We start from the raw sequence: 72089 nt of genomic DNA, 5'->3' as shown, positions 1-72089 counted from the left end.
ACGTTGTACTGACAACAATTGGTCATTTATTGGGATAGTTCACCCAAAAGTGAAAATTCTCTCATTGACTTTGGCTTTCTTCAGATGAGTCATGCAAAAAAAGAAAAATAATAAATCTCTGCGAAACTTTGATTTTTTTTATTTTTTTTCCTCCAAACTTTGATTATATTTCGATTTAATTGGTAAAAGCAAGTGCGCTGAACACAATGTTAGAGAAATTTTATGTTATAATGAGTAAAATATTCTTCCACGAACTAGGAATTTAATGAGAAGCACTGAGCTGAACTAGCTTGACTGGTTAAGGGTGTTTTTGTTTTTCACTATGGGTGATGAACATATTTAATGAGTGTATTATGTCCATGAGCGAAGGAGTTCACTCCAAAAAGCACACACATCCTTTGTAATGTCATCTATGACCCCAGTGGATTAATAGATGGCTTTTCTTCTGAAGCGAAACTAGAATTTCACGTCACTTTAAGTTTGTTGTCTGTAGTTTCCCACGAGATTGATGAGATGCTATCAATCTGGTGCACTTTGAGAGTATTTTGGGAGCTCCAACCTCTTTAGTGTCCGAATTGAGTTGAGTAAAAGAAAAATAAATTGCATTTAGTGGACTCAAACCTCTTTTTAATGAGTGTTTGTGCAGCAAAATGTATCAATTATGAAACAAATTCAATTTCAGCTGTAAAGCAGATCTACAGAAGACAATTAATGTTATCATTCAGCTCAATTTATTCCAATGTTGATTCAGTTATTTCATTAACAATATCAATGTTTCAAAACTCAGTTATGAAACAAACTCAATTTAACAATAAAGTTAGAGAAGAAAATAGTGTCTATTCATTTTAGTTCAGTTCAATAAGTGTCGGTGTTGCGAAGTTCATCAATTATGAGATAAATTCGATTCAGCATTAAGCAACTCTACAGAAGACGCGTCTCATTATCCAGCTCAACTCAGTCAGTTTAAGTTTAAGTTTAGTTTAGTGACCGCAGTCAAAATAATATTACTTAAGTCAAGTCACTTTTATTTATACAGCGCTTTTAACAATACAGATTTTTTTCAAAGCGGCTTTACAGTAATAGACCGTAAAATAATGCAACAAAGTTTGTTTCTGCTGTACAGCAGATCTAGAAGAAATAAAAAGCCTAAATGTTAATTGTCTAAATATTAAAATGACTAAATATTAAGTTGTCTTTTAAACCTCAGGCTTTTATTTTGGTGGGAAAACTGCAGGGAGGCCTTTGTTTCTATGGCAACACGTTTAAATTTAGAAAAATGCTGTAAACTGGGTGAATATGAAAAATAGTTTCTGGCGCAACAAACTGTATACTTCTTAAATTAAATCACATGCAATTTTATTATCGCACTAAGCCATATCACATTTTAAATTTGAGTCTGGTTGACTGGTAATTGCCAAAGCAAATGCACCAACACAATTCTAGAGATGTTTTATGTTGTTCTAGCCCTATTCAGACGGTTATTGTTTCTCATGGGGGTCGTAAGGTATTTTCAACATTTAAAGGGGTTATTCTGTGATTTTATTGGCGTCTGAATCCACATCTCTGAGTTTACAAGAGGAGATCACTTCAAAATTCACTGTTTAAATCCTTTTTGATCACTGCCGAGCACCGTACGTATGATAACTGATGAGCTTCACGTTATTTGCATGCATTTTAAAGATGTACACTTTTTTTATTTTTTTCAACTCTATTTGTTTTAATTGTCCAAAAAACACACAAGAACAATACAGATACAGAACAACGTTTTCCCACCCCAACATATACAAAAACTTAACAAAAATAGACTTGAATTAATAAATAACAACTAAGGTAAATAAATAAAGATAGATAGCATATGTGCAATTATTTGGATGTACACTTTTATTATTGAAATGCTGAAAAGTATTTACACAAACAATATTTCATCACCGCTCCACCTCACCAAACAAAAAGGAGAAAGAGAAAAAAGCACGTAAACATTTGAAATGGGCCATTATTGTGACCGCAATATATATGATACATATATGATATTAAAATACGTAGGCTATTATGCACAACATTAAAAATACAAACCAAGCAGCTTTGTGTTTACCACATGTAAATAAGAGGCTGCATTAACTTGTTTCCGCTAATTTCCATATTTTTAAAATTACGTCCTTTTAAGATAAAATGCAAGAATTTAAGAACCATTTTGAATATACGTACGCGCGTCTTCCTATTTTTAAAAATGAGAATTAAATAATAAATGGAACATTATTTTCCGATTAATTACCAGTTTTAGTTCTTGTTTCTCTTTCCTTCAGTGGTTTTGCTTGTTAACAGCAGGTGTTCATCAATAATGCTCAATCATCAAGTTTATTTGTACAGACGTCCACATGAGAAACACTTACCGTCCGAATATTATGAGTGTAAAAATGTTCCGGGAAATGAATGGGAAGCACTGAGCTGAACTGTATGTTTGTTTTCAGTATGAATAAGAAGAGAGTGTGTAACATTGAAGCGTTCTCTTCTCTGTGTCCACAGGCTGTGAGCTCTTTTGAGTGGTGCCATGACCAGTCAGGGTGATGACCATGAAGACAGACTAAACCCCAAAACATCATCTTCTTCTTCTCCTCGGCCCTCAGCATCCCGTAAGCTGCAGGTCCAGCGCTCGCTCTCCCGGGACACCATCACCATACACTTCTCTGCCAAAGGACATGAGGAAGAGGAGGAAGAAGAGGACCTTTACAGGCTCGCGGTTTCCCCGTCAGGCCTTGAAAGCGAAGATCTGGGCGTAGTCACGGCTCAGGAGGCCAGCGAGGAGCTTCTCTCTGAAGGATTGGGAGAGGACGTGGTCACAGGACTGGCTTCGCAAACGCACAGTTCAGCGTTGGCGATCACACACCCCTCTGTTAGCTTAGGCTCCTCGTCCACTTCTAGTCTTATTAGCTTCTCATGGCCTTCTGAACAAAGGTCGAGTGCACCGGTACCTTCCACACATTCGGTTTCATCCACTTCATCCCCAGCTAAAGCTTCTGCTTTACCTTCGAAGCCGTTCCTAAGCCTAGTCAAGTCTCTTTCCACTGATGTGGAGGCGCCCACTGTCCCCCCCCAATCGATAAGACACCGACATTTAATGAAAACCCTAGTTAAGTCTTTATCCACGGACACTGCTCGACCCGAACATGAGTCTCCCTCGACTCATCGCTCGCAGGATTCACGCCTCAATCTGCACCTCTTCAAGCCGTTCACCCAAACTCGTGTTCCCGCGGTCACCGGCGACTCCAAGACCGCTCCCTCTTCCCCGTTAACCTCTCCCGATAGCCGCTCCTTCTTTAAAGTTCAAGAGGTTGAGGCACGAATCGAAGACACGAAGCGGCGTCTATCCGAGGTCATGTACGAGCCTCTCCAGCTTCTCAGCAAGATAATCGGCGAGGAAACCGGTAGCACGACCGCGGGAGTCTCTTATCGATCCAGAAACCTTTCGTCCAGCGCATCAGAACTCTCAAACTTGTCCGCGCTCAACGGCCACTCGGAAAGCAACAACAACTACTGCATTAAAGAGGAGGAAGACGTGGACGGGGAAAGTCCTCTCGAGGGGGCGAGTGTCGACTTGCCTCTTCACAGGTCGCCATCTCTCGGATTAAACCGATGTGTCATGTCGGCTCTGGCTCGTCAGGAAGATGAAGAGTTCTGTGAGCTCTACCCTGAAGACTTCGAGCTTTGTAATGAGTTAGATGGGGAGGAACCTCACTCATCTCAAGCCCGACGAGGGAGTAGCGAGGAGCCGACTGAAGGAGGCGAGGAGGACGAGGAGGAAGACGAGCCTCCAGGAGTCCCGCACAACAGACTGATTCTGCTGATAGCCATGGTTTACGGTTACTTTGTGCTGCCGCTGCCGGCCTATGTGTGTTGGGTATTGACGGGAGTGGTGGCGGGGTTCATGCTGGCGATCCTGATGGTGTGGTTGTCGGCCAGGCGAAGGCCTTCGTGGGGTCGTAACAGCAACTGGAACAGACGAGAGAACTGGAACCGGGTTCCTCTGGATATCACCGAACCTGCCATACACAAGGTGAGGCCCATTAAAGATCCTTCTGAAGAGCTGGAAGTGTACACTGCCGGTCAAATGTTTCGATCGGTACGATTTTTTATGTTTTTTTTAGAAGAAGTCTCTTATGCTCACCAAATATTAATAAAATGTAAAATAACTGTTTTTTAAAATGTAATTTATTCTTGTTTTGGATGAATTTTCAACATCATTACTCCAGTCTCCAGAAATCATTCTGATATGATGATCTGATGCTCAAGAAACATTCATTATCAATGTTGAAAATGGTTGGATTATTATTATTTTTCAGGATGCTTTGAATAGAAAGCTTAAAAGAACAGCATTTATCTGAAATATAATATTTTGCAATGTTATACATGTCTTTACTGTTAACTTTTGAACGGTAGTGTTTAATGTGGCAAAAGCTTTCTATTTCAGATAAAATGCTGTTCTTTTGAACTTTATATTCAACAAATAATCCTGAGAAAAGTGTTTTACACAACTGATAATAATAATGAATGATTCTTGAGCATCAAATCATCATATTAGAATGATTTCTGAAGGATCATGTGACACTGAAGACTGGAGTAATGATGCTGGAAATTCAGCTTTGATCACAGGAATAAATTACATTTTATTCAAATAGAAAAGTTATTTTACATTTTAATAAAATTGCACAATTACTGTTTTTTTTTTTTCTTGTATTTTTTAATCAAATAAATGCAGCCTTGGTGAGCAGAAGAGACTTTTCAAAAACATTAAAAATCATACCGATCGAAAACTTTTGACCTGGCAGGTTGCCAATATTTTTGTTAATTCACTATGCATTTCACGTGTTCTTATTGAGTTATTTGTTCATACCAATTATTTAAGTGCCTCTACAAATGCTAATATAACCAACAAAAAAAAGCAGAATAATAGCAATAAAAACAATATTTAATCTATTATCTATAGATAATAGAATATATTCAAGTTGCTTGCTTTTTTTAGCTTACACAAGTTACTTTGTGTGGCCTGTTGTGAACCAGCCGCGTATTTCCAGAGTCTTGAGGAACAAACGCTGACGTAACACTGGTTTATCTCAAAAAGCATTGCACATCCCGGTGTTTGTGCAGGCCAGTGCTCTTATCTGTCCTTTTCAGAGATAAACTGAAACTTGATTCACTTGCTCTCTCGCACACTGGGTCATGATTTTATATATTTAGATGTAAAGACCAATACAGTGCAGTGTTATCTGTAGGGATGCACGATATATCGGTATCGGCCGATATCGGTTCATTTTTACTGTTATCATTATCGGCCCGATAAGAACATTTGTCCGATATATTAAAGCCGATAAATAATGTGTTATTTCCTTCAGCTGAGACGCTTCAGATGCGCACTGTTCAACATGATGGCTTTGAATTGCTTGAAATATGATTGGAATCACTTCAAAAAAGGAAAATACAGTAAAGTGCAACAGTCTGTCATATCGGCTACATAAAATTATGATGAGAACATCATTAATTGTGTGTTTGGGACATGGATTTTAATGGTGAGACTTTTGTTTTTGTAATCAGGCTGTCAAAAATTATATAAATTTAGATTTATCGGCCAATATATCGGTTATTGGCTTTCAAAGATAAAGAATTATCGGTTATCGGTATCGGCCAAAATGTTCATATCGGTGCATCCCTAGTTATCAGATTACTCAAGACAGCATACATTCTACATTCATACATAATTTATTTATGATTGTTGCTTTTTTGCTAATATAAAAACAATAGCATACTTGTGGCATGGTTTCCCTTTTATGTTCAGAATGTGGACAGAAGTTATTCCCTGAACAAATGAAATATCAAAATATTTGGTGGATTTGAGAGAGCCTAATGGTCCTTTCACACCACGAATGATAACCATAACCATAAAGTTTTAACTCGAAGACTCGAGGATAGCGACAACTATAAGGATAATGGCACCGAGGAAGGATGTCATGGGATCACTTTCAGGCAGAGGGAGAAAGAGTACTGACTTTTTTATTTTTTTATTGAAGTTAAAGTATTACTGCTCGTAGAAGTGCTAAAAAATCATAAGTTTGCTGAATAACTATCTAAGCATCTACATAACAACTGACTTCAGTTCATTAGAATAGTGTCATTAAAAAATAACTACAAAAAATGCTTTTCTTACTTAGTATTTTTGTCTTGTTTCCAGTCCAAATATCAAACATTTCTTAAATCAAGATGCATTTACTCTAGTAAAATTACATAAGATATTAAGTCTTGTTTTCTGGGTAAATTAATCAAAATTAAGTGAGTTGATGCTTAAAAAAAGCTAAATGATCTGCCAATGTGGTGAGAAAAATAATCTCGTTTCTGTTTAAATTAAGATTATTTTTCTCACCCCATTGGCAGATCATTTAGCTTTTTTTAAGCATCAACTCACTTAATTTTGATTAATTCCCCCCGAAATCAGGACTTAATATCTTATGTCATTTTACTCATCTAGTAAATGCTTCTTGATTTAAGAATTTTTAGACATTTGGACTGGAAACAAGACAAAAATACTAAGTACGAAAAGCATTTTTTGCAGTGAATTGTTTACAATAAGAGTTTATTGAAACAACAGTATTTATATCTTGAAAAGGCATTAACTCAGTGCTTATATTGACATTTAAAGGACACCTTTGCAGATTTCAACCAGCGTTGTATTGTTGCGATGTCTGTATTATAAGCTAAATGCCTCATCCAGTGGACTTTAGACAGCCATGAAAAGTTTTGTATGCTGCGTCATCCAGTGGACTTTAGACAAGTTTTGCATAAATAGACTGGGATTCCGGGATGGGAGTCGAGCCACCTTTATTTAAGCAGCTTTACAGAGATAACAGGAGAATAATGCAACAAAGTTTGTGTCTAGAAAGAAATGGTGTCTCAGTCCAGCTTAAGTAAGTTCAGTGATGGTTCATTTCTGTTGTAAAAAAGTTATTAATTTAGTTCATTTATATATATAGCTGTCAGTTCTCATATAATGGTGTCAATGCAGACAGATCAATAATATTGTTGAATATTATTGATGTATCATAGGGGAAAGAGTACACATTGTACGACATTGTAATCATACAAAAGTTGCCCTTAAACCTCCTCCAAAAGCCCTATTATAGCGTTCTTCTCAGTTAAGCTAATGATTTACATGGAAACTCATTTAAAATGTAGTCTACTTGTTTGCTTCCAATGATAATAGTGTAGGATAGGCACTAATCTGGCTGTAGTTTATTAATGCACCTTTTCACGATGATAAAGCGCTCTCAACATGCTGTACTACACCTGCTAGATGAGCATCACATGTCTTTTTTTATTCAATTATGTGATTAAATAGCAGCCCTTGGGGTTTGGCAGTTGCATCAGGTCATGTTGGATGTTGCTGATGTTTCAGTGCAGGACAATCCCTGAAAAAGTGTGTTTATGAGCGATTAAGAGTATTAACTAGGGTGTCTGATCCGCATATTTCATTTACAGTTGACGATTTTCGCTCAATTAACTTATCCTGCACATTTACCTTCTGCTTGCCGAAGTTACCAGGGTTCGTACAAGGTGATTAAAGTGCTTGAATTTGACGTTTTGAAATTGAAAACCCTTAAACTTTATGAAAAGGAATTATTGAAAGACAATATATGCGAAATTAGTGTTTAATTTTACCGATAAAACAATATTTTCACACAAAATAGTCTGATATAGAGTCGTTTCGCATGGCTCTGAGTGTAATATTGCTCATAAATATCCAAGTATATGATACAGCTTTTATTCTTCAGTATATATATATGACGAATACAGTCAGTCACAAGCGATCCACACTCCAGTCCAGAAGGAGGCGCACGGTAATGCAATGCTGATTGCTAACAGTAAAACGCACGATGATCGATATGTTTACATCTCTCAACCAGTGTTTCAACTGTGGAAAGATATCAATAAAACCGTTATGAATATCTCACGTTGCATTACATGTACCTCAGGCGTTTAGTGTCGTTCGCCAGAGAAATTAACTGTGAAAGCATTTCACATATGCACTATATTAGCCTCTTCATCATATTTACTTAACCTGATAGTCTTATTGTCAGATCCGTTGGTTGGGTTTATTATACGCCAGACGATTAACGTTCGCTCTAGACAGAATGTCAAGTACTGACGTTAGAGTGTATTTATGATAAAAATGATCAAAGTCCATCCGATTTTAAAGCAAGTTATATTGACAGAACACAGGATAAACAGCGTTATCTCCTGCTGGGATAATAGTGAGTAGTAACAGAGTTACTGTAGTTATAGTTGTGTAAGTATTGTTAGTATGTCGTTCTCAGTGTGAATGGGCCTTAAACTTCAATCACAAAGTTCGGTTGTTGTTTTTCCAGTTGAAGCGCTAATGATTTGAGTCTTAAACTGGCGGATTGAGCTGAAGAGAGTGATGTGTGCTGGGTAATATTAACACTACTGTCTGCCTATCCTTCAGTTAACAAAGCCAGCACAGCTCTAGCTCATATTTATTTATTTAACAGAGCCGAGATTAATTTAGTTCAAGTGATGCTTTTCTGTGGTATTTTTCTCCATTTTTGCTTCCTAGGTTGCAAAGAAAACTGAGTTTTCACCATATTATGGTCGGGTGGGTTTCATACGATCAAATAATCCTTTATTTAGATTTTTCACAATTTCATTTAAAGTGTTTAATCCAAATATGTCCAAAACTGAACACAACCACTCTGAGAAGAATGAATCGCAAATATGAATCGCAAATAAATTCTGATCTCTGAACAATTAGTTTCTTGTTCACATCAGATTTGATTTTCTTAAATAATTGTACTTACTCTTTTTCACACGTGCCAAAACACAATCGATAGATTTAAGCAAATTTGCATGTGTTTTGGCACATGTGTGCAAAAGAGTGAGTACAATTATTTACAATTTGCACAATGACTAAACACACATGGCTTGTTGATCAAAACTGATGAGTCGATTCTCAGTGAAACTGTCAAACTCTTCACAACTTCTAAACATTCTTTCATCGCATGCAAAATGATGCATTTAGTGATCAAAATCTGTCAGACATGCATTTATATTCATAAATATCTGACATGGAATGCTTGTAATGTCAACAAAAAAAGTAGAAAAAACACTGGGGGAAAGTTACTTTGAAAAGTAACTCATTACAATATTGTGTTACTCCTTTAAAAGTAACTAATTGCACTACTTGGTTACTTTTGCGTTGCTTTTTTCACCTGGGCTTGTTTTTTTTACAACAAAAAAGTTATATTTTTGGGCAAATGTAAAATAATAAGCAGAAGAATAAGATGCAGGAGGAAAAAAAAGTTTAACACTTATTGTCATTTTTGCTTATGGTTTAACTAAATCATCGAAGGTCAGAAGCAAGTACATTGGTCAATAAAGTGAGATTAAATGCATATGTTTTATTGAACATATTTAGTTATTGGAGGTTTGCATAGTATTCTGATTCTGCATTTCACTGATTTTATTCTTTTTTTTTTTTTGTGCAAGTGAGATGAGTAAATGCAGGCTCACATTTAGTCTAGAACGACAATAACCATCATGTTCACACACACACACATACACACACACACAACGCCTCTGCACTTCGATCTGTCTCAACATGGGGACGAGAGCTGTCAGTCAATAAATGGGAAAACTAAGTAACTTGCGTTACTTATTTGAAAAAGTAATCTGATTACATACCTCAAGTTACTTGTAATGAGTTACTCACAGCAAGGGTCATAGTTGTGATGTTCCAGCAAACCGTTGTGACTCTTGAGCTTACAGTTTAGAGAATGTTAACACTGTTTAGAAAAACGTGCCAAAGCGATTGAGAAAACTTGTAATACTGCTTATTATTGCTTGAGTTGCCCGTTTGTTTAGTTGTGTGTGTGTTTGTCCTCAGGGTTGGATGAACGAGATCTACAGCTACGACCCGGAGACGTATCACGCCACGCTCACACACTCGGTGTATGTGCGTCTGGAGGGCTCAGTCCTGCGCCTGTCCAAACCCAACCGCAACGTCCCGCGCCGGGCCACCTTCAGCGAGCTCAAGCCCGACGTCTCCTACGTCAGCCAGAAGATCTACGATCTCACCAACAGTAAGGTGGGTCCGTCTGCGCACCGCCTGTGTGATGGGAACCTCTTAGACCTGAGTGTGTTAAGCCCAGAGCTTATAATGTTCAGGCCAAAGTTTAAGGTTAACTTGCATTGATGGAATGTGTTTTCCCTTGCATCTAAGCGGCTCTGATGCAGCATTTCTGTGGAAGCTTGTTTCCGCCTCAGAAAGAGAAAGAAAAAGGTAATTGCGACTTTTTATCTCACAATTCTGACTTTTTTTTCTCACAATTTGCGAGTTTACATCTCGCAATTCTGAATTGTGATTCGCAATTGTGTGTTATAAAGTCAGAATTGCATGATATAAAGTCACAATTGTGTGTTAGTCGCAATTGTGTGTTATAAAGTCATAATTGTGTGATATAAAGTCACAATTGTGTGTTAGTCGCAATTGTGTGTTATAAAGTCATAATTGTGTGATATAAAGTCACAATTGTGTGTTATAAAGTCATAATTGTGTGATATATAGTCGCAATTGCATGTTATAAAGTCAGAATTGTGTGATATAAAGTCAGAATTATGTGTTAGTCACAATTGTGTGATATATAGTCACAATCGCATGTTATAAAGTCAGAATTGCATGATATATATAGTCGCAATTGTGTGATATATAGTCGCAATTGCATGTTATAAAGTCAGAATTGTGTGTTATAAAGTCGCAATTGTGTGTTATAGTCCCAATTGTGTGTTATAGTCCCAATTGTGTGATATATAGTCACAATCGCATGTTATAAAGTCAGAATTGCATGATATATAGTCGCAATTGTGTTATAAAGTCAGAATTGTGTGTTATAGTCACAATTGTGTGATATATAGTCGCAATCGCATGTTGTAAAGTCAGAATTGCATGATATATAGTCGCAATTGTGTTAAAGTCAGAATTGTGTAATATAAAGTCAGAATTGTGTGATATATAGTCGCAATTGCATGTTATAAAGTCAGAATTTTGTGATATAAAGTCAGAATTATGTGTTAGTCACAATTGTGTGATATATATAGTCGCAATCGCATGTTATAAAGTCAGAATTGCATGATATATATAGTCACAATTGTGTGATATAGTCGCAAATGTGTTAGTCGCAATTGCATGTTATAAAGTCAGAATTGCATGATATAGTCACAATTGTGTGTTATAAAGTCAGAATTGTGTGCTATAGTCACAATTGTGTGATATATAGTCGCAATCGCATGTTATAAAGTCAGAATTGCATGATATATATAGTCGCAATTGTGTGATATAGTCGCAAATGTGTGTTAAAGTCGCAATTGTATGTTATTTAAGTCAGAATTGCATGATATAGTCACAATTGTGTGTTATAAAGTCGCAATTGTGTGTTAAAGTCGCAATTGCGTGTTATAAAGTTGCAATTGCATGTTATAAAGTCAGAACTGTGTGTTAAAGTCGCAATTGTATGTTAAAGTCAGAATTTCGTGATGTAAAGTCGCAATTGCGTTATAAAGTCAGAATTGTGTGTTATAAAGTCGCAATTGTGTGTTAAAGTCGCAATTATCTTTTAAAATGTTTTATTCTGTGGCGGAAACAATCTTCCATAGCATTGCACTAAAAACATTGTTCTTTTGCCAAAACAAAACTCCTCAACCCCTTTAAATACATACGATTAACGTTATATTTCCATACTGTGTAACAAATGAAGGTTAAGTTGAGTTGTGGTGTTGCAGATCTACCTGGTGCCCCAGAGCCTGGCCAGGAAAAGGGTGTGGAACAAGAAGTACCCCATCTGCGTTGAGCTGGCCAAGCAGGATGACTTCATGGCCAAAGCTCAGGGGGAGAAGAGCGAGGTGTCGGAGGAGAAGACCCCTGTCCTCGGAGAGAAGCCCGAGAGCGTTACTGAGGAGCCTAGGAGAGCGCACACACAGCCTGTGCTGTACCTGTTCGGGAGGACCGGAAGAGACAAGGAGGAATGGTTCAGGAGGATGCTGTTTGCTTCCAAACTGAAATACGAAGCCAAGAAGCCCTCAGGCCTGCCTACAAGTAAGATGAAGTTCATGTTTATAATGCAGCTCGACTCAGATCAGGAGTTCTTTCATTAAAGGGGCCGTGTGTAGATTCAGAAGCTTGTTATTAGCGACACCGGTGGCCGTTAAGGGAACTGCAGCTGAGACTCACACTCGTAAACACGCAACGCACGAGAGACGGACCGTGATTCAGCGCCCTGATATACTCACGGCGGAGTACTCTCGTTCTTTGCTTAGAAGTAAAAGTTAAGTGTCATGTGCTTTAAGACAAACCATGTGTAAATTCATATGTCGACTCCATTGCTGAGTGTTTTCTCCTTAAAACTGCAGTGAACCAAAGACAGTCTCAAAAACACGCTTTGAAATCGCTGGTGTTTCTGACGTCACAAACTACCTTGTAACCAATCAGATCAACGTGTGATGGTCAACCAGTGGATCTCTGAGCTGAGTGAGTGGAGGCGGGGCTCAGTTGCATATTCATAGAACCACGCATACTAAATGAGGCGAGGGTGTCGAGTTACATTCAAGATATTTTAAGGCATTAAGAATTTTAAATTCGTTTAAATATGAAACTATGGACTATATAGATCTGGCAATGTGAGACTATAGTTTGAATGAATCCCTTTTCTTTTCATGACACATTGACAGAATGGCTCTTTCGGTATTATCCTGAATTTAGGGCTGCACGACGTATCGTTTTAGCATCGATATTGCATTGTGCGCATCCACAGTACATGTTCTTTCTCTGCTTTTGAGCTTGAACGGACACGTGCGCGCAAAATTAAGTCAAAATGCCCGTCTCGGCAAGTATCCTCGTAAACACAGTCGGTTATGTGTTGTAAACAAGAAAACGCAATGTTAATCAAAGAAATAATAGATAAATAAAGCTACAAAAGTGAGTTTCTCTGTCTTGTGCTGTTTCTCGTAAGTCCTCATGATATATTAAATGCAGTGTATTGCGCAGAACCTGCTCATATATGGCTCACTTGAACACACACGTCACTACGCAACGGATAACGGCGCGCTTGTTCATTTGCATTGAAGCAATAGTTAAGATTAAACAGAAGTTAACAGAAAAGACTTTATTTACCAACATCCTACATTTGTTTGGTGTTCTCTGTACTGTATTGATCTGTCCATCTAAAACACATTTATGGTGAAAAGGATGAAAGAGGAAGAGAGGAGAAGCTGGATGACAGGATTTAGTTTGAATAAGAAATTAATGTAGGCTATGAAATCCAAATTGTGTGTGTATGTATAATATATAATACCCCCGCCTCTTTTTTTTTTTTCTTTTTTTTTGGCTAGTTGAAGTTCTGAATGGCTGGTACATTAAAAATGTAGTAGCCAAATTGGCCGGTGAGTGAAAGTTCATTTCAAACCCTGTTTGTGTGTGTAAAGAGTGTGTAGCATTATGTTGATGATCTCTCTCCCTCTCCCTCTCTCTCTCTCTCTCTCTCCCTCTCTCTCTCTCTCTCTCTCTCCCTCTCTCTCTCTCTCTCTCTCCCTCTCCCTCCCCCCTCTCTCCCTCTCTCTCTCTCTCTCTCTCTCTCCCTCCCCCCTCTCTCTCTCTCTCTCTCTCTCTCTCTCTCTCTCTCTGCAGGCGGTCTGTCTCAGAGTCGCAGCAGCAGTCGTGGCAGTCTGGATGAAGTGCTCCAGTCTCTTCCCAGGCAAAAAGACCTCGGTGCCAGTGTCAAACAGAAGGTTCTGGAGTACAACGTCTACATGGCCAAATACGTGAGCCAGTCCGCCGGCAGCCCGGCCACAAGCCCTGTGCAGAGCGCTGGGAACAGTCCGGGAACCGTTAAAAAGGTCCACTAATCAGACAGCATCTTACATTCAAAAACCAGACATCACATACACCAACTCAGCCTAATGGTGTTGAGTCTGTTTAGGGGCTGTTTACACGACACCGTTTTCAACTTTACAAACGTACAACTTTTTATGCGTTTTGGCCTTTCGTTTACACGATAACTGCGTTTTGGCGCCTGAAAACGCGCACTTTTGAAAACGGTCTCTGTGTAAACAATAAAAACGTGAATCTGTGAAGACGATGACGTCATGCTCATGCTCATTACGTGTTCAGTCTATAGTGTTTCATCGCCATCTACTGGCCTGGCAGCAGAATACAGCGTTTTTAGCCGTTTTTGTGGATCCATGTGAACGGGGATCGTTTTGACAATGTCGTACCCTTAGTTTTAATGGTGTCCCATTGGACATTTCTATATCCTGTAATCAAACAAATTGAATTCCATATTTCCAAACCGTATTCTATGTCACATGCTTGTTGTTTGTTACATTTAGTGGAAACTGGAAACAGCGCATTGTGCTTAGCCATGCTAACACCTAGCCTCTTGTGGCGTATTTTGGTGAACCACTTGTGGATCTTTTAGAAATATCACACACACTTAGAGTGCAGCGCTTCCTCACTGCCAGAAAACAGTGAAGCTAGTAGTGCTATCTGTAGTCTGATGCGACTTTAGTGTCTTCCAATGAAGCATGTCCTGTTGTGTTTGTCTTGTAGTTTCCAGAGAGTCGTGAGCAGGAGGCGGAGTCCGAGGCCTGGGTCAATGCTCTTCTGGGTCGCATCTTCTGGGACTTTCTTGGAGAGAAGTACTGGGCAGACGTGGTGTCCAAGAAGATCCAGAAGAAGCTGAGTAAGATCAGGGTGAGTCCTGACGGGTGTGCATCTCAGCCCAGACCGTCTGAATGTGTGTTTCACACAGTAACTCTGTGTAATGTGTATTACAGCTCCCGTACTTCATGAATGAGCTGACCCTCACTGAGCTGGACATGGGAATATCCATTCCCAAGATCCTCAGCTCCTCCAAACCATCTGTAGATCACAGAGGTAAGGCCTGGTCTGGACTCCTGAGTTTATATTAGATTAGATTATGACATTTACACCTGCCAAATAGAATATTGATGAATAAAGATGAATATTGCTGGTGTTACAAGGCTTGAATCCGCATATTGAGCATAATTTTACTCATCCTGCAGATTTTGTGCTCACACACCCAAAGTGCGGCACATAAAGCCAAGTATATTGGCGATATAAAACAGAATAATGGATCTGTGCGTCAGGTCTTAAAGTGACAGCAGCCTAATAAACCAGCCGCCAAATTATGAGATGATATTAAAAACGGCAGTTTTTGCCCTATGGTGTCGATGTCAAATCTGTGAACACTGTAGACACTTTTATAATATACTGATCCAACGCCTTTTAAGAGCACGTAGCAGTAATCAGCATGCACTGCTCTTTTTGTCCATGATTTATAACTTTTTCTTCAACCACCAGAACACTCTCACTCACATTTATGCATTTGGGGAGATGCTTTTATCCAAAGCGACTTGAATTTCATGCAAGGTTTACATTTCCTCAGTTCATGCATTCCCTGGAGCCTCAGTGACCTCGGTGTTGCTCTGCTCTTTGAGCTACAGGAGGGCTATAGTGCTAAAACAGCTGAGGAAAGCGTTTTAAACAACCTTTATTTATTAGGGTGATGTTTGGGTAATATTAGTATATGTTTATATTTTTAAATCTTATCTTATGCCTTTAATACTCCATAGTTTGTCATCCTGGGTTTCTCTTGTATTCTATTGATTGCTTAATACTTATTTTGGCTTGTTTGGTGTTGTTTATGTATATTATTTCTTTTTATTCTTTGTAAAGCACTTTGATCAACTTTTGGTCGTGCTCTAGAAATGATTAAGTATTGAACCAGAGCAACTCACCTGGGCCCATATAAGCCATTGGTTACATTTTCATACATTTTATTTGAAGTTTGGTTCTTTCAGCAGTGTCTTGTGATCTTTTTCACCTCTTAATAAAAAATAATGTCTATACTTACTCAAATCTTTTACCAAAACCATTAGATGTGCCTCACTGACACAGTCAAGCTATATCTCTGTCAAGTCACCTTCATTTATACAGCGCTTTTACCAATATAGCTCGTTTCAAAGCAGCTTTACAGTGATAATAGGAAATTACAGTAACAGATTTTGATTCACATCCATTGTAAAGATCATTAGTTATTAACTTAGGGGTTAATAACTTCACGACAACACGACACCGTTCTCACAGAAAACTGAAAACGTTTAATGTGTTCTGGCCGTTCATCTGCATTTTGAAAAACGTGATAATCTCCGCGTAAACTTCAAAATCGTGAACCTGTGAGAACGCTGGCGGTGTGCACATGTGTATTACGAGTTTAGTCTATAGATGTGAGCGTTTGAATATATATGTGCGCAGGCGTGTCGACTTTCTCTACATTACTTGTCTGGTCTTAAAAACTCATAATACAGAATTGTTTTGTGTGTGTCTGCCTATAACACTGTGCGGATGCAGCGGCACCCCTACAGTTACTGCTGCGGTGGATGTGTGTGTGATTTGGTGAAAGACCAGACCCCTGCCAGCTTGTTAAACTTCTCGTTCGTCATCTTAGGAAGCGGCCCGCTGGGTTTAGGGGATCAGTGTGTGTCTGAGCCAATCAAGAGAGGAGCGAACTCCAGCGCTGACCTTTCACTCGCTCAGGAGGAGGTCCAGGGGTTCACTAGCGACTCCTGCATCGGTTTAATCAGTGTGTGCTCACGCTGGGTGTAGAGTTCAGCCAGACTCATTTGGGGATGATGTTTGAATCGGGGAAATGTCAGGGAAAGTAATGCTGTGCGTGTTTTTCAGGGGACAACATGCGAATTTATACAGGCAACTGGTGGCTCGTTGTGTCAGAATAGTTCAGAATCAAAGTAATCGTGCTTTGTGGGCGAGTGAAACTTAAACTTTGTTGGCATTAAAAGCGTGAGATCCCACAGTGTCTCCAAAAAACACATGCAAAAAGTTATGAGAAACTGCGTTTAACTACCTCATGTCTCGAAGCACATAACATTACAGTAATAATGAACGTAGACCACTTGTAGAGCTCTAGTTGCACCACATGACTGCTGCAGATTCATTTCAGCGTTGATGGTGTTGATATAGAAACACATAAATCCGAGTCTGAGGACGTGTGCAGCTCTGGGTTGAACGTCACGGGTTGCCATCTCGTAATTACGGTTACGACATGGCGTGAACGCAGCATAAGCTTGACGTTTTGGTTCAGGAGAAGCTGTACAATGCTGCTGTTTGTTTGTGGCGTTCATTAGCCGTGTCTCCATTACCCTTCAAATTGCGCAAATCGAAATAGTGAATTGAAAATACGGCAAATGGAAACACTGTGGTTTTTTCAGGCAATTCAAAACAGGGATATTTCGCAGAACTGCAATGGAAACAGTTTTTTCTCATTTACAGACACCAGAAACTCCTCATATGAGCCTCTCACAAGTTTAAGGGTCTTTCCTTGTCATTAATGCTTGAATAACACTCCTACGACTTCTCCATTAACAATAATGACTAGTGCAGTGACTGAGATATACATAAAACATCCAACATCCGTCGTCATGATAATCGCGAGAGGAAAGAATGGCGCTTTAGTCATATAACATCGGTTAATGGAAACGCCGTAATTTCGCAATCGTTTTTTTTATCGACGTTCAATGGCTATCAAGATTTGAACCCTGTACAACAAAAAGTGTTTATAAAGCGAGCTGCCTACCCTACCTTTAATGATCAAATGATAATGAAAAAGTAAAATAATAATATACATGATACAATACAGTAATGTTTAGAGCATATTGATTGCAAACGTATAATCACAATCCAGAAGACCGGGCAGAATAAGGGATTGTTCTCCGGGGAGAGTCTTGCGTTTTGTTTCATAAGTTAGTGGAATATTGCGGATGCGGATGTGTAAAGTGACATTCATTTTAAAGTGTCTCTTTTCGCAGGCCTTTGGTTTGACCTGGAGATCTCGTACAACGGTTCCTTTCTTATGACTCTCGAAACCAAGATGAACCTGACCCGACTGGGAAAGGAGGGAGAAAGCTTAGGAGAACAGGGGAAAGAAGGGTAAGAGTTTCAGAAGACCGAAGTTTCCTCGTCACTTGTTCCAAAATATCTAGGCTTCTTCTTTTATTTATTTTTTTCTGTGTTCTTTTGATGGGTTATTTTTTCTGTTGGATGTATTTATGATTTCCTCTTTTTGCTGTTTCCGCTGGACTCATTTCTTTGTGGATGTGATCTCTTAATGGTGAGTTGAATCAGGGCTTTTCCGAAGTCTCTCATTATGTTGTACGTTTCTCCCTGCTTTCCTCCACATCCGCTGTGTTCTGCATGTGCTCACAGAAGCTCTTTTCCAAGCCCTTCATGTCTGAAACACTCAAATGATGCCTAAAAGTGTGACAGCTCCCGAGGGTTCGGAACAGACCTTTCATTTTTATGGAGAATTATTATTTTTTTGTTTTGTTACTGTGTATTTTAGGTGTGTTGCAAGAGCTTTGCTCATCCCCTTGCTCTCAGAAAGCCAGTTCTCATGGACATATGGCGCTTAAGCTCTTGTCTGTTTGTGTGATGCACTAGACCCAGACCACGCGCTTACTTCTTGGCCGACAGCGATGAAGAGTCATCGAGCGCGGGATCCTCTGATGAGGAAGACACTGCTGAAGTGCCTGAGATCACAGGAGTGGAAGGGTGAGATTGAGAAACTTTGTTTTCTTTCTGTGTTTAATTCAGGATGTTTAACAGTTCAGTCTGTGGGTCTACGTTTCGGGCAACCAAATAATCAGATTGAAGGCTCAATCGGACTCAAAAGCCTTCATGTAAACACCTTAATCGATCCGATTGAGCTCGATCCCAATGAGATTTCGATCGGATTGAAAGGGTTGGTTTATTCCTTTTCGAATCTGATCGAGAGGACATGTAAACACTACATTTAGATTCATCAATCGGAATGAATTCAGTCCGATTGAAACAAAAGATGTGCGTGTAAACGTAGACAAAGATGGGCGAGTGTTTAAGAGTTTTATCTAAAGCAATTGTTTTTAATCCCTATATAGGTTTTTAAATTGCTCTTTTATAGTATTTCAACTTTTCAACCATGAAAACACCCAAGGACACTGGCATGGCATTAAAACACCAACCAGCCCGTCAAAGATGGCCACACACACACCTGTAGAAATAACTCTTTTCTTCACAGTTATGTTGGCGGACACCGGTCCAGCAAAATCATGCGCTTTGTGGACAAGATCGCCAAGTCCAAGTATTTCCAGAAAGCCACGGAGACGGAGTTCATCAAGAAGAAGATGGAGGAGGTGTCCAACACCCCGCTGGTGCTGACGGTGGAGGTTCAGGAGTGCCAGGGAACACTCGCTGTCAACATCCCGCCGCCGCCCACAGACCGGATCTGGTACTCTGCATTCATTCATATCCTATACACACACACGTGTCTGTGTATGCACAGATTTAGGGTTCGTACAGATACTGTAAAATGAAACTCCAGGACTTTAAAGTACTTTTCAAGCACTACTATTTTGGTTTTCAAGGACTACAATCAGAAATCTCGCTTATCAAACAATATCTGTATTATCTTTCAAAGTCTAAAAAAGGTAAATGGATAAATAAAAATAAACTAATAAAACAGAATGGTACACATAAAGTGCAGCAGACTGGTAACTTTAACCATTGAAAGGACACTATGACAAAGATATTCCTCATTCAAACTGAGTTTTTTTCTCATGAATATATGATTGACCCGAAGAATGAAAGCTGTATCACATACTTATTATATACATATTTATGAGCAATATCACACTCATAGCCATGCGAAATGGCTCTATATCAGACGGGTTGCAGCAGAAATTGTGTGAAAAGATTGTTTTATCAATAAAATTTTTAATAATTTAAGTGCTTTTCAAGTACCTTTTCTTAAATATGGCTGTTTTCAAGTGTTTTCCAGGACTTGAGTTTCAAAAAGTCAAATTCAAGCGCTTTAAGCACTCTGTACGGACCCTGCAGAATTATAGTCAGATAGCAGCTGTGTCCGAAAGCTTAACGAGTCTGCCTTCGAGGACACATTTCAAGGCACATCTGAATCCAGTGTTAGTTTCAGTTCCTGTCTACTGAGAAACCTTCATCTGATCGATTTTTGAAGACAGCACAGGGTTTGAAATTAACTTTTTCACTAACCGGCCACTACTAAACTAGGTTACCGGCCATTCAGAACTTCTACTAGCCAAAAAAAAAAAGTCAGTTTGTGTGTAAATGTACATTTTTGACCAATGTTTTCCACTTCTGATCTCATTTCTAGTGAGTAATGTAATATTAGCTTAGTTCTCCCTGAAGCTGTGTTGTGCTGTAGATCATTAAACCGTTACGCTGCTGCGCCAGAAGTTACGCTACCTCAGTGTCGTAAGATACCTTCATGCATTTCCTATTTCCTGATAAGGCAGCGAGGCATAAATCTGTGTTTTCTAATGCAGCCAGCCTCTTTGTGCATCATAAATGCTGCTATCATGCCCTCTGCTGGTCATAATTCAGCACACGTGGCAAGATATTTCATGCCTCTGTTCAAAGATTAGATTTAAAATGACTTTTAAAGATTTCATTGCATGGATGAAGCTCACGAAACCCGTCAAAAAAGTAAAAATGTTGCCAAAGATCAACAGTAAGAATTAAGGAATTATATTTTACTCAAATATAATGGGCTATCAAGTACAATCTGTATTGTAAAAAAGCGCTATATAAATAAAGGAGACTATTAAGACTTATTTCTGAGAGTTAAAGGGCAAGTTCATCAAAAAGGAAAAATCATTTAGTCATCATTTACTCCCCTTCATGTCGTTCCAAACCTGTAAGACTTTCATTCTTTTTCCGAACACAATTTAATGAAATCTGAGGTTTCCGTCCCTCCATTGACAGACTAAGCAACTACCACTTCGACGCTTCAAATAGTTCATAAAGAGATCGTAAAACTAATCCATATCAATCAAGCGGTTTAGTCCAAATTTTCTAAAGAGACTCGATCACTTTTTATGATTAACAGATTGAATTTAGGCTTTTATTCACACATTTACACTCATCAACACACATCAGTTATGATGATCTGCAGCTCAAGCATGAGAACTGATGCGGTTCAGTTTTGTGAGCATGTTGAGCTTCTACAAGAACTAATGATGTTTGCAGGTTCGGTTGAGCTTCGGTTTATGGTTGAGTCCACAGTTTCTGAAGAGACTCTATTCATATGGATTAGTTTTACGATCTCTTTATGGACTTTTTGAAGTGATAGTTGCTTAGTCTATCAATGGAGGGACTGAAATCTCTGAGTTCATTAAAATATCTTCATTTGTGTTCCCAAGTCTTACGGGTTTGGAACGACAAAAGGGTAATTGACCATTATTTAAATTTTTGGGGTGAACCAACCTTTAAACCAGTGAATGCAGGTAATGGTAATATGTGGGCATGTGCTGATGTGTGTGTTTGTGTTTATTTCAGGTACGGTTTCAGAAAGCCTCCTCGTCTGGAGCTGAAAGCTCGGCCCAAACTGGGCGAGAGAGAGGTCACTTTTGCTCATGTGACAGACTGGATAGAAAAAAAACTAGATCAGGAGTTTCAGGTAAATTGGTTGGTCTTCTCAAAGGTGTTACAGGACTATAAGGATTGCCATTGGTTCTCAGCTCTGTGATCAACTAAAGTTTATGATACTTGCACGTTTTGTCCATCAAGATAATTATCACATTGTTTTGAAGCCTAAATGCAGTCGCCAGAATTAAAAAAATAAACAAGGTTTTTATGTTTGCATTGTCCTTACGTCCTTCTCTTTCCCCTCGTTCCCTCCGCAGAAGATCTTCGTAATGCCAAACATGGATGACGTCTGGCTGCCTATCATGCACTCTGCCATGGACACGCGATCCGATGCCAATGCCTTGAAGGACGAGGACACCGCGGACCCCGAGGAATCCCTTGATGACATGTGAAGATGTGTGTCTGCGTAAAGCAGAAGATAAACACTCGAGTCCCACGAGGGCAAGACTATACCTGACTTGACGATTACAGGTGCCATATTGCCCATTGAACACAGCTGTGAAAAATACACATCCAACAACTAAAAGAAAGGACAAAATTGCTTGCTTTGCTTGCTTGCGTTTGATTTGATTGGGACGGTCCCGAATGCACACGCTGTTGGCCCTCGAGAACAGGATTAAAGAGGTTTTGGTGATGTGAAGACGCATAGAAAGCCTAGGTAAAGTGTACTCTACCTCTGTTTGATGCACGCTGACTGACCAAAAGCCCCGGGGTCGCATGGCACAGCCTAAACTCCTATCCTGTAATAGCCTAAGGTCACAACAGGACTTTTACTACGACCGCAAACCACCTTCGAGGGTTCGATATTTGCGTTACAAACACCAGTAAATGGTCATTTTAACCAAACCTAAAAGCCATTTTTGATTTTCTCATGAGTGTCATGCGCTTCTAAGCAGCAAATACTTGTTTAGACTCAACAGACCCACTAGTGCACCATTTCTCTCTTCCATTCACCGCTGCCTGAGCCCTCTGTGTGGCGTCCGATTATGCAATTAGATCAACTTCACTGTGCTCAAGAGGGACACCAGCCAATAACCCCTCATTCCTTAGCGATCCAGACTCAAACTATCCCAGTGGAGTCATAGCTTTACATCCGCAGGCATCAGGTCTCCAACGAGGGGAACTAACGTGCTAATGTGCATAGTTAGGATGGCTACCGGCTCATAAATGCTCCCCCGTATCATTGTATAGTTTTAGTTCGTCATCTAATCAAGTGAATTTCGGTGCAAATTCCCATCACAGAACCCTAGGTCAATGTTGGACGGCTAATTCGCCATGGCTATCCCTTGGGAATTTCCTATTGGCTTTTAAAATAGTGTTTGTTTTGGGAGTGTATGAGTAAAATGAGATCATTACCTAAAGAGACTCACGTTTTCTACATAAACTACACGTCGAATGTGAATTTGAAGCTGCTGTTTTGTTGCTAGGTAAAGAGTACAACCCATAAACAAACATCCTTGTGGCGTTTCCTGAGAAACACTATTCATAAACCCCACGGGAACGTCCCAATAACTCTCCTGAAGACTGAATGGCTTTATTTAGCAGATGCTAACTCGACTGCTTGCGTGACACGCTCTCACCGTACACCCGTTACTATAAAGTGGAGAAGACGCGAGTATGGTCATTATTCACTCGAACTGAAGATGATTTTGGTGGATTCTTGGGCTAAAAATAAGTGCTATTCTATTTCCAACACGATGAACTCGTATGTTGTGTACATGTGAAGGAGATCGTTGAATGTACAAAGCGTTTTCGTCCAACTTGTTTGGCATATTTTATCAAGTGTTAATATCCGTGTTGTTCATCGTCAGGTTTTTTTCTTTTCACTGCGCTTGCAGGTCATGTGGTGTATTAATAAATCAGGTAGGTCGTTTCTGTTGGATCATCAAATATCGTGAATGAATTCTGACATTCATCCATTATCAGATCCTTCACATGTATTGAGAGGTCTGAGGAAAAGTGTTTTATATCCGACGAACATGACAAGGTCTGTATCTTAGCTGGCGCTGAGGTGTCAGTGAACGTAAATTGTGGTTATTTCCACATCTGTTTTGGACTCGAGTCCAAATAATCAATCCTACGTGTACTTTGATTTCAATGTGTTTACTTCGAATGACAGTTTTGTGCTAGAGTATTGCCATTCACAATTGATCTTTTGTGCGCGCTCTGCCAATCGCTTATTCCTTTGCACAATGTTTTATGTTGATATTGTGTTCGGCCATATTGACGACATGATTGTGTGTGGAAATTGATAAAAGGCTTTTGCAAAAATTATTCCAGTGTTTCCAGTATTATTAATTTTTTGTTTAAATGGAGGGTGATATTGGGACATGAGATCAAATGGTAATGAGTGAAAATAAAAACTTGAGACCACATGATCAAAATGGGACGCCCTCATTGGTGTGACATCATGAAGTGAGGAAAATGACAAGCTTTTGCTAGTTTTAATAGTGTCATAACTACTATTTTACACAGAGTTTTGATTGAAACATGAATATGATGCACTACTGCAACAAAATCAGTAAACTAAATTGTTCATTTCATGTTTTTAGGTTGTTTTTATTTTGTCCCCCAGTTTGGGAGGATGGGACGGCATGATTTTAGATGATTTGGACCATGTTTAATAGTTTAGCTTAAGAAAATGATTAACCTTGCAATAGAGAACCAATATGTAGCTCTGGATGCTCTAAAACCCCAACATTTTCATTTGTGCGAAAAAATTAACCAGCTGGATTATGCTAATAATAAAACAACCCAATTCTGAAAATGGAATATATAGGGGAAGGGTTTAGTTTATCCATCCAACACTTACAAAAAAAAAAAAATGGGTCAGTTTATATGATTTATTTTATTAATTTTGGACCTGAACTATTTTTTATACACTTTAAAGTAACTTTGAGTTCAAGCCTTTTTACCTGAGTTACATGAGTTGTGCTGTATGGATTTACAAATATTCAGAAATAAAGTTAAACATGGGCTCTTAAGTGGACAAAGAAAACTTCATATAAAGTATGAACTAACTTGTGTAATACACATGCTTGCACTACTAGCCTAAGTCAATAAGATGTGCTGTTAGCCATATTAAGTGTTACCAAAAAAAGGCAGAGTTTACATTAAAATGTATGTCATACATCCTTTCATTATATTGTGAACTTGTTTAAATGGATAGATATCTTCTGTATAACAGAAACATGTGTTAGGATAATGTTTCTAATGTATAGCCAGAAACCTTACACAAGCTGAAAATATATGAATGTGTATGTGTAATTTAGGATTGTGTTGCTTGCTTTTAAAAGAGCGACTTGGGGGGAAAACCAAGAGACTCCAGTTATAACAAGCATTCACTGTCGCACCGTTGCTTGACCCGATGAGCCATGAAGGGGCTCCACGAGTTCAGATACAGTGCTCTCTGTACAACTACAAAATAGACATCTCGAAACAAGAAACAACACACAGGCAAAGACGGACATTTTGTTTTATTATGCACAGAAACTCAAACACATACAGAATTTTGCATGCAGCCACAAAACATTATACCCTATAAAGTTATACATATCCCAAAAACAAGTTATTTAACTCAGATTTATCTAGAATTAAACAGTTTGTCATTACAGAGATGTGGGACATACAAACCTCAGCTTCATCCATCTCCCCTTCTCGCCCTGTTTCAGAAGGAAAAGACACCATTATCATCAACTCCAGCTGTCAGACCAGAGACTCGAGCTGATATCCAGCAGTCTGGTCAGTGTTTGAGTTCACATCAGTGTTGATCAGTAGTCTAACGCAAAATCATCATCCCAGGACATACACAACTGAAGGATTCATTCAATGAACTCAGGCCTGGCCTTACCCAACATCACTGGCTCCACTGCGACTGCACACACTCCTGAGGGGGGACAAACACAAGTCAGTCATGTGTTATTATAGTATAATCATATAGACAAACACGACTAAATCTGGATTAAATCAACACTCTCCTGTTAATGAGTGTATATCAGCCATGCTGGCAACACGTGCTCAGGCCAGTCGCACAAACACTGACTTTCATCAAAATACACCAATAAAGAAAAACATTTGATGATTAGTTTGTAAGACTAGTCTTTTGTAGTTTACTCACCTGGATTTGTCGACACACGAGCTCATTTGTTCATCAGAATCAATGATAAACTAGCGTCGAGTTTATATTTCTCTGGAGTTTTCGAAAGAAAAATAAAGATAAAACACTTCCTAGAATCTAAACAGCAGCTCAGCATTTCAGATTCAGTCTCTCCGGCCTACAAAACATATAAAACACACTGAATTTAGCGCCTGAAAGCGACTGTCTTCTCTCGCTCTCTGCGTGTAAAAGACGAACATCTGGGAGATGCTCTTAATATGTGGAGACGCCGAACTCAATCATTGGCCAACGCGTAACGGTCAACGGATCACGTGTTCCTTCATAACCAATCACATTCCAGTAAAGACTCATCTGGATACCACAACTATGAAACTTTTACATTCATCACACTGTGTAGATATTGTGTATAATATTTTGCATTCGTATTATGAATTATAAATACTGTAAAATTAAAAAAATAAAAACACCACTGTTTGAGGACACAATACAAATGTATGAGACGAGCAGTAAAATGATTCATAACTGTCTGAAAATACAAAGCAGCATTTTTTTTCCGGTCTAAACTCCAATAATAGATATATCCAAAATGTTTATTGGCAACGTGTTGACGATTAAATTAATGTTGAATCATTAAATGGTAAGTAGTGTTGGGAGCAATGCTTCATGAAGCTTCGAAACCTTTTGTGTTGAATCAGTGGTTCGGAGCGCGAATCAAACTGCCAAAGTCACGTGATTTTAGTAAACGTCGTTATTTCAATGGTTCGCCGCTGGAGGGCGATGATGATCCCTGTGAACGCATTAATACTGTGGGTTTTGTTTTACCTGATCTCTGATCAGTTTTATACATCTGTAGACGTTTTAATTAGACATTCGTATAATTAAAAGTAGTAGTCTAATAGTAGTTAGTTAATAGTCTCTTATTGGCCTGTTTAGCTGAGCCAACAAACAAAACAACCCCTTAAAATTGATAAAAGAACACATATTATGCATATTCTTGATATGTAATGGTGTTAGATGATTAGGTAATTGCATTTGATAGATTATACTTTCAATAAAACATTTGCAATGGGTTTGTAAAAGGTGTTTTTACGCTTGGGTTTTTGCTGCGGTTACACTGTTGCACCAGCAGGGGTCGCCAGAGTGTGGCGTTTCGATCGCTTCGAAACGGTGAGTCGGTTCAATTGATTCGAAGCTTTGAAAAGCTTCGTTTCTCCCATCAATAATGGCAGAGTTTCATCACAAAAGCAGTTTAATTAGCATTCGACTTCCATCGACATCCATTTAAACAACACCCCCTAGTATACCGCAGGTTGTTGTTGTTCAGTCAAATAAGTAAAGTGTAATTAAGTTATTTACTGATGAGAATTAGGACAAGTAAGAATAACAAATTAATAGCTGTTTTTGGGGACCACGATATTCTTGGAAAGTAAAAGTCAGATTTATTGTCATTTCTAACACAGTGGAGGGCAGTAGAGAAAAACGAAACGTGGTTCAAAACACTACAGTAAATCGAGACAACAATAAAAAAGACAGAAAAAGGATGTATATACACAACAGTGGAGCAATGATGGAATAATGTCTGCTGTTATTATGTGCGATTTATGAATAAAGCATCCAAACAATTGCATTATTTAAAACATTTTAAAGTGTTTATTTATTTACTTATTTATTTAACAGCATGGCAAAAAGACCAGTCGAGGCCAAATAACGTTAGATAATGAATAAGAAAAAGATTCGTTTTTAAAATAAAATAAAAATTCTTCAAAAAGAGATTCTTTGCACAAAAAATAAGAACTATTAGTCTTCATATTTTACTACCCCCGTTGTTTAATTTACTCTTATGTAATATATATATATATATAAATGTACATTATACGCTAATAACAACAACAAAAAATACAAATATGAGTCCTCGTTTCCGGTCCAAGGTGAAGTTACGTCGTGTCGCAGCCCCGCCCCCAGGCGCGTGGTGCGCATGCGCAGGAGCAGTAAGAGGAAGCGAGCTGATAAACGCATTGAACCCGTCTGTTCACTAGTAACGTTACAATGACACAGTGAACGATCGTAAACCGAGCCGATATCAGCCGTGTACTCCGCGTGTCTCTGTATGTGTGTATGATGGCGTGGGGAGTGTGTAGCAGGGCTCTGGTGTGGATTATATCTGCGCTCATATGCTGGAGTCTGATGGTGAGTGTGTAAACATCCCTGTTTCACTGATCTCTGATCAGTTCAGCACTACTGTATTCATTACTACTGGAGTCATGAGTCTAAACACTGCTGGTCTGACCTCTGACCCTGTCTAGTCTTTTTGCTTGTTAGTTTGGGTGTCATTGAACATTGTCATAATGCTGATCTTTGTGTGCCTGCTGTTTAATCTGACTTTATGAAGATATTTCTGATATGCAAAAGTATATGCATGCTGTGATCTGAGCAGAAACATCAGAACAATAGCTCTATATGATAGAGTAGACCCGATCACTAGTGTCTAAGAGAGAGTTATATTCAGGTTTCATGAGTCTGTGCTTCATATCTTTTCTGGACTAGCCTTTACTATAGTATCCTTGTTTATCAATGGATAAGAGTGCCTTTGCCTGAGTCTGTGTAAGCTTTTCCACAACACACTTTTAAACTTCCTGAAAATCAACCGATAATCGGTTTCACCGATATTTAATTGGGTATCAGTTTTGTAATATCGGATTCACCGATAAACGCCGCCATCTTGTATTAATCTTAATCAATTAAATCATTGCGTCAACGGTGTTCAAAAGGTAAAATAACTTGCCTTTCTTAATTAATAAACTTTATTTAACATAACAGCCGGTAATGCACTAATGAGATATCGGTTATCAGGCACATAAACATGCAAATAATTATATCATATCGGTCATATAAAATCAATATCGGTCGATCTCTACTAAACATCACAGTAGATTTACAGCATTTTGGTGAAGACTGGCAGTGAAGAACAATAAAAAAGGCTATACAAAAAATGACATGTTATGATGTGCAAGTTATGAATAAAGTATATCAAACAATTACATTATTTAAAACATTTTAAAGTATTTATTTATTTACTTGTTTATCTTGAACAAAACGGGCAGTTCTTCAGTCTTCACCTCGATCTGATAACTGAGATCCTCAGACATCAGTGATAAAGATAAAGATCAAGACTTTCTCCATTGTGCCTATGATGATCAACATAATCCAGCAATATTTCATATAAATGCATGGCATTTTACATACCGTACAACTATCAGTCTGCTCATATATCCCGTTATTAACGTTTAGCCTATTTATTAAAATGCTTTATTTGATTTTTTTAACAGGAATGAAAACAAGAGTTGTGAAAATGACTTATGATTTATATTTCAAATATTTTACAAAAAAGAAAATATTTCCCTCATATTTTGATGGTTTAATCAAAATGTTGACCTTTATACAGTGTAAGGCCTGTAAGTCTATTGATTTCATCCATGTTAGTTTCAGCATAACGTCTAGTTTAATTCTCCTGACGTTCCTCCGATCATATGTGTGTGTGTGTGTGTGGACTTGTAGCTCACAGGAAGTGTGTGTGACTCATATAGCTTGTTATTGACATTCAACACATATTCAGTAATAATTATCACTCTATTGTTGATCTGTTTTGCTGTCTAGAATGAAAGGCCATCCATGTTTTTTTTTCTATCAAATAATGTTGATTATCTAAGAAAAAAACACATTTGTTTTCTGCATTTAACATCTTTCCCCCAAATATCATCTTAAAATGTGCCGATTGAAAGCTAAAGAAATGTGCATTTGAACATAAGTATACACTAATTGTGCAGACACTTTTATCTAATTGACTTTCAAATGAGAATAATTCATTGGAATGAACAAAACAAATAGTGCTAACATATTGTATGTAAGCTTTTCAACAACACACTTTTAAACTTCCTAAAAATCAACCGATAATCGGTTTTACCGATATTTATTTTAATTGGGTGTCAGTTTTGTAATATCGGATTCACCGATAGACGCCGCCATTTTGTAGGCGTTTTCAGAATTGCGTGCAATTAAATCACTGCGTCAACGGTGCTATAATAGTGCTAACATCCTAAATTACTATTAATACTACAATAGAGCGGTTGTGCTAATAAAATAAATGTGTGTTGTACATTTTATGCATTATACACTCTATCAGCTGTTGTTAAAGACCCAAATAATCTGCAATGAGTCAATGACTATTATTTTTATTAGGGATGCACCGATATGAACATTTTGGCCGATACCGATAACCGATAATTCTTTATATCTGAAAGCCGATAACCGATACATCGGCCGATAAATCTAAATCCAAATTCTGATATATCTTTTGAGAGCCTGATTACAAAAACTAAAGTCTCACCATTAAAATCCATGTCCCAAACACACAATTATAATGTTTTTATTATAATTTTATGTAGCCGATATTATTCACTTAACTGTATTTTCCTTTTTTGAAGTGATTTCAATCATATTTCAAGCAATTCAAACCCATCATGTTGAACAGTGCGCATCTGAAGTGTCTCAGCTGAAGGAAATAATACATTATTTATCGGCTTTAATATATCGGACAAATTTTCTTATCGGGCCGATAACGATAACATTAAAAATGAACCGATATCGGCCGACACCGATATGGCCGAGCCCTGATTGATTAGCAGTATACATGTGTCAGTCATCTTTAATACATGCACATGTTGCAATCTGTATTAAAATAGCATCTGATATTTCCCTCTTCTGCTGCGCCGTTGGAGAAAGAGGATGTGGAAGTGTGAGAGAGACTGCGTGGACCTGCTAATCACACACTTTAATACACAAATAAGTGTGTAGTAGTTCATTTTAGTTGGGCCCAGATCTATAGACCATGTGTTTTGCATTTGTGGGCGGAGCCTAACCTGTGGCCCAACAATATTTATTCATGAAGTGTGTTATAATAAGTAGACGACACTGAGGATTAAAGCACATCGTGTCCCGTTGAGTTTGTTTTCGTGTCATGCTAAAGTAACTCTGAAGGAACATTTGCAGTGTGATGATGATGATTGTGTGTGTGTGTGTATCAGTGTTTCAGCAGATGTTTTCTGCTCTCTCCTGAAACCAAGAGTGTGTGTGGCTGTGTTTCGATGGTGATCGAGTCCATGTGAGGTCGTGAGAGATCTCACAGCTGTGCAATGTTTGCTCTCGCTAACCGTCAGATTCAAGCCACTGAAACACATTATCAGCACGTGGTCCAGTACAGTGTGTGTGTGTGTGTGTGTGTGTGTGTACGAAGTCTCTTTGTTTAATGAAAGCCACACCAGAGTCAGACTAGTTTCTCTAGGTGAACGGGTTGTGTGTTTATTGAACAACTGTCTGTCTAGAGGTCAGGTTTAGCTTCAGGCCGGGAGTGATCACTGTGCGTTCCTCTCCTCGTTTCAAGCATTTCTTTTAAATCTACACATACTGGGTGTTGTTTGAAGCAACTTCTGGATTCAAGTTACACTTTTAAAAAGAAAAAGGGAAAGCGATTGTTGGTATTCACGGCGCTAGCAATGCCAAGATCATGGATCTGATTCATGAACTGATAAAAATTGTTTTGTTTCAAATAGAGATCACGATTCTCCCACCAACTAAAGAACAAGGTTCTGACAAAATGTTAATTGTTGACGTCAATTTGAGTTAATTATAAAAAAAAAAAATTAAAAAAAATTTAAATGAATGATTCATAACCCACCCCTACTGCCAGTTTTCACATCACAGTAAATAAAAATACGAAAACAATAATACTAAATGTAGGGATGCACCGATATGAAAATTTTGCCATATCATTTTTAATCCCCAGCTTTAATTAGTCAGATGTTCAGATGTTCAGTGTTTTCTCCAGTTCTCTCACTGCGTTTCATGAAACACTGCAGAGATTTTAATGCTTTCTTCCATCAGTCATCCAGCAGAAGTATTATAGTATGTTTTCAGCCAAATCATGTTTATTTTAGGCTTCAGACGGCTGAATACACAGAGGTAGTGGTCGACTGATCTGTTTCCAAGGCAGATATTTTTAATGATCAGCATCAGCCAATAATTGTCGTTTTAATACCAGCAAACTTCATAAAATCCAGCTGCCAGATGATCTTATATAAGTATAGCCTGTGTTAAATGCCTGTAGTTTACTGTGTCATGTTCACTTTATACTGTATTTATAAGTGGTGTTATCTGGTCTATGAGAAACTGTGATTCCCAGACTTACTAGATTACGGTGGGTTAGAGTGTTTACTTCCTTTTTATTCATGTTTTTTATTTGTGAAAAAAAATACATAATCAAGAAGTTTCGATTTAAAGTAAAATTGTCAATCTGTCGGATTTTTGTGTTGTAAATCCAACAGGCTCTGACGTAAAACAGTTTAAAACACATTTACTTACACATCTACAGTGTATTTCTATTAATACTATTTCTACTATTTCCACTATCTACAGTGGCTAAAAGTGATATTTGTTTTTACTGACCCTTACAAGTTTGATTAAACCATCAAAATATGAGGAAAATATTTTCTATTTTGTAACATATTTTAAATATGAGAGAAGAACACTAAACTTGTTTTTCTGACAATATTATTTGGCAAAAAAGGCAAACTACAGGTTTTATTTTGCTATGCAAAAAAAAAAAAAAAAAAAAAAAAAAACACATAGCCTAAACTAAAAAAACTCATACATAATGAGTTATTAATATTCCATTGGTTCTCTCTTGTGTTTTTTGCATGTGTTCATAACTCTTTGTATGACAGCCTGGCCAAAAATTATGTTTTAATGCATTATCACCACAAATAAAACCATTGACTTCAAACACATCTACGCAATATGCTTATAAAATCTTCAACAGATGTTTAGTAATATGAAGATGTCGATCTCCAGACATCACTTTTGGACACTACTGTTTTTAAGAAAGTTGTAAAGAATAAGAAAAGTGATGGTGTGTGTGTGTGTGTGTGTGTGTGTGTGTGTGTGTGTGTGTGTGTGTGTGTGTGTGTGTGTGTGTGTGTGTGTGTGCAGGGCTCCTGCATCAGCAGTACGGTGTCAGTGCCCGAGAGTCTGCTCTTCGTGTCCACGCTGGACGGGAACCTTCACGCCGTCAGCAAGAGATCTGGAACCATCAAGTGGACCCTGAAAGAAGGTACGCATAATCATACGCGTTAGTTTTAAAGGTGCAGTCTGTAAGATTCACAACTAGTGGTGGAAATAGGTACTGCACTCCAAAGTCACAATATCGGAGATCGTTATTTCCCCGCCTCCACAGACTCGACGCTCACACGGGTCGCCAGTTTGAGCTCACGCAACAGGAACGAACGCAATGGACGATAAAAATGTGAAAAACAATAACAAACATTCCAGCCTGGAAACACACATTTCACAGTAAAATAACCGGCTGTAGAAGTGTTTTCCAGAGAAACGAGTATGTGAACTTATGTTTCCTCAATATATGCAAACATATTATGGTATTTTTATGCTTTGGTGGAGTGAAAAGGTTACAGACAGCACTTTTAAACGCAGGTCAATCATGAGTTCAGATCACAGTGAAAGTAGTGAAAGTGAAAAACTGTAAAACTGTTATCAGTGTTTCTCAACGTCTTTGACTTCAAGGCCATGCTTGACTCAGCCTGTGCTGTTTTCTTTGAGCGTGAGAGTTCATTAACATGCGGTGACAATGGCAGATGCACAAAGAAAGCACATTATAACAGTGGAAACAACTTAAAGTACTCCGTCATTTATGGTCACACAGACATGAGTGAGACTTCATTCGAAACTGTAAAAGGTCTGTTTTTTTATTTGTGAACACAAAACATTGTGCTTTTGTAAAATAAAGAAAACAACCAGGATATGTAAATCGGAATATGATTTTACTGCGAAACACACACCAGTTTATTACACTTTTAAAGTATAATGGAAGGTCTAATCAAAGGTTTTCAGCTTTCAAGAGCATTGATTGGTGAAAACGTACTCTTGTCTTTCCAAACCCATTAGACTTTTGTTCTTCTTCGAAACATAAATGAAAATTTTTTTTCTTAATTGAAACCTGAGAGATTTCTGTCTCTCCAATGAAAGTCTGATGCAACCAAAACTTTCACATATTAAAAAGACATTGTAAAAGTAATCCATATGAATCGAGCATTTAATTCAAGTTTTCTGAAGAGACTCGATCACTTTATGTGATGAACAGATTAAATTTGGGCTTTTGATCATATATATATATATAACACTGATTGACAGTCACACATAGAGCACATTTAAATAAGGTTTGCAAACCAGTGAGGTTACAACTCTCACATCTCACACAAACACACCTAAGCTTCCACAAAAACCAGTTCGGGTTTGTTTTTGCATGTAACGCACGGTTGAGCTTCTGTGTTTGACCACATTTAAAGATCTGTGTGTGTGTGTGTGTGTGTGTGTGTGTGTGTGTGTGTGTGTGTGTGTGTGTGTGTGTGTGTGTGTGTGTGCTGATCAAAGTGAATAAGAGCTTACATTTAATCTGTTCATCATATATATATATATAAATCGCTTCTCTTCAAAATACTTGAGTAAAGCATTTGATTCATATGGATTACTTTTATCTCTTGTGGGAAAAAATATTAAAAGAATATTTTTATTTGTGTTCTGAAGATGAATGGAAGTCTCATGGGTTTGGGAAAAAATGACAGAATTAAGACTTTAAACTATTTTACACAATACTAACAATCCAAATTATTTTATATAGGACCTCATATTAATTTATAGACTAAATGGAATATTTGTACTTTAAAAGCATTCTGACGCATTACAGAACCATTTAGTGAATGCAAGAAAGTGTATTAAAAAAAACAGTCACAACAACAAAGAAATTCACCTTTCCTTTCAAATACGATGAAGAATACTATGAGAGTTTAGCGAACTTAAGCAGTTTCACTTTGACTTGCTATTTGAATTGTTATATCTGTCGAGGGAAATATAAAAAGCATTAAGCAAGTGTTTTCACTGCATTTATGACACAAGGTGGTATTCTGGGTTTTCCCAGCATGCATCTGGAATGATAGCAGATTTCCTTACGCAATAATATTTTGAAACTCGGTGCACAAACTGTGTGTCATCAAGGCCAGGCACGTCTGTTCAGCTCATTTCCTCTTGAAAAACAGCACATGAAGGTTTAATGCATGTTCTGCGGTGTTTATTAACATGCATTGAGTGGAATCTTCCATTACTGGCCCTACTTTTCAATATTCACATGCATTTGATCCTCCGGCTGTCTCTCAGAAACCTGATGCACAGGCTGAGCCGGTCAAACACGCAGGCCGTTGCTCTACACACACACACACACACACACACACACACACACACACAGTGTGCAGTCGGACCTGATAGTCTTTGTTTAAGTGCGTTGTCATTGTGGTCCGGCTCTCATGAGTGCTAGACACTTTGGTTACACTTTATTTTACAATGTCCTTGTTAGATTTGTTACATGTACTTATATACTTATACTACATGTACCGTAGTAATAACAGTAAATTATGCATAATTACATGAACTAACCCTCAATCAAACCCTAATCCTACCCTAACCCTATAGTAAGTACATGTAGTTAATTAATATTACTCAGTACTTAAACATATAATTACACTGTAACCATAACACCTTAAAATAAAGTGTAAACGGCACTTTTCTATTGCCAACTCACAGGAATAAGACATTCAAGACCTTGTTTGGTTTTTACTGGGAGCCATTGGCTGATTTAAACCAATGAGGTTTGATGATGCACATTGTGATGTTGTTTGAGAGTATAACTAGACTGTGATTCCAGAGCCTTGTCATTTTTCCATTTGTGTTATTTGATGGGTTTGATTACTTTCTAAAATATTTAATAATAAAAAAGAATTGTTGTTTATATGAAGGTCTTATAAGTTGATACCGGGAGGAGAAAGTGCTAATGGATTAATTTATGTGAATGGATTAATCTCTGTTAGGTTTGACACCCAACACTTAGTTTGCTTGCTTTGAATTGTCTTCATGTTTGCTCATCCCTTCATTTGCCTGTGATAAAGTTTATATCTCTTAACTGAAATGTCTCTCATTCCCAATGCAGATCCTGTTTTGCAAGTCCCGACGCACGTGTCAGAGTAAGCTTTCTTTCACCTATACCTGAGCGGTTGTGCATGTGGATCATTATAATCCTCCAAACCTGTAATGCTGCTGTTTTTTTACACAGTTCTTGTCCATACAATGACAGTTTATAGTGACCAATCTGAGTCTTTCATTAACATTAGCTTTATGCAAAATTAGGGATGCACGATATATCGGCCACCATATCGGTATCAGCCGATATGTGTTGATTTTTAATGTTATCGTTATCGGCCCAATGAGAAAATTTTGATATATTAAAGAAGATAATTAATGGATTACTTAGACACTTCTGATGCGCACTGTTCAACATGATGGTTTTGAATTGCTTGAAATATGATTGAAAGGAAAATACAGTAAAGTGCAACATGTGCAGTGCAAGTCTGTAATATCGGCTACATAAAATTATAATGAGAACATCACTTTCTCATAATTGTGTGTTTAGGACATGGATTTTAATGGTGAGACTTTGGTTCTTGTAATCAGGCTCTCAAAAACTGTATAAAAATTAATATTTAGATTTATCGGCCAATATATATCGGTTATCGGCTTTCAAATATAAATAATTATCGGTTATCGCCCTTTAAATATAAATAATTATCGGTTATCGGCTTTCAAATATAAAGAATTATCGGTTATCGCCTTTCAGATTTAAAGAATTATCGGTTATCACCTTTCAGATATAAAGAATTATCGGTTATCACCTTTCAGATATAAAGAATTATCGGTTATCGGCTTTCAGATATAAAGAATTATCGGTTATCGCCTTTCAGATATAAAGAATTATCGGTTATCGCCTTTCAGATATAAAGAATTATCGGTTATCGCCTTTCAGATATAAAGAATTATCGGTAATCACCTTTCAGATATAAAGAATTATCGGTTATCGCCTTTCAAATATAAATAATTAACTGTAATTGCCTTTCAGATATAAATAATTAACAGTTATCGCCTTTCAGATATAAAGAATTATCGGTTATCAACCTTTCAGATATAAAGAATTATCGGTTATCGGCTTTCAGATATAAAGAATTATCGGTTATCGCCTTTCAGATATAAAGAATTATTGGTTATCACCTTTCAGATATAAAGAATTATCGGTTATCACCTTTCAGATATAAAGAATTATCGGTTATCGGCTTTCAGATATAAAGAATTATCGGTTATCGGCTTTCAGATATAAAGAATTATCGGTTATCGCCTTTTATAGATATAAAGAATTATCGGTTATCGGCTTTCAGATATAAAGAATTATCGGTTATCGCCTTTCAGGTATAAAGAATTATCGGTTATCGCCTTTCAGGTATAAAGAATTATCGGTTATCGGCTTTCAGATATATAGAATTATCGGTTATCGGCTTTCAGATATAAAGAATTATCGGTTATCGCCTTTCAGATATAAAGAATTATCGGTTATCGCCTTTCAGATATAAAGAATTATCGGTAATCACCTTTCAGATATAAAGAATTATCGGTTATCGCCTTTCAAATATAAATAATTAACTGTAATTGCCTTTCAGATATAAATAATTAACAGTTATCGCCTTTCAGATATAAAGAATTATCGGTTATCAACCTTTCAGATATAAAGAATTATCGGTTATCGGCTTTCAGATATAAAGAATTATCGGTTATCGCCTTTCAGATATAAAGAATTATTGGTTATCACCTTTCAGATATAAAGAATTATCGGTTATCACCTTTCAGATATAAAGAATTATCGGTTATCGGCTTTCAGATATAAAGAATTATCGGTTATCGGCTTTCAGATATAAAGAATTATCGGTTATCGCCTTTTATAGATATAAAGAATTATCGGTTATCGGCTTTCAGATATAAAGAATTATCGGTTATCGCCTTTCAGGTATAAAGAATTATCGGTTATCGCCTTTCAGGTATAAAGAATTATCGGTTATCGGCTTTCAGATATATAGAATTATCGGTTATCGGCTTTCAGATATAAAGAATTATCGGTTATCGGCTTTCAGATATAAAGAATTATCGGTTATCGCCTTTCAAATATAAATAATTATCGGTTATCGCCTTTCAAATATAAATAATTATCGGTTATCGGCTTTCAAATATAAATAATTATCGGTTATTGGTAACGGCCAAAATGTTCATATCGGTGCATCCCTATACAGAATATATCATAAATAACATCATTCATACAAATCATTTGTTCTTGTATTATATCTAGTACATACAGATACAGGTTTTTTTTTTACATGATATAAATCCTATCTGATATGAAAAGTGTTTGTTGTTGTTTCACAGGCCTGCGTTCCTCCCGGACCCCAACGATGGCAGTCTGTACTCTCTCGGAGGAAAGAACAACGAGGGTCTGACGGTGAGAGACAACTTCTTTCCGTTTCTCTTGAAGGACTTCCTCTTTCTCTGGAAGCTAACGGTCATATTTTTAGTAATGATAGTTTTAGAAATTAGCAATATCATTTTAAAAGTGAGACATCTGAGGTCAGTGGCAATAGTAGCACCCACACTAAATGAGTAGACTGCTTTTGCTGAAAGAAAAAGTTGCTTATCATATGTAATGTGTGTGTGTGTGTTGCAGAAACTGCCGTTCACCATTCCTGAGCTGGTCCAGGCGTCGCCCTGCCGCAGTTCTGATGGCATCTTGTACATGGGTGAGAGACTCCTCCTGTTACTCTTATTCTGGCCCTATCCTCAACCTCAGTTCAGTTTGGTTTTGTCACTGGTATTTTGCTAAGTCAAGCATTACTATTACTATAGCTTGTAGTTAGGACTAGAGATATTAATCACTAGATATTAAAGTCCCCCTGTGGTGAAAATCAAGCTTTAATGTTGTTTATGTGGTTTTTTTAATATGCTTTAAACCATCTAGTGCTGGGCAACGATTAATCGCATCCAAAATAAAAGTTTGTGTTTACATAATATATGTGACCCTGGACCACAAAACCAGTCACATGGGTCAATTTTCTGAAATTGAGATGTATATATCATATGAAAGCTGAATAAATAAGCTTTCCATTGATGTATGGTTTGTTAGAGATTTGGTCGAGATACAACTATTATGAAAATCTGGAATCTGAGGGTGCAAAAAAATCTAAACATTGAGAAAATCACCTTTAAAGTTGTTCATTTATGTTGGCGAGTGTGCTGCATTCACTCACAAAAATACATGTTTTATATATTTACGGTAGGAAATTTACTAAATATCTTCATGGAACATGATCTTCACTTCATATCCTCATGATTTTTGGCATAAAAGAAAAATTAATAATTTTGACCCATACTAATAATCAAGACATTTGACCCATTGCTATAATTTACTCTCCCTCACGTCATCCAAGATGTTCATGTCTCTCTTTCTTCATTCGAAAAGAAATGAAGGTTTTTTTGAGGAAAACATTCCAGGATTTTTCTCCATATAGTGACTTCAATGGGGTCCAACGGGTTGAAATCTCATTTTGGTGATCAAAAATGAGTTTTAAGGGATAAAATGATTGACTACAAGGGGACTTTAAACGTTTATTCGACATGACTAGCAGGAGTGTCACACGTTTGAGGAACTGGTCTTTCTTTCTTTCCTTTCCTGTGGATGGGTGGGCACTGCGGGATTGCTTCATAATCTCACTGCAAACACCACAATAAGACGTCTCTCTGTGCCACCCTTTCTAAACCACCGAGAGTGCGTAATCACAAGGCACAGAGACATCTATAATTACACGCACCCAGCCCAAAGAAGCAGGCCAAACACTGATTAAATCAGGCAGTATCTTAATCCCGTTACTTGTTAATCTCTCCTAATTAGATTTATTAATGGTTCAAACATTAGTGTTGAAGTTGTCTCATATGTCGTTGAATATCACAGGAAATAGCTCTGTTCGACTCAAAACCACACTTCTTTCCTGAGATAAACATGTGGTGTGTTTGATCTGACGTGCTGATGTGTGTTTACACATCCTGATGAGAACATTTACCCATGATGCATCAGTTATCTTTGGACTTTTGATCTCTAAGATGATAAAGGGCAAAATGAAATGGGGAAAAGAATGAGCACATGGGAAAAGCATGCACTGAATATGTAAATGACCACTTCTCTTTCCATTTTATTCAGTAGTTCTTGTATATTAGTGTGTTTTATTCCTGGCTTTGTTGTTCATTGGTGCAAAATTATGAAAATTATGAACTTTCCCTTTCAGACGATGTCATCAAGCCATCTAAAAAGTTCAGTGATGGTTTATTTCTGTTGTAAAAAAAAAAAAAAAAAAAATTATTTATTTAGTTCATTGTGAGTGTGAGTGAGTGGAGGCAGGGCTCATAAACTGCATATACTAAATGAGGCAAGGGTGTCGAGTTACGTTCAAGCTATTTTAAGGCATGAAGAAATTATTTCCACACAGGAAAAAAATAATAATGTCATTTTGATTATCAAAGAGGAGTTTTACACACAATCTTTTGTTTTTTTGCAAACGGAATGAGAATGACTGGTTGAATGACAGACGCTGCACATAGAGCTGATCTTGAACTGAATTTGAAACATGAATAACTGTATGAAGTGTATGAAGGTTTGAACATGAGATGTGTGTGTGTGTGTGTAGGTAAGAAGCAGGACGTGTGGTATGTTGTGGATCTGCTGACCGGTGAGAAACAGCAAACACTGACCTCCTCTTACGCTGAGATGTTCTGTCCATCTTCATCTCTGCTGTACCTCGGACGCACAGGTGAGACCTGGACCTGAATATGCTTGCACTCTTTCACTGACTAGATATATTTAAAATAATGTAGGCCACTTTTACTGGTAACGTGGCATTATCAGGACCCACAAATATTGCATTATTATACATTATATTCAACATTATATATAGCAGTTTAATGTAGTACTGACACTAAAACTCTGAAAACTTAATTTTTTTTCTCAGTAATTTTCATTTTGGGTGAACTATACACAATACATATTGTCACTATCTACGATACATATTTTTGCATTACGGTATATTCTTACACCCCTAAAACTGACAAGTGACGGCATACATTTTTCAGATTACAATAACTATTAAAAGTTTTATCATGGTATTGAATTGATTTGAAAGATAAACAAACATTGTTGGCTCAAGTATGCTTTAAGAAATTAAATAAACATTTGAATCAGTGCACAAATAAATAACGATTTATATGCTATATATGCAAAGTATATAGCACATATATTCTGTTTCAGAATATTTACTGATTAAAATATAGTTGAAGTCTATTATGAATAGAGGAGTAATAACCATCTTTAAATTATGACTAAATCTCAGACAGGAACTAAATATGTTGATCAAAAATCACGATAAAAACATTTGTTCATGTAATGCACATGTAAACGAATATGTGAATCTGATTGCAAAATGTGGGGTAGTACATATAAACAGAGTGGAAACACTATTTTACAGTGTGCTTGTTAATCATGTTCTCACTATAGTATTAACAGTCAAATATATAAAGTATAAGATAAGTAAGAGTTAGAGTTTTAGAGGACGTAAAAATGAAAAGTGCGTCGGGCTGAAACTAGCAAAACACATTTGCGCTGCATTGAGTCAAGTGTATGATCGGTCCCAAAGATTGTGCTTTGCTGATCCACTGATTGTGTTGTTCCTCAGAATACACAATCACGATGTACGACACCAAGAGCCGAGAGCTTCGCTGGAACGCCACTTACTCCGACTACGCCTACACCCTTCCAGACGACGACACCAAACACAGTGAGCATCCGTCAGTGGCAGTCTGGAAACCCTTTCAGATCTCTTCCACATCACACTGTTTCTCCTGTGTTCTCACAGACATGGCCCACTTCGTGTCCAACGGGGACGGGCTGGTGGTGACGGTGGACAGTGAGTCCGGGGACGTGCAGTGGGTCCAGAACTATAACTCTCCAGTGGTGGCCATCTACATCTGGCAGCGCGAGGGCCTTCGCAAGGTCACACACACCAACGTGGCCGTCGAAACTCTGCGCTATCTCACATTCATGTCGGGAGAGGTCGGCCGCATCACACAGTGGACGTATCCGTTTCCCCGCGAGAAGAAAACCAAAGATAAACTCCTGTAAGATAAGATCAAGTACTATGGTTTTCTGTATGCCTGCACAGGGTTATTTTTTATTTTTATGTGCTTCATTTCCACAATAATGTTTGGTAACACTTTATTTTACAGTGTCCTTGTTACATATGTTACATGTACTTACCATAGTAATAACAGTAAATTATGCATAATTACATGCAACTAACATGTAGTTAATTAATATTACTCAGTACTTAAATATATAATTACACTGTAACAACGACACCTTAAAATAAAGTGTAACCGAATAGTTTTAACCTTATCGACAGTGTTAGTCATCATGTCATGCAACCTCTTGATTTTCTTTAATGTTTACTTGCGAAACCACATTTTACTCCAATTTGTCTCTTGCTGATCTTGCATGATTTGACTTGCATGTTGCGTCTCCGATATATCTAAGCCACATCCTCTCTGTCTTTAAGAAGTGTGGGGAAGAACTGATTCTGGAAATTGTAGTATGAAGTAGTAATACATAAATCACAAATGTATTGTTCATAAGATTTTAAGAATGTATAGTATATAGTGTATATATATATATAGTGCATGGATAAAGATTAGCCATTGTATAAAACCTAGCCGTTCCTTGATAAGCTATTTACAGGCAAAGAATGTAACTTTGGAAAACAAGCTCTGAGTAATTCGCTGTTTTTGGCTTGTGTTCTGACAGGTCCACGTTATATGTAGGGAAACACTCCACTGGTCTGTACGCGTCTCCCTCACTGGTGCATGATGGAGTCACTGTTGTTGTGAGTGCCATTAAAAACCTCAAATATGTGTTTCCTCATACGTTTATGGGACTACATGCTTAGATTGATTTTAGAATATACTACTACTACTATACTACTTCATTATCCCATATATCATTTTCAGAGTGTTAAGCAATGCAATGTTGGAAATAAATAGGACTCTGGAAAAATATTTACAGTGAGTGCTGCAGTAATAGAGTTTTTTTTTTAATACAGATTTTGACATTTTTATTTAGGTCTGAAAAGTCCCTAGTGCTGTTCTAGTGCATGCATGCTCATAACAAGTGTGTGTGTGTTTCAGCCCCGTGGCAGGACGTTTCCCATGCTGGAGGGTCCCAGTAACCAGGACTCGAGCGTGGAAGATGAGCAGGAGTGTGTGATCACTCCCAGCACAACAGTGAAGTTCAGCGCAGCGCTGAGAGAGAGGAACCGCATCAACTTCATGAGGAACTCTCTGCTGCTGATAGGTACACACTCCAGCAGAGATGTGTGTGTGTGTGTGTGTGTGTGTGTGTGTGTGTGTGTGTGTGTGTGTGTGTGTGTGTGTGTGTGTGTGTGTGTGTGTGTGTGTGTGTGTGTCCATCACGCCCTCTAGTGGAGACGCTGTGCTTGTGTTGAACAAACTTTACAGTAACAAAGTCACAATGCATCTTCATGTTGTAGGGAAAAGTGCGAATGCAAAAGGGATCTGTTTGCTAAAAACTAGAATAAAAGTGTGTGTTTACATAATATATGCGTGTGCATTGTGTATAATTATTTCGTATACATAAATACACACACATTGTATTTATACACACATACATGGGGACATTAAATTTAACATTTAATTTAATATTCAACAATATTATTGAGACACCATTATATGAGAACTAAACTGAGCTGGTTTTCTCCAGAGCGGCTATATATAAATAAACTAAATTAATAACTTTTTTACAACAGAAATGAACGATCACTGAACTTACTTAAGCTGGACTGTGACGCTATTTTCTTCTGGAAACAGACTTTGTTGCATTATTTTCCTGTTATCTCTGTAAAGCTGAACAATCTGGAGTGTAAAAAGCGCTATATAAATAAATGTGACTTGACTTGACACACATGCATTTATATATTTAAGAAAATGGTGTTATTTACATATAAAATGTTTGTAAAATATTATAAAAATATAATGTAAATTATATATGAATAAATATACAGTATATACATGCAAATATTTCTTAAATATAGACATGCATCTGTTTGTATTTATATATACAAAATAATTATACACAATTCACACACATATATTATGTAAACACAAACTTTTATTTTGGATGCGATTAATCGTTGCCCAGCTCTAATAAAAGCATACAATTTGTGTATGCTTTTTATACAAGTTTTGTAAATATTTCATAATTGTTAATAAGTATCTCGCCACTTTTCTTGCGCTCTACTATGTTCCCCACTTTTAATAAGATTTTAATAAGACTTTTGATAAGGTATGATATGTTTCTCTCGCTCAGGTCACCACGAGACGCCACCTGACGCTCATAACAAGATCCTGGAGAAGTTCCCGGAGAACATCCCTCGCCAGCACGTCAACATCATCCCTCCGGCCACAGAGAAGACCATTGAAGAGGTACAGTGAGAACGACACCACATCCCATCACATGTGTAATAAACCCATGGAGACAATCACCTTAGAAGAGGAAGGAGCACATTATTATTATTATTATTATTAGTCAGATGTCTTTGAGGGTTTTATTAAAAGAGAACGTGTGGTAGCATGGCTTGGAAAGCATGTGACTGCCTGTAAATCTGTTACTCTAAGAGGCAGATGTTTTCAAGTACATGAGAACAAGGAGTGCCTCAAGGCTGCATCTTTTCCATTATTCTGTTTATGATTAAAATAAATGGTATTTTTAAATGTTATAGGCCCAAATGCATCGTGTCGTCTCTCGATGATGATATTTGGCGATATATGTTTCTGGGGAAAAATATGAATATGATTGATTAAGTGGAAACACAATAAATGAGTGGTTACTTGAAAACTGTTTAGGATTCTCTAAACCCTGCATGCATCCACTGCTATCTGCGGTGGTCATGACCTGTAACTGTTCATTGATATTCTTGGATGGTAAAATGACTTTCATCCCTCATCTAAAGCGTAAAGCATCCAGTGCATTTAATTACATAATAGAAGTTGTAGAAAAAGCAAACGCATGGCCAAACAGACCGCTGGTCCATCCCTGACTAGAGTATGCAGTTAATATAAAGCGAAATCTACTCAGTCAAGCTTATAAATATATACAGATATGTTTGATTTTATTGAATGCTCGATTATTATCTGTATCTGCCTTTGAAACTGATATGTCAATACCAAAATGTGTTTCAGAAAGTGAATGAGAGTGGGATGGAGGACAACAGTCCGCTGCCTCCGCCGGTGTCGTCCCTGCAGGAGAAGCCCGGCCGTGTCCCGCGCGTGGAGACGCCAGTGGACTCCATGCTGAAGGACATGGCCACCATCATCTTCTGCACCTTCCTCCTGGCCGGCTGGGTGGCCTTCATCATCACCTATCCCAAGGTAAACACTCCCCCAAGGAGATCTGACCATTAGGAAGTTACTCATTCGGTCAATGATGGGATTTAAGCATTTTCAGATGTTTCGATGTGGAGGAGCAACTTTTGGAAAACGCTTGAAACAGGGACAGGGAGCGTTTTAATATGAAAATGGCGGGGGTTTTATGTATCCGGATGAATGTAGACTAGGGATGCACGATATATCGGCCACCATATCGGTATCAGCCAATATATGTTTTTAATGTAAACATTAAATAAACATTAAACATTTTTAATGTTATCGTTATCGGCCCGATAAGAACATTTGGACGATATATTAAAGCCGATAAATAATGTATTATTTCCTTCAGCTGAGACACTTCAGATGCGCACTGTTCAACATGATGGGTTTGAATTGCTTGAAATATGATTACAATCACTTCAAAAAAGGAAAATACAGTAAAGTGCAACAGTCTGTCATATCGGCTACATAAAATTATAATAAAAAACATTATAATTGTGTGTTTGGGACATGGATTTTAATGGTGACTTTTGTTTTTGTAATCAGACTCTCAAAAATTATATAAAAATGTGGATTTAGATTTATCAGCCAATATATCGGTTATCGGCTTTCAGATATAAAGAATTATCGGTTATCGGTATCGGCCAAAATGTAAATTTCGGCGCAACCCTCATGTAGACAATACCCTGACGATATTGTGGTTTGTTAGTAGTGGGATATTTTGTTGATAAAATGATCATGCCAATAAAATAGCGTGAGAACTTTATTATGTATCATCTTGTGAACGTTTAGTATGTTTTACACATGTGCAGGAAGGTGATTTAAGCATTTTCAGATGTTTCGATGTGGATGAGCAACTTTTGGAAAATGCTTGAAACAGGGACAGGGAGCGTTTCTTTAAATGCATCCGGATGAATGTAGACTAGGGATGCACGATATATCTTCAACAATATCGGTATCAGCCTATATTTGTTCATTTTTAATGTTATCGTTATATGGGCCGATAAGAAACTTTGGCCGATATAATATTAAAGACAATAAATAATGTATTATTTCCTTCAGCTGAGACACTTCAGATGTGCACTGTTCAACATGATGGATTTGATTATGATTATCATCATGTTGAACATGATTCCATGTTGGAATATGATTACAATCACTTTAAAAAAGGAAAAGTGCAACAGTCTGTTATATCGACGACATAAAATTATAATAAAAACATTATAATTGTGTGATTGGGAAATGGATTTTAATGGTGAGACTTTTGTTTTTGTAATCAGGCTCTCAAAAATTATATAAAAATGTGGATTTAGATTTATCGGCCAATATATCGGTTATCGGCTTTCAGATATAAAGAATTATCGGTTATCGGTATCGGCCACAATTTTAATTTCGGCGTATCCCTAGTGTAGCCATAGGTCTGACAGTATTGTGTTGTCGTCCTCTGATCACAGTATTATGTTGTGTCACTGATGAGAGTATTGTGTTGTCCTCAAATGAGTATTGTGTTGTCGTCCTCTGATGAGAGTGTTGTGTTGTTGTTGTGTCTCTGGTCAGAGTATTGTGTTGTCGTCCTCTGATGATGAGAGTGTTGTGTTGTCCTCAGATGAGTATTGTGTTGTCGTCCTCTGATGATGAGAGTGTTGTGTTGTCCTCAGATGAGTATTGTGTTGTCGTCCTCTGATGAGAGTATTGTGTTGTCCTCTGATGAGGGTGTTGTGTTGTTGTTGTGTCTCTGGTCAGAGTATTGTGTTGTCGTCCTCTGATGATGAGAGTGTTGTGTTGTGTTGTAGAGTATGCAGAAGCAGCAGCAGCTCCAGCACCAGCAGTTTCAGCAGCAGATGGAGGAGAAGCTGGAGCTCCTTCAGCGGCAGCAGCTCGTCTTCCAGCCGCCCGCAGACTCAGACTTCCTGGAGTCGGGCCGGCCCCGGTGCGAGAGCTCGGCCCACAGCAGCCCCAACGTCACCCCGCGCGCCTCCAACCACTCCAACCTGTCCCAGCCCGAGGCAGGACACTCTGCCAACGAGCACGACGACACCGGTCAGGACTGTCCTTCTAATATATACACACTACCAGTCGAGTTTTGGGATTTTTAATGTTTTTGAGAGAACTGTTCTGTTCACCAAGCCTGCATTTATCTGATTAAAAATACAAATAAAACAGTAATATTGTTAAATATTATTACAATTTAAAATAATGGGTTTCTATGTGAATATATAGTAAAATGTAATGCAAATTCATAGCTGAATTTTCAGCATCATTACTCCAGTCTTCAGTGTCACATTTTTGGGGGGAAAGAAATGAAAGAAATCAATATTTGATTCATCAAGGATTAATTAAATTAATCAAAAGTTACATTAAAGACATTTAAAATGTTACAAAAGATTCTATTTCAGATAAATGCTGTTCTTTCTATTCATCGAAGAATCATGGAAAAAAATTGTACACAACTGTTTTCAACATTGATGATGATAATTAATGTTTCTTGATCATCAAATCATCATATTAGAATGATTTCTGAAGGATCATGTGACACTGAAGACTGGAGTAATGATGCTGAAATTCAACTTTGATCACAGGAATAAATTACAGTTTAATATATATTCAGATAGAAAACCTTTATTTTAAATTGTAATAATATTTTAAAATATTACTGTTGTTTTTGTTTTTTTGTTTTTTTTTTTGTTTGTTTTTTTATAAAATAAATGCAGCCTTGGTGAGCAGAAGAGACTTCTTTTAAAACCATTAAAAATCTCACCGATCCTAAACTTTTGACTGGTAGTGCATCATCTCCATAAGTGCCTATTGGTTGACTTCTGTTTTTTGACTCTGTTCTCGTCTTTTAATTTCAGAGGAAGAATCCAGCATGGTCCGGATTGGGAACATCACGTTCAGCCCCAGAGATGTGCTCGGACACGGAGCTGAGGGAACCATTGTGTACAGGCAAGTCACACACACACACACACACACACACAACCAGTTCCAGGGTTGGGAATCGAAAATCAATTCCAATTCCAGAATCGAATACTTGAGGTCAGGAATCAGACACTTGTTATAGAATTACAATTTAAATTCCTCTTATCGATTCCTTTGTGAGCATTTCAATATGATTGTAAAGCATTCAAGCACGAGACGACTTGTTTTCAGGCGTGTGTATCAGTGTATTGGATCCGTGCAGCTCTTAAAGGGACAGTAGCCTAATATTCCTGCTGCCGTCTCTATAATAACACTCATCAAACAACAAAACACACACACAAAAAAAGAGAAAAATCACTCGTTCTTATAAATAACTTTTGTAACTATGTTTGTAATGTATATTATATTTATAAAGTGCAGTGTTATTTTACATTTGATTACAGTTTCTGTACCTGAATACCTGAAAATCTTAAAACACTGTTTATTTCAATCGTATCTTTGCGATATCTTTGCGATTGCTAATTTGTTCTCTTTTAATTACTGAGTGTTTACTTGTCTTTAATAATGCTTGACATTTATATTAGTGTTCTTCAGCCTGTTGATTTGTGTTCATGATATTCAGCTACAGTTACGTTTTACAATAAGACTAAATGTGAATATATTTATATATATTAACAAAAATATTTTTTGTTTTTACTTTATTGGAATCGAAATTAGGAATCGATAAAATTAAAACGATACCCAACGCAACTTTGTAGTGTTTGAATGTGCTTTCACTGTTTCAGATTCTGAGTCTGTGTGTGTTTATGAATGAAGTGCATTGTTAAAGCGCTGTATAAATGAAGGTGGCTTGACTGGGTTTCAGGGGTCAGTTTGATAACCGTCCCGTGGCTGTGAAGAGGATTCTCCCAGAATGCTTCAGTTTTGCTGATCGTGAGGTTCAGCTCCTGCGGGAGTCAGACGAGCACCCGAACGTGATCCGCTACTTCTGCACCGAGAGAGACCGGCAGTTCCAGTACATCGCCATAGAGCTGTGCAGCTACACACTGCAGGAGGTGTGACACACACACACACACACACACACACACACACACACACACAACCTGACCCGGCAGTTCCAGTTCATCGCCATAGAGCTGTGCAGCTACACACTGCAGGAGGTGACACACACACACACACACAACCTGACCCGTCAGTTCCAGTACATCGCCATAGAGCTGTGCAGCTACACACTGCAGGAGGTGACACACACACACACACACACACACACAACCTGACGCTTCACACATACACACACACACACAGCCTGACGCTTCACATACACAACCGGTCAAAGAACACATTGAATATTACAATGAAAATCGATTTTAACCACTTTTTTTTAAATGTCTAACACATATAAAAAAAAGATTAATTAATGTTGCCCTAATAATTCACTTGAGGCGAGACACTACAAACATAAAGAGATTTTGGGCTTTTTGGCTTTTCATAAAGTGATTTTTCAGACTAGTGGACAGAAAACATCCAAAATACACTTTAAACTGTATCTTTTAGAGCACTTCATCTATTTGCGTCTGTAGATTTCAATTACAAAGGCCATTTTCTCTTACATTGAGCCAGAAATCTCCACTTCAGCAGCACTGACATTTACCAAACTTCACAGTTTTATTCTTATTTATATTATGAAGGGTTTTACTGAGGGGTTTGTTCATATATAATTCAACATTTTATTCCTAAAAAAATGGCGAAAATGTATATATTTTTGGCTGTTGACAGTATTTTCTGATAAATAGATAAATCCAAAATCCCCTCTGTAAAAACCTTTGACTGTAATATTTTTTATTCACCGGGGGTGTCTCGCCTTAAACTGACACGGAAGAGCCTGATGATCACGTTATCCAGCATGATTAGAGAAAGTTCACGTCGTAATTCGTAGGAAGTCGTAATTCAATGGAAGCAGAAAGACACAAACGAGTCCATCTTTTCCACAGGTGTGTCGTTCCTTTACTGCAGGCAGGATCTTAGAGTTTTCTTCTTCGTTTAAGTTTATCCTTGCTGTTTTAAATTTCCCAAGCAGCCTTGAGGCCTTGATACACTTTAAACGCAATCGAAGAACGAACTGGTGTGACGTCATTTTGAACAAAATCAGGCCAAAGCGAAGTTCGTTTAGGGAGTTGAGAAACAGTTTGCGACAGCGAGATCTTTTGGAAACACCTTTGATTTAATATGTGGGTGTGGCTATGAGGCTCTGCCTTCTTTTATGCAATAGGTGGGTGCGGCTCTGAGGCTCCGCCTTCTTTATGTAATAGGTGGGTGTAGCTCTGAGGCTCCGCCTTCTTTTATGTAATAGGTGGGTGCAGCTCTGAGGCCCCACCTTCTTTATGTATTAGATGGGTGTGGCTCTGAGGCTCCGCCTTCTTTTATGCAATAGGTGGGTGTGGCTCTGAGGCTCCGCCTTCTTTATGTATTAGGTGGGTGTGGCTCTGAGGCTCCGCCTTCTTTTATGTAATAGGTGGGTGTGGCTCTGAGGCCCCACCTTCTTTGAGGTGTAAATCTTCTCTGGTTCAGTTCTTCTGTTGAGTCTGTCGAGGTCAGACGTCCACAAGCAAAAGCATGCACTGGAGAGCCGCTTTATAGTAGAAACTGAAGTTGTAATTCTAATTGAAAGAGACTCTGACAGTGGATTATATTATATATGTTTAATACAGTAAAGATGCTGCTTTAAAGCAATCTATCGCCGGATGTTTCTTAACGGTCACGTATTTCGAACTTTGTTTTACCCGTAAGCAAAGAATGAAGAAGAGCATCGTCACGAGTACATCAGAGCCTTAAATCTTGCCTAAAATGCTCAGTTTAGTTTCTGTTTTTAAGTCATGCAATGCAATATATTGTTGTTTATATTTAAATAATGCCTTATTACTTATTTACTTGTTTTGTTCTATTTTAGTATGTGGAACGGAAGGATTTTGACCGGCACGGATTGGAGCCAGTGACCCTGCTAGAGCAAACCATGTCTGGACTGGCTCATCTACATTCCCTGAATATAGGTAACCATCATCTGTGACATCAGTGACGCGTGTTTAAAGGAGTCGTTCACTTCAGAATTATAATTTCCTGATAATTTACTCTGCATCATCTAAGATGTTCATGTCTTTCTTTCTCCAGTCGAAAAGATATTAAGGTTTTTGAGGAAAACATTCCAGGATTTTTCTCCATATAGTGACTTCAATGGGGTCCAACGGGTTGAAGGTCCAAATGTGAGTTTCAGTGCAGCTTTAAAGTCTCGACACGATCCCAGCCGAGGAATAAGAGTCTTATCTAGACAGACCAGCGGACATTTTATAAAATAAAATAAACATTTATATACTTTTTAACCACAAATGCTCGTCCTGCACTAGTTCTGCAATGCGACACACATTACATAATCAGGTTGAAAGGTCAAGCGTGACCTAGGCGTAAGAACAGATCTAGTGTTTACAAAGCGAACGTGCAAAGACTAAAGTCAAACGCCATTTACAAAAACAAATACATAAATAAATAAAAAGCAAAACAACGATGTCGGACGATTTTGAAGTTGGAGGAGAAAATGAGATGGAGTTTTTCGCCCTATATTTCTGAACTGGAACACGCGTGACCTTTCAACCTGATTACGTAATGCGTGAAGCCGTGGACGTGCAAGATGAGCATTTGTGGTTAAAAAGTATATAAATGTTTATTTATTTTAGAAAATGGCGGATGGTTTGTCTAGATAAGTCTCTTATTCCTCGGCTGGGATCGTGTCGAGACTTTGAAGCTGCACTGAAACTCACCTTTGGACCTTCAACCCGTTGGACCCCATTGAAGTCACTATATGGAGAAAAATCCTCGAACGTTTTCCTCAAAAACCTTCATTTCTTTTGGACTGAAGAAAGAAAGACATGAACATCTTGGATGATGGAGAGTAAATGATCAGGACATTTTAATTCTGAAGTGAACTACTCCTTTAACTAGTCTGCTTTTTTAGGCTGAGTAATCAGTATAAATCTGTTGTTAACACTCGTGTGTCTCTCGTGGGTTGATAGTCCACCGAGATCTGAAGCCGCACAACATCCTGGTGTCGATGCCGAACACACACGGGCGCGCGAAGGCCATGATCTCAGACTTCGGGCTGTGTAAGAAGCTGGCGGTGGGCCGACACAGCTTCAGCAGGAAGTCAGGCGTCCCGGGAACCGAGGGCTGGATCGCTCCCGAAGTGCTCAGTGAGGACGCCAAGCACAACCCGGTGAGAGCTCAACCGTGTGTCGCGTTTGATACGGGTTAACCCTCGTGCATCAGTTTAAAAAAGTTACACAGGTGCATTGTGGACAAAAATGTCCCTGTCAAAAAACTGGGTAACACTTTATTATTTTACAGTGTCCTTGTTACATATGTTACATGTATTTATCATAGTAATAACAGTAAATTATGCATAATTACTTGCAACTCACCCTCAACCAAACCCTAACCCTATAGTAAGTACATGTAGTTAATTAATATTACTCAGTACTTAAATATATAATTACACCGTAACAATGACACCTTAAAATAAAGTGTAACCAACATCTGTCTTACAAATGTGAAGCTCGGGAGCACAGACTTAAGTTTGGTCTCATTTTAAAGAAGACCCTTGGCAGATTAAACATGTTTTCATAAAAAAGAAAAGCAAAGAAAAGCAAAGCCATAAATCTGAACAAGTCGTGTTTCAAGTTTGAGGTTGATATCTCAGGAAATGAGCTTTCAGTGAGAGTAAGTTTTGGCGCAGAACCAGATTTTCCCCATTAGATGCAGCAAAACTCACTGGGACACAGCGGCTGGATTTGAGATTTTGAATTTGAATTAGAATTTATTTTATTTGATCAGGGACAATGCACAAAAAACATTAGTCTAAAAAAGAAGAGATGTCATGTGCCAGGTTATAGCAAAAAATGCTCATTTCCACCCGCAGTCCCTGGACAGGTTGATATTATACTTACAAAAGTTCATAAAATATATACAGAATAATACATGAAATCATTACTTCACTCACATCATAAAAACACTCTCCACTTCAGGAATCTATCACTCACTCACTCACAGTTTACATCGTTCATTTCACAGTCATTCAGGTTTGCTTTGATAATAACCACTGTTTGGTCAGGCGTGTAAATGTACTATAGTTTGTGCATGAAATCATTTCTGAAAAGGCTCACTGCTTCATAAGAGAACGATTGTTGACCATATGTGGTTCTGCGTCTTGGAACGCTGCACTCTCCTCTGACTGTCGACCGTGTGGCTCTAGAAATTTTCTCCGAATTTAGTGTGACAAATTTTCTCAAAGGGGGAGCAGCGATGTTATGGATCATTTTAAATGGAGCAGAAATTTGATTATATTTAATGAGGTTTTCAAAACTCAAAATGCTATATTTACTTTGTACTTTACAGTGTAAAACCTGACGAGGCTTTTTATCATGAATTTTTTATGGCCCTTTTATATAATGATTCAAGTAATTTTAACAATGTTTTACACGCCTGAGACCAACTAGACATGCAATACAGAAGATGTGGGACAATCATAGTATTGAGGTATACATTTGAGGCTTCCGTAGTTAATGAATTTCTAATATGTTTATAGTTCATGAAATTAAATTTCAATTTATTACCAAGTTTTTTTTATGTGACTTTTAAAACCAAGGTTCGAATCAAGTATTAGACCTAAATATTTTGTTTCATTTACATTTTTAATTTTTTGTCCATTCACTTGAATTTCTTGAGTTAGTTGTAATTTATGTTACGTAATTTGCAGTTGAGTTTATCTCTCTCAAATATTACACACACACTTTTTCATTACACACATACAAACCACACTCTTGACATCCGTACCAACACACACACACAATTATAGCTGCCTAATTTATCCAATTGGCATAAACAGAAAACAGAAATAAAGTGAGTATTTGCTTTATAGGCCAGATCTGAGAAAATGGCACCATCTGGTAAAAGAAATGTAAAAATAAAAATTTTGAAGCCTTGCTAACAGAATGAAAGCCTCTTACATCATTTTATAGTTTAATGGCCCTGGGATTAAAAATTGCAGTTTTAATGGGTTTCAGTGGGGATATTTTTGTCCAAAAGATTTTGCGTTACTAGTGTAAGATAGATTTATTAAAGGAAATGGGGGTGAAATAGTAAAATTCCAATAAAAAATACACACCTGTGCCAAAGTCTATGCAGTTGGCATTAACACAGGCAAAATTATCAACAAAAGAAAAAACAACAATGAAAAAGACAAAAATGTCTCTAGGGTTTTTTTTAATCGCACTGCATATGAAGCCGAACTGGTGACCAAAAAATCTTGATCAGTAGTAATGTGATCCTGTTTCATCACAGTATTGTTAATTATGTATATACTCATTATAAACGTTGATAGTTTAATTAGGTATTTTGTATTAAGGCTATATGCTTCATTTATAAGTGCATTGGTATCAGAGTGTGTGTTTGAGTCTGATTTCCATTCTGAACGACTGCATTTAGCCCATGTTTCTGTAGTAATGTAATGAATTAAAGACTGTGGTGTTATCTCGTGTGTTTGCGGATGAATAACACATTTTTATTGAGATTTTATTGAGATTTATTGCTTGCCTTTTAATACATTGTATTTTTAGGGTATTTTTGCACTTTTTTAAAAATGCAGCCTATTATATTCGACAGGCAATTTTCGGTCCATGTTATTTCGCTTTACAAATTCGCTTCCTCAAACTCAAATCGGCTCCGCCCATAATACACTGACAATATATACACATTGAAAAATCATGAACTTAGATTAGTAAGTGCAATAAAAGTATTCATTCAAATTGAATTTATGATATGTAAGTAACTAATTTAGTCTCATGCTACAGTGTCACCAATATTCTAATTTGACCAAATTCTCAATAAATATTCAGCAATCCATATTCTGTGCCCTTTGTAGTTCCCATTGCAAATAGTAAAAATACCAAACTAAATATAATTTGAGACAAAAAAAAGCTAGTTGAATTGCACTAAATGCATTTCATTTACCATGCTTGCCTTTTAATGCATTGTTTTTTGGGGTCTTGCATTTTTTATGGGCTGAAATTCAACATGGTTGAATATTTAAGCTGTGAATATTTCAATTCAAAACATTTCACACACATTTTCATTTATTAAAAAAATCAATAATCCATATTCACCTTTCAGATTTCACTTCCAACGTCTGTTTAAAAACACAACCTATTATATTTGACGGGAAATTTTCAGTCCATTTTAATTCGCTTTACAAATTCAAATTCGACAGAAAATTCAACATCCGGGAATCAGATCAGTGGATATTTCACTGGTTTTGTCCGTCCTTCTGTTAGACTGTCTCACACATGAATTATGTTGAATATCTGTCAGCTGTTAAATTTAACTACACAATTAGACAATACCAGTTTAGATCAACCAATCACCAAGCAATGCTTCATTTTGTTCAGTCTGTGTGTAAAAAGAGCATTAGCAATGAAAGAAAAAACACTTCAGCAAAACATGGTCAGGTCAAAGTGTCTGAATCATTTCTGGTCCCAAATTTGTATAAATGTTACTGGTAGACACTGTATGAAGAGTTTTTGGGTATAATATGTCACAGTTTACTTTATTTTGCTCTCCACACTTACATAAATGAACTATAGTGTCCTGCACACACTAGTGAAAGAATATCAAAAATGATATCTGGTGTCTGAATAACTTTTGGTTTGACTGTACATGGAAAAGCTGATAAAGCTTTGGTTTATATATGTATTGTCCTGTCTCTTCTCGTCAGACGTGCACGGTGGACATCTTCTCTGCAGGATGTGTGTTCTACTATGTGCTTTCTGGAGGACAACACCCGTTCGGGAAGTCCTTGCAGCGACAGGCTAACATTCTGCTGGGAGCCTATTCCCTCGAGCTCTTACAGCCCAACACACACGGTACCACACACACTCAACACACACTGACCAACACACACGGCACTACACACACACACTCATATCACACCCTGAACAACACACACCAGCCCAACACACACGGTACTACACACACACACACTCATATCACACCCTGAACAACACACACCAGCCCAACACACACGGTACCACACACACTCAACACACACTGACCAACACACACGGTACCACACACACTCAACACACACTGACCAACACACACGGTACCACACACACTCAACACACACTGACCAACACACACGGTACCACACACACTCAACACACACTGACCAACACACACGGTACCACACACACTCAACACACACTGACCAACACACACGGTACCACACACACTCAACACACACTGACCAACACACACGGTACCACACACACTCAACACACACTGACCAACACACACGGTACTACACGCACACACTCATATCACACCCTGAACAACACACACCAGCCCAACACACACGGTACCACCACACACACACTCGTATCACACCCTGAACAACACACACCAGCCCAACACACACGGTACCACCACACACACACTCACATCATACCCTGAACAACACACACCAGCCCAACACACACGGTACCACCACACACACACTCGTATCACACCCTGAACAACACACACCAGCCCAACACACACAGTACTACCACACACACACTCATATAACACCCTGAGCAACACACACACTCACATCACACCCTGACCAACACACACAATCAAAGCACACCCTGACCAAACACACACACTCATATCACACCCTGGCCAACACACACCAGCCCAACACACACACTCATATCACACCCTGGCCAACACACACCAGCCCAACACACACACTCATATCACACCCTGACCAACACATACGGCACCACCACACACACACTCATATCACACCCTGACCAACACACACCAGCTCATTTTGGGGCAGAATGTATATCACAGACAGGTTTCTGATCATGTGATTGTTCATGCTGTTTGATGCAGAGGATATTGTGAGTCGAAACCTGATCGAGCAGATGTTGAGCCATGATCCAGAGAAGAGACCCTCGTCTGAGCGAGTGCTGAAACACCCCTTCTTCTGGAGTCTGGAGAAACAGCTGCACTTCTTCCAGGTTTGATAGTCAGACAAACTTGTTTATCCAGGAAAACACAGCTTTTGCAATCAATGCCCTGCCAAGATGGCACTGCAAACTCTCGAACCCACCAGGCACTGTTGTTGTCCGAACAACACAAAATATGAATCTTAAAATCTCAGCTTTTTAATGCATCTAACCACTTTGATCAACTCTTAATCAAACATTAATAATCATATTTTTCAAAATTACTTTCATAATCAACTAAAAATAGGTGTCATTTGAAAGCGTCTGGACTTTACAATGAGTGTAGACAATTTGATAAACTCCTAAATAGTAGCGAGTTATTTGCTGATAAATAGAAGACTTTTTTTTTTTCATAATTTATGAAAAACTTTTTTGTACTACGCACTGCAATATGTCAAATACATCATACAGGTCAGATAGTCGTGTGTCTTATGTCATTTCAACGGTCTACGGGTCTAATACAACAAGCCTAACTGTTTCGGGCTTTTTACTAAACTTGAGCGAGTTTTTGTACATGAAGCTTCTCAAGACCCATATGTAAATCATATACAGATGCTGAATTTATGACACATTTTCGCTCGTAACTTCATGAAACATGCTCCGATTGTGGGAAATGGCACATCGTTATTTACAGCAGATGAAACGAGTCCAAACTCAACATAATCCATCACTTAGAACTAAAGATATTCCTCATGGAGTTCTAACACAAAAATCCCACAGACGCACGTAGCCAAGTATATACTGATGAAGCTCTCGCGTTGCGTTTTCGCTCATTACTTCATGACGCATGCACAGATTGTAGAAAATGGCACAACATTATTTAAATGAACCAAACTCAGCATAATTCATCTCTCAGATCTAAAGATATTACTCTAAATATTTGTGTGTGACAAAAGATATTGTCACACACAAACCCTCACAGGCGCACACAGAGCCTTGTGTATAGATGGAGCACTGATGTCTCGTTTTCACTCATAACTCAATGAAGTATGCATAAATTGTGGAAAATGGCATATCATTATTTACAGATTGTTACAATTAAAAAGAGCCCAAACTCACCATAATCCATCACTCAGATCTAAAGATATTCCTCATGGACTTTTAACACAGGCGCACATCCAATGAAGTATATAGATGCATTGATGTGACGTTTCAGATCATATCTCCATTAAACATGCATGAATTGTGGAAAGAGCCCAAACACAACATAATCCATTGAGTTAATCACGAGATATTCCTCATGAAGTTATGCATACTTGGCTAAAAAACATGTCTCTCATCTTTCCGGGATGTAATGTGTTTTCCAATGTTCCCGGAACCGTCCGTGCTCGTTTTCAAACGTGGAATACCACAAAATATGTATCATCTTAAAGCTTAGAATCTCAGTTTTTTAATAATAATAATAATAAATTTATTTTGTATAGCGCCTTTAAAAGTAGCTTTCTCAAAGCGCTTTACAGACAAGCATAACAGCAAATGAATAAACACAATGGAAATACAAAACAAATAAACACATAAAATCAAGTTCATGTAAAAGCAATCCTAAAATAAAATGTTTTAAGAAGAGATTTAAAAGTCACTAATGTACTTGCTTCCCTGATGTCGGCCGGGAGAGGATTCCAGAGCTTAGGAGCATAGCATAATGCATCTAGCCACTTTGATAAATTTTTTAACAAGTGCCGAGTAGTCTCTCTAAACCAGAGTGTATCGCCCACCGGCGCCACCTAGCTACTAAAAAATTAATAATCATATTTTTCAAAAATACTGCTTTGATCAACTGCTTTTGATTAACTCAAACTAAGAGTTATTTGCTAATAAATATAATTTATTTTTTTCATAATTTATAAAATACTTTTCAGCAGCAGATTCTCCTAGAATGGGCAGTAAATGGCATATTTGGTGTTGTTTCGCAGGATGTGAGCGATAGGATCGAGAAGGAGCCGTTAGATGGACCAATCGTGAGGCAGCTGGAGAGAGGGGGGCGGGTCGTGGTCAAAGCTGATTGGAGGGATCATATCACTGTTCCTCTACAGACCGGTGAGCACTGATGCATCTGGATTACTGGATTTAATATTAGTTTTTTAATTCTAAGAGTTTGTAAATAGATTAACCACATGCAATTCTGCCATGATTGTCTAGTTTTAATTCCTGTTTGAATCTTAAATTTGATCATTTTGCTCTGCAAACCATTAAATTATAGTGTTCTTTCCACAGATCTACGCAGATTCCGTTCATACAAAGGCGGATCGGTCAGAGATCTGCTACGTGCCATGAGGAATAAGGTACATGAGTTTACATGTTTATAGCAACACACTTTACAGCGGCGTGAAATTATTTTTTGAGTTTCAACAACTAACTTCTAAATTATATTTATATGATGTGAAAGCAATGTGGCATAAAAGAGTTATGTGTTTTTTTCAATACATTGTATCTAATTGTTTTGTTGGTTATCACATATTTTACAAGTTTGAACTTTTTAGATTTTTTAAGCTTTTTTTCAAATCGCTGCTAATAAACCATCAGTAACATTAATTACTGTAACACTTTACTATAAGGTTCATTAGTTAACTACCTTAGTTAACATGAACTAAGAATACTTCTACAGTATTTATTAATCTTATTTAATATTAATTTCAACATTTACTAATACATTATTAAAATCAAAGGTTGTATTTATTAACATTAGTTAATGCACTGTGAACTAACATGAACAAACAATGAACAGCTGGATTTTAATTAAATAACATTAACAAAGATTAGTAAATACTGTAACACGTTTTGTTCTATTAATTGATTTGAATGCACAACTAAACTTTTGTAGAAAAAAAACATTTGCAAACCATTTCACAAAAACATCCTCTCTTCAGCGTCGTCTGAATTCTTTAATCTCTTTTCTCCTATAGAAACACCATTACCGAGAGTTACCCAGTGAAGTCCAGGAAACGCTGGGATCCATTCCTGATGAATTTGTCTCCTACTTCACCTCCCGATTCCCTCTTCTCCTGCAACACACACATCTGGCCATGCGTTCCTGTGCAGCGGAGCGACTGTTCCTGCCTTACTATCACTCTTCTGAACTGACTCTGATTCTGCCCACTCAGACTCCTCCCACAGAGACTCCTCCCACTCAGACCCCGCCCACAGAGACTCCTCCCACTCAGACCCCGCCTACTCTGAGACGGCCCACAGAGATTCCTCCCACTCAGACCCCGCCCACAGAGACTCCTCCCACGGAGACTCCTCCCACTCAGACCCCGCCCACAGAGACTCATCCCATTCAGACTCCTCCCACTCTGAGCAGGCCCACAGAGATTCCTCCCACTCAGACCCCTCCCACAGAGACTCCTCCCACTCAGACCCCACCCACAGAGACTCCTCCCACTCAATCCCCACCCACAGAGACTCCTCCCACTCAGCCTGAGCTCAGCACAGAGATGCTCATACAGACAGACCCACAGGAGGCTGGAGATCCGTAGAGTCACATGACCCGTTCACACACGTTTCTGGGATGAGTGTGTGTGTGTGTGCGCAGTCTGGGCCTGCAGTGTCTGGGCTGTGTCTTGCATCGCCATCGCATCTTTCAGTGCCTTACGTGCTCATATTTCAGATGAGCCGAGATCATTCGCCGGAGGAGGAGGAGAAACCCTGTAGTCATTCCTTCCTTCTTTAAGTGGAGGGATTGTTTCGTTGTTGAACACTTGAAGTGAACGCAAGAAATTCTACTGTGCAATGTTGAGAGAGAACGTGTTATTGAATATATATATATATTTTTGTACATATTTTGATCATTGATAATCGGTTGAAGTGGCCATTGATTGTGCCTTGTTTTTAAATGACACTGTGTCTCGGTTCTGAAGAGAGTCTGATGTTTGTGAGTTTTGCTTTATGCTTTTGCTGCTGAGAGATGTTAAAGGAATAGTTCAACCAGAAATGAACATTCACAGTTTCCATACAGCCTCCAAAATGACCAAACATAATCATAAATCCCAAAGTTAAGACATTATTCACTGCATTTCTTAATTCTCATTCAAAGTGAAAAGACGTCACACCCGATTTGACAACAGTAAAGCCAAAGATCATTGGTTCTCACACATCATGTGATCAATCACATCACAGCATGTCTAGATTATATGGAAACGTGGATCATGTTTGTGATCGACGACAAGGCTATATAATCCGTGCATACTCGGATAAAGCTATCGTATGGCTTCAGAAAACTTTCGCAACTACTTCTATGATACTACTGGTTATGAGCTATTCCTTCAATGTCTCTAACATAAAACCAACTGTATGACATTACAGGTATTACGCTTTCAGAAGTTCTGGATGTATACTTTCATGACAAACTTAAGGTAATTATCCTGTATTGTGCTCATAACTTCAGTCATCCACTTTTATATGTTGGCATTTTTTAACAAAACATGGTAAACTATGAATTCATTCCCGTGGATTCTGGATACGTTTTTTTTTAGTCTTTTTCTTAAATGGTTATTATAATGGAAAACTATTTTTCTTGGTTTTAGTGGACTCCAGATGTAAAAACTGTGGGCTTTTTGTTAGGAAATGCCAGGAAAGACTTTATTTTGTTTCACAGTGCTATGAAGACGTCTCTCCTGCAGATGTACAGTGCAGATACGGCATTGGGAGATGAAATGCTGCCGTTTTGAGCTGAAATATTCCAGATGGAGCTTTTATAATGTTACATGTTTTTTAATGTTGAGTATATATTTTTAAATGGCACATTTTGAGGGGGAAATGATTCAAATGCAATGCCTTTTTACATGTAGTGTTAATAAAAGCTGCTATTGTGCAAATCCAAGCGAGTTTTTACCATCCTCAGGAACTATATTATTCACCTTATTCACTCCACCCACCATCGCTCAGATATTGGACCTTTAGTTTAAATAACATGTTCTGTTTACACTGTGTATAATGTAATTGTGGAGATGTACGCATTACCTCATTGCAATTCACTAGTAAAGTAAAACAGAATGATTAGCACAAAACATTGATCCTGAAAATACACAGAGCTTATTAGCCTGGACATTTTTAAAGTGGTTAGATACAGCGAGTTTACACAAAACTCTGTTTGAATTTCATTTCAATTCTCAAGACCATTATTTAGATGTACTTTATCATCCAACAGCAAAACGATGCTGAACCAATCGGTCGTTTTTGACAAGACAAAACATCGAATCGTAATGTAGAGATGGATTTCTGTTGTTTTCCAGGCACAAGTTCTTGCATGTAATAGATTGAAGTGATCACATGACTCGATGGGGATCCTTCTTTCTCTTCTGTTCAGTTCTGCTGGAGCAGTTCTGGTCTTTGTCCAATGGGAATGGAAGGACAGGGAAGTAAATATCATTCAGTTATTTCACAATAGTACTGTACATGGGACATGGTATACAAGTGAAGCGTACTTAAGTCCACTCACATGCAGCAGAATGATGCACTAACCATTTCATGTTTGCTGGATTTGATGAATTTTCTTCAATTATTATCAATTCATCATATTTTAGATGTTGTAACAGTTGAAATCACTGACGATGATCAATATATATTCACACTCGCAATGCATCATATTCTGGTGTAGAATACAATCAATTCACTTAATGTTACTTAAAAAATATTTTATTTTTTATTAATTTTATTTCTTTCTAAAAATAGGCAATTCTATTTCTCTTTGCTTTCCCTATAGAAATGAACAGGCAGTTATCATAGCTAGGTTTGGTTGTATTGAGGCTGGGCTTAAGCATATAAATTAAATGATTAAATCAGGTGATATGTTAATATTAGCAGTCATTAATATTCATGAGCTGTTTGTGGATGGGCCACCATAGCTTGAGTTGGACATGAACAGTCCTGGTCTGAAATATTGGCACCTAAATATGAACAAGAAGCTTGTGAAATAAATCTGCATTGTTTATCCTTTTATTTTTTTTAAAAATCACAAAAATATAACTTTTCATTGACATATACAATTCAAAATGGATTGAAATCTCATTAGGAAATAAATGTTTTTCTCTAATACACATTAATGGCACCCTTTTATTCAATACTTTTTGCAACCTTCTCTTTCCAAGATAACAGCTCTGAGTCTTCTCCTATAATGCCTGATGAGTTTGGAGAACACCTGACGAGAGATCAGAGACCATTCCTCCATACAGAATCTCTCCAGATCCTTCAGATTCACAAGTTCATGTTGGCGCTTCTCCTCTTCAGTTCAGCCCACTCATCTTCTATAAGGCTCAGGTCAGGGGACTGAGTCGGTCATGGCAGAAGCTTCATTTTCTGCTCATTGACACATTTTTGTGTTGATTTTAATGTTTGTTTTGGACCGTTGTCCTGATGGAAGATCCAACCACGCCAGATTATAAGAGGCAGACAGGTTTTGATTTTTTATCTGCTGCTATTTTCTAGAATCTGTAATGCCATGTGTCTGAGCAAGAAGTCCAGGAGCAAAGAAATAGGCCCACAACATTAAAGATCCAGCAGTATATTTAACCGTGGGCATGGTGATTGTGATTTTTTTACCCTGTTTGCACCAAAGCCATTGGTGGGTTTGCTGCAAAAAAAAAAAAAAATTCATTTGACCACAGAACTCACAGAATTTGTTTTTGAAGGTCTAGTAATGTCTGACAACTGAAAATGCTGGAGTTTGTTTTTGGATGAGCAATGAGGATTTTTCCTGAAACCCTCCTAAACAACATGTGATGATATAGTAGTGGCTGTTTGAAATTTTATTTTTATTTATTTATTTTGGCCTTGATGGTGTATATGGGAACTTTTCAATGCTTTAGCTATTTTCTTACAGTAACTTTCTATTTTGTGGAGCTCAACAATCTTTTGCTGCACATCAGAACTATACTCTGTGGTTTTTCTCACTGTGATGGATGATTAAGGGAATTTGACCTTTGTGTTTCCTCATATTTATACTCCTGTGAAGCAAGAAGTCATATCTAGACAATTTCATGCGTCTAGTCACCTGGTCTTCTCTGCGAGTTTTAGACAAGACAAGATCCCCATGAAACACATGAAAGTGAATTGACAAGATTCAGACAACAAATTTGCAGATATAAAAATTAAAAATGAGACAGAGTATTGGTAAAAGGCTCTTGTAAATTATTTTTATCCTCATAGAGCACAGCATGATAGTTTCTAAATATTTCCCAATATTTTATTTTGATAATATATTTATACAGGATAAAATTGGTCAGATTTTCCAGCTTCCCTGGTTTCCCCAATGATGATGGCCCTAGTGTGTACAATCAACTTTCTATGCTTGGGATAAACAGATTACTCTCAAAGTTTTGAATAATATTCTTGATTGCTTGGCATATACTGCACAAATAATTCTTGAAAGAATAAATAAGGGAGCACTGGTCTAATGTACACCTTTACACCATTTTGTTAATTCATTTTTAATCTGGTATTTTAATCCACTGTAATGCACACATTTGAAAGATAAAAAATTATTGTGATTAAAACTTGGGTAACACTTTATTTTACAAGTGTCCTTGTTGCAGGTTACATGCATTTACTATCAGTGTTGTGGGTAATGCATTACAAGTAACATGAGTCATGTAATCAGATTACTTTTTTCAAGTAACTAGTACAGTAACGCATTACTTTTAAATTTACAACAAAATATCTGAGTTACTTTTTCAAATATGTAACATAAGTTCCCTTTCGAGAGGTCTCTCGTATTGCGCAAGTAGCTTATGCTATGGGAAAACTCCTTTTATCGAGAATATTGAAGGCTGCCCGGAGTGCGATGAGATGGCGAAGCCGGCGTGAGAGCCAGCCTCGACTCAGAGCTTCTCCGCGTGCTGACTAAGGCCGTCCAAGACCTCAGGCTCGAGTGGTCTCGGCCCGAGGAGCCTATGCGAGTTACACAACGAGCTAACGATGTTGTGGAAAGCACCGCATTCAGCTCGTGTCAAGCCCTCCCCCTCCTCCATGCTCTCGACTGTCGACGGCGCTGAGGGGAAAGGGTTATGAGAAAATTCCCCCCTCGAAGAAGCAGTGGCACCTTTGCCCGCCCACCGCTATGGGATGGAAAACTAAAGAACGACTCACTCATGTCTGTCCTCCAGGTCTTCAGGCCAAACTTCTCCGCTCGATGGACGAGTCTGGACCTGACCCGGAAGTTTTCAAGGACCTGCGCAGCGCCACAAACTTGGCTCTGCGCGCGACTAAAACAACCGCTAAACCAGCGCCGCCGGTCTCTCAGCCCCGCCCAGCGGTTGAAGTCCGCCACCGCTCTCGTTCTAAGAGACAACTTCAGTTCCCAGAACGCCAGGGACCCGGACCCTGACCCTGAGCCTCGGAAGCCTTCCTATTACTGTGACAGGAAGAAAAAGACAGTGGTTGAGTCCCGCCGTGGCCGGACCGCCCTCCAAAAAGCCATTTACACATCTCCCAGTCCCCTCTCTGGTTCAGGCGGCTGGAGATACCAGCATTGAAAGTCAATGAGTGTTTTTAAACACGCACACCTGCAAACAAACACCATTTTAAAGGAGACCCAAAAGAGCACTTTTCTGTCTGTTCCAAAAGCACTGTTCCCACAGTATCAGTTCCCCCTTTAGTTCACGCTGGAGATGCTCTAAATGTAGGTTGTGTGCCCACTATACAGTACGCACCCCTGCACAAAAGCACTGTCCCCACAGTATCAGCTTTCCCTCCGGCTCGCGCTGGAAGTGTAAAAAATGTAGGTTGTGTGCCCACTATAAAGTACGCACCTCTGCACATAAGCGCTGTTCCCGAAGTATCACAAACACAGAGCAGCTGGGTGGCTGGGTCCCTATCACAAAATGGCCCGTCCCCAGACATCACTCAGCTCCTAGCTATGCAGGGCAAGGCCTGGGAGGCCATCCCCGGGATATCAGAATGGGTGTTGAACATAATAAAACGAGGCTACTCGCAACAGTTTGCTCCCAGACCTCCTCTGGTCGAGACAACAGTGAGAAGCGACGTGGCTCACGTCCTTAGCACCGAAGTGTCGAACCTGTTAGCAAAAGGGGCTGTAGAGCCAGTCCCTTTATCACAAAGCGAGTCGGGCTTTTACAGTCGCTACTTCCTCGTTCCAAAGAAGGAAGGTTCGCTTTCGTCCGGACGGACAACATGTCAGTGGTGTCCTATATAAATTTCCAAGGTGGACTCAGGTCGAGCAACCTGTACACCATGGCCAAAAACATCATTATGTGCACAACCTGCACTCGCTGAGAGCGGCGCACGTGCCAGGCATTCTGAACCAGGGTGCGGATATGCTATCCACAAAGTTCCCCCAGGGGAATGGTCGCTTCACCCACGAACAGTTCAGCTGATTTGGAGCATCTTCGGTGAGGCAGAGGTCGAACTCTTCGCCTCAGAAGACAACGCTCGTTGCCAAACATTTTTCTCCAAAGACAGGGATGCGCTAGCCCACGATTAGCCAAGTCGCCCGCTGTATGCATTCCCTCCGGTCACAATGCTACCTCAGATCATCGAACGGATCAGGGAGAGCAGTGCTCAGTGATCAGTGTGCAGTGCTCTTGATAGCCCCTCTCTGGAAGAACCAGCTAGGTTCTCCGAGTTGACTCAGCTGCTGGAAACAGCCCCATGGCCGATTCCGCTGAGGAGAGACCTCCTCACACAGGCGAACGGGATGATCTGGCATCCCCGACCCGACTCCATGTATGGCCCCTCAACGGGTATCCGGGTTCCTCCCAGAAAGGGTACTGAAAACCATCACTGAAGCAAGAGCGCCCTCGACCAGGACCCCTACTCATGCGGAGTGCCAAAGGTGCTCTCCTTTTTATAAGAGCTTTTGGAATTTCGGGCCCAACGACTCCAGAGTCGTCCTTAAGCAGATATGTTCCTAAGGTGCGCTCCACTTCGTTCAGAGCACAGGTCATTTCGCTATCAGCTCTTCCCTCGCCAGTGGACGAAAGAGACGCGAATCTACTCTGCCCTGTCAGGGCTCTCAGAGCCTAATTAGAGCTTTCCCTAGGCTATAGTATGGGGCGAAGTTTTAAGCACGCACTACATTTTGAAAGGGGTTCCCATAGCGTAAGCTACTTACGCAATACGAGAGACCTCTTGAAAGGGAATGTCTCGGTTACTAACGTAACCTCGGCTCCCTGAGAGAAGGGAACAAGTATTGCGTAACCCGCCGTGCTACTGTGCTTAGATCAGGGGATCGCTTCAGTCGATTCAAACGTGATTCTATGGCAAAAATGGGGGCTTATATAGCTATAAGCCACGCCCATCCTGGGCGCAAAGCGGCCTGATTGATTCGCGCACCTGTGCCGCCTCGCCATAGGTTCGTGCAGTTGCCGCTGCACAGCCAATGACTGCGCTAGACGCTCATGTGTCTGCTGCGTTTTAAAAATTTGGCTTCAATATTCTCGTTTTCCCATAGCGTAAGCTACTTATGCAATACTTGTTCCCTTCTCTGAGGGAACCGAGGTTACGTTAGCAACCAAGACGTTACTTGCTTTTTGCATTTATTGACTGACAGCTCTCCTGTCTCCATGCTGAGAGAAATCTGAAGTGCAGAGGCGTTGTGTGTTGTAATAACCAATAACATGATGGTTATTGTAGTTCTGACTAGATGTGAGCATTTACTCACTTGCAAAAAAAAAAATAAAAAAATTCAGAATTCCTCACAATTAACAAAAACAGTGCAATGCAATCTCAGAATATTATGCAAACCTGCAATAATTAAATATATTACATTACACAAATATACTTTATGAATTTAATCTTCTTTTATAAATCAATGTCTGCTGACCTTTGATGATCCAATTCAACCATACTAACAAGCAAAGTTTTTTTTTTTTATTTGCATTTTGTGAATTTGCATTTCTTTCAGTCTGAGGCTTATTAGTTATTCATTTCACTTTTGATGTGATATTTAGCCTACATTGGCCAAAATATAACTTTTTCTGTTGTTATTAAAAAACAAATAAGCAAGTAACACAAAATAACGCATTGCTTTCCATAAAAAGTTACTAAGTAACGCAATACTTTTTAAGGAGTGACACAATATTGTAATGCATTACTTTTAAAAATAACTTTCCCCAACGCTGCTTACTATAGTAGCCTAATTACAGTAAAGTATGCATAATTACATGCAACTAGCCTAAACAGAGCCCCTAACCTAACCCTGTAGTAAGGCCTGCATGCTGTTAATTAATATTACACCGTAAAATAAAGTGTAACCAATACTTGTAAATCGACAAGAAGGGAAACATTGTGAGCCTTTGGGCACTTTTTTTCTCTATGTTCAATTATCTGTTGGGTTACTTAAATATCATCTTTATTATTTTACATTGGTGTTTATATACGTAGCCTATAGGTATAGGAAACTGTTCCTCTCATTTTCAGGAAATCGAAAGTTAAGACCTTGCGTAACAGGTAGGCTAGGCTATATTACCTGTATATCACACAGTGCTGCTGCTGGGAGCTGAAGGCAGTCTCGCATTTTACTGCTGCACACGCACAAACTGTGACACTCTTCATTTATCGGGTAAAACTTGTGATATGCAAATAATATAACAATTTTGTATAATATATTTGATTTACATGGTATTTACACATTGTTCAAAGGTTTGTCCCTTTGGAAGATTGGTCTTTTCTCGATTCAAGGGCGGCGGCTGAACCTCAGACAGTGCAGAAGAGACTCGACAACTGTGAGTTTGTTTGTTTGTTTAATCCCAAGATCGCAATCTCGATTCAAATACACACAATCTTATTCCTAAATGACAACAATTCAACTATTAAACATTTGACAAGTTTGACTATGATCACACATTCAAACATTCAGATATGCATTTTCCGCTGCCATTGAGAAAGCAGTTGTCATGTATAAACTAGCTTTACAAACAGGCTTTTCAACCACACAGTCATTATTTCTGTCTTGCAATAGTTCAAATTGCAGGGACAGATCTACAGGCCCCTACTGACAGCTTGCACACCATCAGAACCAGAATTTATTTATCTCAAATAATAACATTTTCTAACATTTAACGTTTTCTTCGCGCCAAACATCCGGATTCCAACTAGCTGCACCCTTTTTATGTTATTACAAAAATGGTTAAATCGCTATCTATGACGCATTTAAGAAAGAAACATGTCTAAACAAAGATGACAGGACGTGAACAACTTGACACGTTCGTGTTTTGACAGAGAATTAACTCTTAAATTTAAAACCCAGCTAACTCCGAGTAGTTTAGAAAAGACATAGCCATACAAGGTAAGCTATGATTTTTAGTCTGGCCCTTGTGTCATGGTTATGCAATATTTGCATGTAATATTTGTGAGCAAGGGGTTTTCTGAAATGTACATAAGCCCCATGTACTGTATTAGCAATGTCAGGTTGTCGATACAGGACTCATTGAGATTTCTTATCCTAATATGGTTGTTATCAGGACTTGGGTTGGATCTCTCTCTCCTGATTTGTTTTTGGTCCTTGTCCCAAATGGCAAACTTCCTATGCACTTACAGTATACAGACTTGTGGACTTACAATTAGGGCTGCCAACTTCTGGAAAGGAAAATAAGGGACAACAGTGGTTCTTTATATGAAAATAAGGGACACTTAAAATATTTGTTCTGTACCACACAGTGAATGTAATTTAAAGGGGTGGTATAATGCCCTTTTCACAAGATGTAAAATAAGTCTCTGTTGTCCCCAGAGTGTGTGTGTGTGAAGTTTAGCTCAAAATACCCCACAGATATTTTTATATAGCATGTTAAAGTTGTCACTTTTTGAGGGTGAGCAAAAACACACAATTTTGTGTCTGGCCCTTTTAATGCAAATGACCTTCTGCAGAGGGCGGGGTTTCAAGAGCTCGAGTGTGTTAGCAGCTCCGATTACCTCACACAGACACACACTAAAATGACAGGAACCTTTCTGCCTTTTAAACGGAGTCAGACAAAGATGGAGAGACTCAAGAAGAAGTGACAACACGTAGAATGCAACAGGACATCTCTGAATGGTTAGTTGATGAATTTATGTTGCTGATGTGGAGTTAACTATCTTCAATTAGCATATTCTGTCATGATAATCTATAAATCACACGTATAGGAACTGTTGTGAGATGCACACATGAGTGACTTTCTATTGCATATGAAAAGAGAGATGCTGCAGTTTGAGCTGACTCACAAATGTGCTCGACTACAACAACTCTTCCTCCTCTCAACATGGATTCAGTGTTGCCAGATTGGGACGGTGATTTCCAGCCCAAAAGCTCACCAAAACCCGCCCACTACAAGAAAAAACCGCCCAAAATTTTACTGCCAAAATAATATGATATAATTTCATTACCATGTCATTCAACGTTAATAAGCACAATTTGTATCTCCTTAAAACAAAATAACGATGATAAAATAAAATAAAAAATAAATACATTTTCCAGGAAAACAGATCAAAACAGGGCAATAATTGACCCTTCGCAAAAACCCGCCCCCCTTAGGTACTGTCGCTATGTCCGACAAGCTACGCTGCTCTCACGCCACACCATGTTCTCACGCAGTGAAAAATACATCGTGGAGCAGAGAGGAGACTGACAACACGCTGACAGACAGGACAGACCAGGTTACTTTTCGGTTACTTTTGATATTAAACATATTAAACAAAGTCTCACCTTTCAAATTTGGTCATTTTTTAAAAGAAATTTAAACGATACATACTGTTTTGTGGCTCTTAAATGTGTCTGACAGATCGCTGTAGAGCATCAGTTAAAGCTGCTTGTGAACCGATCATCTCTTCCTTCTAGTTAATTTATAGCATCAAATAAACATGGATGAACATCAGAAGGAATGTTGTTTTAAATCGTGGAAAGGCGTCAGTACATTCCGTTTTTCAAGTTCAAATGCTCCCATGTTAATCTGCTATCTCTCCTGACTGCTTTGTTGGACAAAATGGCGGATGGCGGATTATGATTGGTTAGATCGCCTGTCAATCAAGCTCCCTGCGAAGGGTCAATTAAGGAGAATTAGCCAATATGACTAAAATGTCCAGGTGGACACTGTCAAAACGGCAATAAAGAAATGAACCGATGACTTTAACCCTCGGAAATACACATTGCAGAACATAACGCAGAATTTAGCAGTCAAAACGGATTCATCGTTAATTCAAACTTTTTTCAGCAGCTGTCAGGGTCGAGTATAGTGCAGTCTGGATGGTGTAAAAGATGCAGATGTCAGGTTAGGCTAGTGTGCACATGACCATGGACAGGAGTCGTCCCATATTTGATTTCAATTCAAGTCATTCAACTGTGCACTCCTCTCAGAGTTATACTCACCATTGAGTCATCTCCCACCACATGTACGTTTATAGAGTTGCTCACTATCTCACTCTTTACTGTAGATACAACTTACTGTATAGTAGGCTATGTCACTTTGGCATTAGCGATCACTTTGAATATACGGAATATACAGCTACAACTTATCACGCTCAGTCGCATCTGCCTGCAGATTGCTGATTGGCTAAAAGTGCGTGCTCGTCGGTGATGTCAACACCAACGCCAGCTGACTCTGCATGGGCATGTGTGTACAGTAATGTCATGATGACTGATTTTATGGACTACATGCACACTTTAGTTTAGTTTTTTAACCAATTAGACTTTAAAATGTAGATGTTTGAAAACCGCCTAACTGACCCCAAACCAGCCCAAATTTTGTCCACCTGCCCAAACCCTTTTTTACCCGCACAATCAAATTTAAAACCGCCCAATCTGGCAACACTGCATGGACTGCGTGTTCCCGGGGGCGGGGTTTATGTAAATTTTAGGGTTGGTGATGTCACTAACCCGTGAGGAAGGTCGTGTAGTCCATATCAGCCGTTTGTTGTAGTCCTTAAAAAA

The 72089-nt window shown here is 38.3% G+C and overlaps 2 protein-coding genes and 1 long non-coding RNA gene across 8 annotated transcripts in view; 2 read left to right on the top strand and 1 right to left on the bottom strand.

Moving 5' to 3' along the window:
- Positions 1 to 23860, top strand: part of tex2 (testis expressed 2) — a 51596-nt gene extending 27736 nt beyond the window's left edge. For 2 of the 6 annotated variants that reach the window (XM_084108897.1, XM_084108898.1), the window contains exons 2-13: positions 2524 to 4051; positions 9944 to 10144; positions 11836 to 12148; positions 13441 to 13491; positions 13736 to 13944; positions 14657 to 14800; positions 14884 to 14983; positions 17956 to 18076; positions 18587 to 18697; positions 19203 to 19412; positions 21497 to 21617; positions 21844 to 23860. In XM_084108897.1, the coding sequence (XP_083965023.1) occupies positions 2549 to 4051; positions 9944 to 10144; positions 11836 to 12148; positions 13441 to 13491; positions 13736 to 13944; positions 14657 to 14800; positions 14884 to 14983; positions 17956 to 18076; positions 18587 to 18697; positions 19203 to 19412; positions 21497 to 21617; positions 21844 to 21978 (3219 nt within the window). In that variant the 5' untranslated portion in view covers positions 2524 to 2548 and the 3' untranslated portion in view covers positions 21979 to 23860. The remainder of the gene's footprint in view (positions 1 to 2523; positions 4052 to 9943; positions 10145 to 11835; positions 12149 to 13440; positions 13492 to 13735; positions 13945 to 14656; positions 14801 to 14883; positions 14984 to 17955; positions 18077 to 18586; positions 18698 to 19202; positions 19413 to 21496; positions 21618 to 21843) is intronic. The other 4 variants (XM_084108900.1, XM_084108901.1, XM_084108899.1 and 1 more) reach the window with 3 other exon arrangements.
- A 1187-nt stretch (positions 23861 to 25047) lies between these two features.
- LOC311079543 lies at positions 25048 to 25844 on the bottom strand. Its single transcript, XR_014605418.1, has 3 exons — positions 25704 to 25844; positions 25437 to 25472; positions 25048 to 25248 (listed from the first exon to the last, which is right to left on the bottom strand). It is a non-coding gene; the product is annotated as an uncharacterized lncRNA (long non-coding RNA).
- A 1825-nt stretch (positions 25845 to 27669) lies between these two features.
- On the top strand, positions 27670 to 62049 carry ern1 (endoplasmic reticulum to nucleus signaling 1). Its single transcript, XM_084108883.1, has 22 exons — positions 27670 to 27890; positions 32745 to 32865; positions 35806 to 35839; positions 38118 to 38190; positions 38413 to 38485; positions 40424 to 40546; positions 41465 to 41566; positions 41645 to 41906; positions 42589 to 42667; positions 42969 to 43134; positions 44167 to 44282; positions 45039 to 45227; positions 47018 to 47264; positions 48077 to 48167; positions 49006 to 49195; positions 51088 to 51187; positions 52202 to 52401; positions 55954 to 56101; positions 57120 to 57247; positions 59149 to 59272; positions 59450 to 59517; positions 60139 to 62049. The coding sequence occupies exons 1-22, from the start codon at positions 27819 to 27821 to the stop codon at positions 60709 to 60711; spliced, it is 3279 nt and encodes a 1092-aa protein (XP_083965009.1). The 5' UTR covers positions 27670 to 27818; the 3' UTR covers positions 60712 to 62049.
- The last annotated feature ends 10040 nt before the right edge of the window (positions 62050 to 72089 follow it).

This window comes from Abramis brama (genome assembly GCF_963993115.1).
Source record: "Abramis brama genome assembly, chromosome: 1".
In the NCBI taxonomy this organism is placed as follows: domain Eukaryota; kingdom Metazoa; phylum Chordata; class Actinopteri; order Cypriniformes; family Leuciscidae; genus Abramis; species Abramis brama.
This window is presented reverse-complemented; position numbering and strand designations above follow the sequence as displayed.

Coding starts and splice junctions, on each gene's coding strand:
- ern1 (XM_084108883.1), top strand. CDS start 27,819: ATGATGGCGTGGGGAGTGTGTAGCAGGGCTCTGGTGTGGATTATATCT. Junction 43,135..44,166: donor GAACTCTCTGCTGCTGATAG/GTACACACTCCA, acceptor TCTCTCGCTCAG/GTCACCACGAGACGCCACCT. Junction 47,265..48,076: donor CAACGAGCACGACGACACCG/GTCAGGACTGTC, acceptor TTTTAATTTCAG/AGGAAGAATCCAGCATGGTC.